Raw genomic sequence first — 72,089 nt, 5'->3', positions numbered from 1 at the left:
TCAGCGGAGAGCCTGCTTCCTCCTCTCTCTCTTTGTCTGCCTCTCCATCTACTTGTGATCTCTGTCAAATAAATAAAATTTTAAAAAAAATTTAAAAAAAAAAAGTGATTTGGTGTTTTAGACATAAGATGTGGGAAAATTGGGGGACCTGGCTGGCTCAGTCTGTGGAGCATGTGACTCTTGATCTGAGGGTTGTGAATTTGAGCCCCACGTTGGGTATAGGGATTACAAAAAAAAAAAAAAATTTTTTTATAAATAAATAAATAGAAACAAAATGGATATGGGAAAACTCAACAGTTGCAATTTGCTTCTCACCATTAAATGGATGCATTATGCACATTTTTTAAAGGTTGTACTTGAAAATATCCAAAACCTAAAAATCTACTGACCAATAAATACATCCATAATAATTTGTTGAATGAAGAAATCAAAGAGCGTTGAGTTTATAAAATATGACTCCCTTTTTGTGAAACCAATAAAAAATAAACGTAAAAAAAGTCCCTATGTTTATGTATTATGGGTGAGTACATATAAGTTTATGGGAGAAAAATTATGAGAAGAAATTCTTACCTGCTGTAATGGTTAAAGCTAGGCTTCCACTGAGTAAGTTTGATAATGAGGTAAAACTATCACTATATAGTCACCAGTGCAACTCAACCCATTCATTATGTATCAGTTGTGCATATGAAAACAAATGAAATAATATTAATGACTTAGAGAAGTTAATTCCAATAATTTGGCTATTTACTTACTTTTAAAAATATACATTATTTCCAAATACCTGAGTTATTTTTAAAAGTTATGTGAAACACTAATTACCCACATCACATGTAATACCTTTTAAATATTTCTATTTAAAAAAGCTGTTAGCAACCAAGTTAATTGTTCATTGGTTTCCTTTTTTAAGATTTTATTTGTTTATTTGACAGAGAGAGAGAGGGAACACAAGCAGAGGGAGTGGCAGGTAGAGGGAGAGGGAAAAGCAAGCTCTCTGCCAAGCAGAGAGCCTATCCTGGGCCTTGATCCCAGGATCCCGGGGTTGTGACCTGAGCCGAAGGCAGAGGCTTAACCCAATGAGCCACCCAGGTGCCCCTGTTAATTGGTTTCTTGATCCATTAAGTGGGACATTGAAATAGAACAATTACGAGTACTAAGATTAAAAAAAAATAATAGTGGAAATGGGTAAGAGTAATCCTGCACATTTTAAAAGTTTTTATTTATTGGACAGAGAGAGAGACAGAGCACGAGCATGGGGAGGGGGAGAGGGAGAAGCAGACTCCCCACTGAACAGGGATCCAGACCCTGAGCTCCATCCCAGGACCCTGGGATCATGACCTGAACCAAAGTCAGACACTTAACTGACCAAGCCACCCAGGTGCCCCAGTAATCCTGTAACTTTAACATCAAAACAGCAATAACAAAGTAGCAATACAACTGAACATTTGTTTTGTTGCTAAAATGCAGTTAAAACTATAAAATGGATTTCTGGAAAGAGATTATTAGAGTTTTTTATTATATAAATTTTCCCTACTGAGACCATCACTTTACTCAAAATAAACAGAGATAATACATTTGAAACGAAGGATAAATGTAAACCACCTAATCTGTAGCAACCCCATGTCTTTCTAGTGTTAAAAGAATATGCCACCACCTCATATTATTAATAACTTTATATACATTTTTCATTAAATGTTACTTAATGTTTACTTACCTATTAGAGGTCTTGGTGCTTTCAAATAAATAATTAACCCCTCACAAGCAATTGGAGATGTGGACACTATAATTTTATGCTACAGGTTTGTTATGAGCATGAGTAAGAAAACCTGTAAAGATAGTTTTGTGAGCTTTGAAACAACATATGCACATAAGCAACTGTATCATCTTATCATTCAATTCATCAACACAATACATTTAAGAAATGCAGAGTTTGTACCTAAAACTTACTACTAAGTAAGTAACTGGAATAAGTCTATTCACTAGTTAACATTTTTTAAAAGATTTTATTTATTCATTTTAGAGAGAGAGAGGGAGACAGATGAGGAGCATGCACAGATGAGAAAGAGAGAGAGAGAAAGAGGGAGAAGCAGATGCTCTGCTGAGCAGGAAACCTGATGTGGGGCTCGATACCAGGACTCTGGGATCATGACCTGAGCTGAAGGCAGATGCTTAACCCACTGAGCCACCCAGGTGCCCCTATTCACTAGCTAACATTAAGTTCCACTAATAAACTCATTTCTGGCAATTTTTGGCTTTCAGGTAACTGCAAAAGCAACCATGGATGAGTTGGCATCAAAGTCACTACAAACTTGTTTTGTGAGGCCCCGGATGCCAAAATACAGAAGAGTATCAACGGTCTAAGTGGCATATATCAAGCATAATCCCCAAATAAATACCACCTGAATTGCTTGAAAGAACAGAAGGCACATACTTTTTTTGTGATGATAGGTATAAAGAATTTTGTAAAATTGTGATTCATGAAAGAGAGCAATTCATGGTGAAAAAACTGAGAACTTAGAGCTTGTTCAGGAAGGAAACAGGCAGACAGAAATTGTATAATAACCAATAGCTTTTCTTTTTTTTTTAAAATTTTATTTATTTATTTGACAGACAGAGATCACAAGTAGGCAGAGAGGCAGGCAGTGAGAGGAGGAAGCAGGCTCCCTGCTGAGCAGAGAGCCTGATGCGGGGCTTGATCCCAGGACCCTGGGACCATGACCCGAGCCGAAGGCGGAGGCTTTAACCCACTGAGCCACCCAGGCGCCCCACCAATAGCTTTTCTAATTACCAAAATTAATGTCAATAAGGAAAATGGAAAAACAGGAAAAAAAACCCACAAAAAACAAAAGTGGAGAGATACAATCTAAAATTGTAAGAGATGGGACGCCTGGGTGGCTCAGTTGGTTGGGCGGCTGCCTTCGGCTCAGGTCATGATCCCAGCGTCCTGGGATCGAGTCCCACATCGGGCTCCTTGCTCCACAGGGAGCCTGCTTCTCCCTCTGCCACTCTGTCTGCCTGTGCTCACTCTCTCTCTCTCTCTCTGACAAATAAATAAATAAAATATTTAAAATTGTAAGAGATGAACTTATGAGGTATTTTTCAAGGGTATTTAAGATGAAACCAAAAAACTTTCACAGAAAGATGAAAAAAAGAAGTTTGGAAAATAGTAATAAACACATACGGAGAGAAAAGGCTTACTATTGTAAAGTTGGTAATATTTCATGAATTAACTTATAGTCGTTTTAGAATTAAAAGTTCTACTATAAGCTAATGTGATTTTGGTGAATTTAATAAAGTGAGATAATGGTAATGTCCAAAAATAAATTGGTGACATACTTTCTTTTCCTTTATAGATTTGTCATTTCTGGACATTTTATGTGAATGTCATCAAATGTATCAATCCTATTCCATTGATCTATATACATCAATCCTTTCGCCAGTACCACTCTGTCTTGATGACTGTAACTTTGTAGGAAGTTTTAAAATTGGTCAGTATCGGGGCACCTGGGTGGCTCAGTGGGTTAAAGCCTCTGCCTTCAGCTCAGGTCATGGTCCCAGGGTCCTGGGATCAAGCCCCCCATCGGGCTCTCTGCTCAGCGGGGAGCCTGCTTCCTCTCTTCTCTCTCTGCCTGCCTCTCTGCCTACTTGTGATCTCTCTGTCAATAAATAAATAAAATCTTTTTAAAAAATTGGTCAATGTCTTTGGATATTGTTCGTTCTTTTATTTTTCATGTATTTATTTTTAAGTATTAATTAATTTATTTATTTGAGAGGGAGGGAGAGAGGGGGAGCATGTACCAGGGGGAGGGAGAGAGGGAGAGGGAGAGAGAGTCTCAAGCAGACTCCATGCTAAGTGCAGAGCCTTATGTGGGCCTCGATCTCATCACCCTGAGATCATGACCTGAGCTGAAACAAAGAGTAGGACCCTTAACAAACTGAACCACTCACACACCCCTTGTTCTTCTTGTTCTTCTTTTTAAATATTGTTTTGGGTATTATAGGTCTTTAACTTTGCCATATGAATTTTATTTTATTTTTAATGTTTATTTTTTTAAGTAATCTGTACATCCAGCGTGGGGTTCCCACTCACGACCCTGAGATAAAGAGTCACATGCCCTTCTGACTGAGCCAACCAGGTGCCCCAATGCCATATGAATTTTAGAATGATCTTGTCAATATCTGTGAAGAAAGACAGCTGGGACTTTGATAGGGATTGTGTTGCATTTTCAGGTCAATTAAAGAGTATCATCATCTTAACATTATTGATTCTTCTGATTCACGAGATGTTCCCCCACTTAATCTCCATCAATGTCAGCAGTTTTAGTTTTCAGTGTACAAGACATGGACGTTTTTGTTAAACATATTTCTCAGTATTTTATTCTTTTTAATGATACTTTTAAAAATGATATTCTTTTTAAGTGAATGGAATTGATTTCTCCATTTCCTTCCTGGATTGTTCATTGCTAGTATTTATACATACTATTAATATTTTTATGTTGGTCTTGGTGCTGAGACCTTGCTAAGTTTACTTATTAGTTGTAGTATTTCTGTGTGCGTGGATTCTTCAGGATTTTCTACATGCAGGATCATGTTTTCTGCAAATAAAAATAGTTTCAATTCTTTCTTTCCAATCTGGGTGTCTCTGATTTCCTTTAACTACCTAACTGCACTGGTTAGAACCACTAATACAATGTTGAATAAAAGTAGTAAGAGTAGTGTTGGTTTCTTCCCAGTCTTAGGTGGAAGGCATTTAGTCTTTCACCATTATCTATACAATGTTGTTGCTGGGTTTTTTTGTGAATGCTAATCCTTATCATACATGATCTTGCCCATCCTCTATTAGTAGACTTCTGTAGTTTGTTACCACGTTCTAGCCTGATGATGGGGGTTTTCTCTGTTTTCCTGGTAGAACCTATCTTAAATCAGCCCAGTATTGGGTTCTCATGGGTGAGCCTTTCTCAATAATGTTGCCTTTCCTACAGTCATAGGAAACCCCGAATGATCTGAGCCCAGATCATTGTTCACTCCTTTGCCCAGAAGTAGAGAATATTTTACTTTTTCTTTCACCCAGCTTTGACGGGTCTTATTCTGTATCCTAGGTAAAATAAGATTTCCTGCCCTTCCTCCAGAAGCTTAAGGCATTTGTTCCATAGTGGAGAAGATTTGGGGCAGAGCTTCATGACTTTCACTCAGCAATGGCTGCTCACCTCCTTCAACCCTTACCCCACTCTTTTTCATGTCTTTCATGGAGATCACCTTGCACATGTTTAAGAGCTGTCTCCCAGGGTTTCTTACTCTCAAGTACTCTCAATGTCAATTCTTGACATTCCATTAAAAAAACTTGTTAGGGGCGCCTGGGTGGCTCAGTGGGTTAAGCCTCTGCCTTCGGCTCAGGTCATGATCTCAGGGTCCTGGGATCAAGCCCCACATCAGGCTCTCTGCTCAGCAGGGAGCCTGCTTTCCCCTCTCTCTCTCCCTGCCTCTCTGCCTACTTGTGATCTCTCTCTGTCAAATAAATAAATAAAATCTTTAAAAAAAAACTTGTTAAAAATATCTAGCTGAATATTTCTCATCTGCTTATCAATATAGTACAGGAAATTCTAACCAGCACAATAAAATAAGAAAAAACAAATGTCATACAAATCAGAAAAGAAGCAATAAAATTGCTTTTATTTGCAGAAAGCATGGTTTTCAACATAGAATATCTGAAGAGAAGATCTTAAAATAATCTGAAAGTAATACATGAATTTAATTAAGCCACAGGATACAATGTCAACATACAAAAATCAATTTTATTTTGATTTTCTAGCAGTGAACACTCAGGAATTAGCATTTTAAATACAATACCATTATAATCACTTAATATGAAATACTTAGGTGTAAATCTAACAAAACATGTATAGGACTTGTATGCAGGAAACTACAAAATGCTGATAAAAAAGATCAAAGAAGATCTAAGTAAATGAGAAACATATCATATACATGAATTGGAAGTCACCATGACAAAAGTGTTTATCCCCCCAAACTTGCTCTATGGGTTTTAGGTAATTCTGCTATACAAGTTTTAGATACATACTTTTTTAAAAACTAGTTTCCACACGCAGCATGAAGCTTAATGCAGGGCTTGAACTCACAACCCTGAGATCAAGACCTAGGCCCAGATCAAGAGCTGGGCACTTAACTCACTGAGCCTATCTGTTTTAGGCAATTCTTATTAAAATACCGGCAGGATTGTTTTTGTAGATACAGACAAGATTATTCTAAAATCTTCATGAAAAGACAAAGAATCTAGAATAGCTAAAAAACATTCTGGAAAAGAATAAAATAGGAAGAAACATTCTACCTAAATTCAAGGTATATTGTATAGTTATACTAAACAAGAGTATGTGGTGTTGGTGGAGGAATAGACACAATAATAAATAGCAAACAAAGGGGAACCTAGAAACGACCCCCAGACAAGTATGGACAACTGATTTTTGATATAGGTTAAAAACCAGTTCAGTAGAAGAAGTATAGTCTTTCAGTGAATGGTGCTAGACAAATTGATTATACATTGGCAAAAAAAAAAAAGAAAGAAAGAAAGAAAAAGGACCTCGACTTAAACTTCACAGTTTATACCAAAATTAACTCATTTCAACCAAAATAACATAATTCATAACTCACATAGGTTTTAACTAGCTTACTTAATTGTTTGTGGTCATTAAGTGTACAAAATAAATATGAACAATAAAATTTTATTAAATCAATCTATTGAGGAGGAAATTCTTATTAAGAATTTTTAAGAGTTTCCATTAGAGTTACAGTCACAATAATATGAAGTAATTTATGAGAATAATGAATTTAAGGAAACATGTAAGTTCAAAATTACTGGAGTCAGTTTTGTTTAGAAAAGGGAAATTATCAATAACATTCTCCAAGGAAATTTATATATTTATAAAGGATTTCATAGACACTAATAGTCTCAAATGTTTTTGAGTTTACAGATTATCATTCACTGACATAACAGTACTGAATAGAATATTAAATGTTGATAGGTTTTCTCCAATATTCTTATAGATCTTCCCCATATTACCAAAAAGAATATATTATATCTATTAATGGGATTATTGGGAATTATGTCCATGTGAACATAATCATGTAAGAATTGGGCAATGTTCAATCCTCTTGAATTCTTTCAGCATCTGGTTTCACTGGTATAAAATTAGGAGAAAAATAAGGGTGCCATTGTATATAAGAGTTTAGATAACATGTTAAAGGCAGGTATTGGTGTTTAAAATTATATATGCCTACAAATATGTTTATTTACTTAATTTGGGGTCATTTTAAAGCTGTAAAATATAACAAAATACTTCAATCACTATATAAATTAATCATTATTACCACAAACAGGGTTTCAATTGGATTAGTAAAGTTGGAATTAAGCTCCAAATTCCTAATGTTTTCATTTATACTGAAAGCCTGTACTGAGACTGATGAATCACAGACCTGTACCCCTGAAGCAAATAATACATTATATGTTAATAAAACAAGTAAAAAGAAATAAAAGCCTGCACTGAATTAGTAAAGACACCACACTTATTTAGTCAGGCAAAGTATGCCTACTTTTGAAAAAAAATGTATGTGGAGGGGCGCCTGGGTGGCTCAGTGGGTTAAAGCCTCTGCCTTCAGCTCGGGTCATGATCCCAGGGTCCTGGGATCGAGCCCCGCATGGGGCTCTCTGCTCAGCAGGGAGCCTGCTTCCCTTCCTCTCTCTCTGCCTGCCTCTCTGCCTACCTGTGATCCCTGTCTGTCAAGTTAAATAAAACCTTAAAAAAAAAAAAGAAAAAAAGAAAAAAATGTATGTGGAAATGGTGAGAAAAATTACCATTAAATAACACAGTTACATATTTCATAAGATAGTTATACCAAAATAGTATCTGTTGTTTATCTAAAGTTCCAATATAACTAGGTATCTTATTTTTTGCTAATTGTGGGAAAACTACCATTGAATAATACAGATTTAGGAAAACATACATTTTTTTTTTTTGTGAGCCATCAGCTACACAAATGTTATAATGAACCTAATATTCCTAAAACTCCCTTGCACTTAGATAAAGAAACTGTTTTCTACTTTTGTCTCTTTGCCCACAACATACTGGCTAACATTTAGAGCTATTAACTACCAGGTATTGGGAATGGAGAAAATAGAAATATCATAAATATCTAGTCAACTTAGGTAGAAGGTAGATAAGCACAAGTTTTGGGGGGATTGTATGAAGCAGAAAAATACAATTTGATTCCTCAGGAAATAATATTTTAAAATTAGTCAGATGTCTCAAGAACTATGTGGAGATAAAAGAACAAATAAAAGACCATAACTAGTGCAAATAGAAAGACTCATTTCTCATAGGGACTTATGTGCAGAAAAACAATTTGTCTTAGGGAATTAGAGAAGTAGGCAATCCGTACTTTCCCCTTGTGTCTTGTTCAGAGTTAAGAGGATTATAAATTTGCTTTCATCATTTTGGGACTTGAAATGAAATACTGTAATAGAGGATTTCTAGTATGAGCACATTAGTTTAAAGTCACTTATCTTCCTTCTCCTCTCGGAATTCACGAGGGGAATAAAACAGTGGAAATGCACACTTCTTATATAAAGCCAGGAGCAGCTGAAACCCCAAATAATGAGAAGATGTTAGGGCTGCCAAATGCAGTGGAGACAGGACGGTAGTATAACCTGTACTAAGTAGAGAGGATACACCATGCAGGCAGATTCCAGAGGTATATGACAATGAACAATTCTTGAATTTGAAGACAGGAGCCTGAGTTAGGAAACAAGTAAATCCCTGTGTGCAATAAGGGGAATTGTATGCAGATGCTGGAGATGTTGTTTTGTCCTGAGAAGCATAAAGCAATCACATAGATAAGAAATTTTAGCTTGAGGAAATCTTTTAGAAGAAGCAAGAAACAGTGGAGAAAGAAAAAAGAAGCAAAGATAGATGCATTGATATGTTGCTACCTGGACATAAGAGTCCCAGAAAGATAGAGAAACAAAAACAGAGAGAGAGAAAAAAAAAAGAAAACACAGAAAAAGTAGTAGTTGTAAAGTCAATAAAGATAAATTTCTCAGATTTAATGAAACATAAATGTAAGCAAAATAGAAGAGATTCAGAGTATACTGAAAAAGGAGGGATAAATTAGCACACATACCACACATACACACCAATGCACATTTCTTTAAATGTCAAAGAAAAGGAGGAAATTCTAGAAGCTTACAGAGATATAAAGCAAAACCAAGTCATACTGGGACGCCTGGGTGGCTCAGTTGGTTAAGCGGCTGCCTTCGGCTCAGGTCATGATCCCAGCGTCCTGGGATCAAGTCCCGCATCGGGCTCCTTGCTCCGCGGGGAGCCTGCTTCTCTCTCTGCCACTGTGTCTGCCTGTGCGCGCTCTCTCTCTCTCTCTCTCTTTGACAAATAAATAAATAAAATCTTTAAAAAAAAAAAAAAAACCAAGTCATACTAATAACATTTTTGAATAGTGTCACGTGATGCAAGGAATTGAAGAAAAAGAGTATAAAATTAAGCATATATTTATCCAAACTGTCATTGAAATAGAAGTGCAAAATGAAATTCTCAGGCAAGCCCTAGAAGTTTTGTTATAACACATTTATAGTCAAAACAGTTATAGATGAAGTACTTAAATAAAAGAAGAAAAAATTCCAGGGGCTTCTAGGCTGGCTCAGTGGGTTAAGTGTCTCACTCTTGATTTTGGCTCAGGTCATGATGTCAGGATTATGAAACTGAGCCTTGTGTCAGGTCTGCGCTGGGCATGGAGCCTGCTTAAGATTCTCTCTCCCCCTCCCCTGCTTGTTCTCCCTCTACCCTATGACCCTGCAATTGCGCTACTGGATATTTACCCCAAAGATACAGATGTAGTGAAAAGAAGGGCCACCTGTACCCCAATGTTCATAGCAACAATGGCCACAGTCACCAAACTGTGGAAAGAACCAAGATGCCCTTCAACAGACAAATCGATAAAGAAGATGTGGTCCATATACACTAGGGAGTATTATGCCTCCATCAGAAAGGAGAAATACCCAACTTTTGTAGCAACATGGACGGGACTGGAAGAAATTATGCTGAGTGAAATAAGTCAAGCAGAGAGAGTCAAGTTTCATATGGTTTCACTTACTTGTGGAGCATAAGGAATAACACGGAGGACACTGGGAGATGGAGAGGAGAAGTGACTTGGGGGAAATCGGAGGGGGAGACAAAGCATGAGAGACTGTAAGACTGTGGACTCTGAGAGACAAACTGAGGGTTTTGAAGGGGGTGTGGAGGATGGGGTGAGCCTGGTGGTGGGTATTATGGAGGACACGTATTGCATGGAGCATTGGGTGTGGTGCAAAAACAATGAATTTTGGAACACTGAAAAAAAAGAAAATTAAATAAAATTAAGAAAAATAAATCAGTAAACTGAGAGAAAAAAAATTCCAGCAGTGTTTAAGGACATATAGAAGAAAACTGATAAATTCTCAGGGTAAAGTTTGTTGTGGCAAAATGGATGAGAGAGAGCAAGGAGAGAATGAGAGAGTAAAAATGACCATAATTACACTAAAATAAAAGTCTATTAAACATCAACATGATTGGGGCACCTGGGTGGCTCAGTGGGTTAAAGCTTCTGCCTTCAGCTCAGGTCATGATCTCAGGGTCCTGGGATCAAGCCCTGCATCGGGCTCTCTGCTCAGCGGGAGCCTGCTTCCCACCCCCAACCCTGCCTGCCTCTCTGCCTACTTGTGATCTTTCTCTCTGTCAAAAAAATCTTTAAACATCAACATGATGGAATGGGGTAAAGGGGGAATATGAATGATATTATAGTGCAACAGGTTGAAATACAGTATATCCCAGAATTGAGATATATGCGGTTTACACAAAACATACCTTAAAACACAAGAACACATAATAGTTGAAAGTAAAAACATGGAAAAAGACATATTAGGCAAAAACCAGCTAAAAGAAAACTGTGTAGCTATATTAACAAGGGATCAATAGTTAATTCAATAAGAGGACAGGGATGGCCTGAATCTTGGAAAATTAAAAAAAATGTGGAAGAAATGCTGAAATCCAAATAAAACTGGAGTTTTGGTCATAGTAATGCACTCATGTTAATTTCTTAGTTTTGAACTATGTATCACAGCAATGTAAGATATTCACATTAGTAGAAACGGTGAAAACATACTGTATTTGTAACTTTTCAGTAAATCTAAAATCATTACCAAATAAAAACTGTGTTAAACATACAAAAATATTCAATATGGATCAAAGATTTAGAAACAAAATGTATGGGTATAATACAAACATAACATAGGCAGGGTGCCTGGCTGGCTTGGTAGAGCTTGCATCTCTTGATCTCAGGTCTTGAGTCAAGCCCCAGGTTGGGTGTGGAGTATGCTTAAAAAAAAAAAAAAAAAACGCAGGAGAAAAACTTCAGGACCTAGGTCTTGGTGATGAGTTCTTAAGTATGCCGCCAAAAATATAATCCATAAAAGAAAAAAATGAAAAATCAGACTTTGTCAAAATTAACAACTTTTGTTGTGTGTATGACCTTTTTAAGAGGATAACATAGCAAGCTACAGACTTAGAGAAGGGACTTGAAAGCCGTGTATGTGACAAAAGACTCATCTCAAGAATATATAAAGAACTCTGAGAACTCCACAGAAAAAGAAAATCCATTGAGAAAACGGGAAAAGACACGAGACATTTCAGTGAAGAGAAGATACAGGTGTAAAGCAAGCCAACATCAATAGACATTAGGGAAACAGAAATTAAGGCCACAATTAGATATCATCGTACACCTATTAAAAAAGGTAAAATATGAAATAGTGACAACACTGAATGCTGACAAGGATACAGAGAAATGATCTTTTATACATTCTTGGTGAAAACATAAATTGGTACAGCTGCTCTGGACAAGTTTGATGATTTCTTAAAAATTAAACCTACCTCACTTTGCACTTGCACTCCTGGGTACTTATTCCAGAAAAATGGAAACATATGTTTACACAAAATTTTGTACATGATTTCCTGTAGCAGTTCTCATGGTAACAGTCCAAACTGGGAAACAAAAAATACATCCCTCAATAGGTAAAAAGCTAGATAAGCTGTGGCGTTATACTTAGCAGTTACACACCAACTTGGATGGCTCTCAAGAGCATTATGTGGAGTGAAACAAAGCCAATCTCAAAAGGTCACATATTGCATGATTCTACTTATATACCATTTTAAAAAATTGAAGTATAATTGACATACAATATCCTATTTGTTTCAGGTAAACATCCCAGTGATTCAATATTATTTTAAGATTTATTTGCTTATTTGAGAGAAAGAGAGAGAGAGTGTGCAGGGGGAGAGGCAGAGATAAAAGGAGAGAGAGAATCCTAGGCAGGCTCCCCACTGAGCATAGGGCTCCATCCCAGGACCCTGACATCATGACCTGAGCCGAATTCAAGAGTTGGCTGCTCAACCCACTGAGCCACCCAGGTGCTCCTCAATATTATACACATTACAAAACAATCCCCACAATAAGTTAACTTACTATCTGTCACCATACAAAGTTATTATAATATTATTCGCTATATTCCCTAGGCTGCACATTATTATTTACTGTTCTTGAAAGGATAAAACTATAGAGATAGAAAACACATTAGTGGTTTCCATGATGTAACTACTGAGGGAAACTGGGTGATGGGTACATGACACCATTCTGCACTATATTTGTTACTTCCTGTGAATTGATAATTATTTCAAATAAAATGTTAAAAATTGCTAGGAAAATACTTATCATACATAAGGTCAAAATTATTGAACTTCTTTTATTAGTCACAATATAAATTTGTTTGTCTAACCAAAAAATTTTTTTAAAGGTTTATTTATTTATTTGGCAGATAGAGATGACAAGTAGGCAGAGAGGCAGGCAGAGAGAGAGAGGAGGAAGCAGGCTCCCCATGGAGCAGAGAGCCCAACGCGGGGCTCGATCTCAGGACCCTGGGATCATGACCCGAGCTGAAGGCAGAGGCTTTAACTCACTGAGCCACCCAGGCGCCCCTTGTCTAACCAAAATTTTAACTGCAAGTTAAAAGTGATTGATAAAGAGGTATAGAACAAATGACATTTTCATCTATTTGTCCAGGCTTCCTAATTATGTTGAGATAACAGCACATTTATTGTTAAAAATGGGACTACCATATGATTCAGACATTCCACTTCTGGGTATTTACCTGAAGAAAACAAAACCACTAATTCAAAAAGATATATGCACCCCCATGTTTATTGTAGCATAATTTATAGTAGCCAAGATGTGGAAACAACCTAGTGTCCATCAATGAATGAATGGATAAAGAAAATGTGGTAAATATATAACGGAATATTAAGCCATAAAGAAGAATACAATCTTGCCCATTTGCAACAATATGGATGGACCTTGAGGGCATTATGGAAAGTGAAATAAGGCAGGCAGAGAAAAACAAATACTTAAGATCTTACTTACATAAGGAATCTGACTATAGTTACTATATTGTGTATTTTATACTGTATTGTACTGTATTATACTGCACGTGTACTGTATATTGTATACTATAGTCATACTGTATTATATATGTGAAAGTTGCTAAGAGAGTAAATCTTTTAAAATTATTAATTTTAAATGTAACTTATCAATAAATAAAATTTAAAATAATTTTTAAATTGAGGTATAATTGACATATAACATATTAGTTTCAGATATACAACATAATTTGATATTTATATACATCACAACCTGATCACCACAATAAGTCTACTTATAAGTCACCATTCATAGTTACAGAACTTTTTTCTTTTTTTCCTTGTGATGAGAATTTTTTATTTATTTTTTAAAAAATATTTTATTTGTTCATTTGACAGACGGAGATCACAAGTAGGCAGAGAGGCAGGCAGAGAGAGGAGAGGAAGCAGGCTCCCTGTTGAGCAGAGATCCCAATGCGGGGCTCGATCCCAGGACTCTGGGATCATGACCTGAGCCGAAGGCAGAGGCTTTAACCCACTGAGCCACCCAGGCGCCCCTTATTTGTTTTTTTTTTTAAGTAAGCTCCATGCCCAGTGTGGAGCCCAATGCAGGGCTTGAACTTACAACCCCGAGATCAAGACCTGAGCTGAGATTAAGTGTTGGATGCTTAACCCACTGAGCCACCCTGAGAACTTTTTTAAAAATTATATTAACATAAAGTGTTATATTAATTTCAGGTGTACAATATAATGATTCAACAATTTTTTAAAAAGATTTATTTATTTATTTGACAGAAAGAGAGAGCAAGCTGGCCAGGACAGGGGCAGAGGGAGAGAGAATCCCAAAGTAAACTCCCTGCTGAGTGTGGAGCCCAGCACAGCCAGATCCCAGGATGCTGAGATCATGACCGGAGCTGAAAACTGAATGAGCCACCCAGGCACACCGGATTCAGCAATTCTGTACATTACTGAGTGCTCACCACGATAAAAGTATTCTTCATCCTCTTCACCTATTTCAACCATTCTTCCACCCACCCTCTACCTCCCCTCTGGTAACCATCACTTTGTTCTCTGTACTTAAGAATATATTTTTTTGTTTAACAATGAAATTTGGAACACTGCATCAAAAACTAATGATGTATTTTATGGTGACTAACAAAACACACACACACACATACACACACACACACGAATCTATTTTTTTAAGGGTATTCTTTGCTTTGTCTCTTTTTCTTGTTCTTTTTTTTAAAAAACTTTTTATTTATTTATTTGACAGACAGAAATCACAAGTAGGCAGAGAGGCGGGGGTGGGGGGGAGCAGGCTCCCCGCTGTAGAGTGAGCCCGATGTGGGGCTCGATTCCAGGACCCCGGGACCATGACCCGAGATGAAAGCAGAGGCTTTAACCCATTGAGCCACCCAGGTGTTTGTTTTGTTTCTTAAATTCAATGTATGAATGAAATCATAAGGCATTTGTCTTTCTCTGACTGATTTATTTCACATAGCATTATACTCTAGCTCCAGCCATGTTATTGCAAATGGCAAGATTTCATTTTTTTTAATGGCTGAGTAATATTCTATTGTGTATACATATACATATGTATCATATATATTGTATCTTTTTTATCCACTTATCTATGGATAGACACTTGGGCTGTTTCTATATCTTGGCTACTGTAAATAACGTTTCAATAAACATAGGGTTGCATCTATCTTTTTGAATTAATGTTTTCATTTTGGGGGGACCCATCAGCCTCATAAAAAGGTGCTCAACATCACTAATCATCAGTGATGAGGACTTTTAAGATCTGCTGAGGGAATATATCTTAAAAGTCCTCATCACGGGGCGCATGGGTGGCTCAGTGGGTTAAGCCTCTGCCTTCGGCTCAGGTCATGATCTCAGATTCCTGGGATCAAGTCTCGCATTGGGCTCTCTGCTCAGCAGGGAGACTGCTTCTCCCCCTCTCTCTCTGCCTGCCTCTCTGCCTACCTGTGATCTCTGTCTGTCAAATAAATAAATAAAATCTTTAAAAAAAAAAGTCCTCATCACAAGAAAAAATATTTTTTATAACTATATGGTGATGGATGTTAACTAGGCTTTTTGTGGTGATCATTTTGCAAACCCAAAGGTTTGTTTTAATGGAAATTGATGACTGACTCTAGTATTTATATGGAAATGCAAAGGGCTTGGAATAGCCAAAAGAACTTTTAAAAAGAACAAAGTTAGAGGGGTTATACTACTTGATTGCAAGACGTTTTATAAAATAACAATGACCAAGACAGTGTGGTATTGGTATAGTGATTTTTTAAAAAGATTTTTTTAATTTATTATTTATTTGGCAGACAGAAATCAGAAGCAGGCAGAGAGGCAGGCAGAGAGAGAGAAAGGGAAGCAGGCTCGCCACTGAGCAGAGAGCCCGACTCGGGGCTCTATCCCAGGACCCCAGGATCATGACCTGAGCCGAAGGCAGAGGCTTTAACCCACTGAGCCACCCAGGTGCCCCGGTATTGGTATAATGATAAAAAGATATAAATGAAATGTGACTGAAAGTCCAGAAATGAAACCACACATATATGCATATATAGAAAATTGATTATTAACAAAGATTCAAAAGATGATTAGAAGAGAAAGCATAGGGACACCTGGGTGGCTCAGTTGGTTAAGCTGCTGCCTTCGGCTCAGGTCATGGTCCCAGGGTCCTGGGATCGAGTCCCACATCGGGTTCCTTGCTCAGCGGGGAGCCTGCTTCTCTCGCTGCCTCTGCCTGCCTCTCTGCCTGCTTGTGTATACTCTCTCTCTCTCTCTCTCTGGCAAATAAATAAAATCTTAAAAAAAAAAAAAAAAAAATTTAAAAAAAAAAAAAAAGAAGAGAAAGCATAGTCTTTTCAAAATTTGAGTCTGGAGCAACTGCATATTCACATGCAAAAAAACCTATTGATCTATGCATCTCACCATATAAAAACTAATTGAAAATGGATCATAGACCTAAACAAAAAATCCAAAACAATAATCCTTCAATAAGAAAACATAGGAGGAAATATTTGTTACTTTGAAACCATTTCTAAGATTTAAAAAAAAAAACACTCTATTGATGAGAAAAAGAGATAAACTGACCTCTTTCAAATTCTGATCATTGAAAGACACTGTAAAGAGAATGAAAACCTTAGATTGTAAGAAAATATTTGTTAACCACATATGTGATAAAGAACTTGTGTAGAGAATACACAAAGAATCCTCAAAACTCAATAATAAGAAATTAAACGACCCAATAAAAACAGGCAAAATATTTGAACAGACGCAATTAAAGAAGATATAGGGATGGCAAATAAGCATATGGAAACATGGTTTTCATTAGTCACTAGGGAAATGCAATATCACAATAAGACACTACTGTGTACCTATTATAAGGTACTCTGAAATTGGAAATACTGACGATACCAAGTGTTTGCGAGGCTGTGGAACACTGCAAGTCTACTATACTGATGGTCAGAATGTAAATAGCAAAATCCCTTTGAAAAAAATTTCGGCAGATTCTTAAAAAGTTAAACACACACCTACCATATGATCTATGATCGATCCGGTCTAATCCTAGGTGTTTATTCAAGAAATATGAAAACATGATGTAAAGAATTATACATACATGTTCACAATAGTTTTATTCATAATAGCAAAAAACTATAAACAACCCAAATGTATACCAACAAGTGTGTGGAAGTCAAATTTTGGTATATTCATAAAATGGAACACTATTTCAGCCACAGAGATGAATAAACTATGGATGCATGCAATTGCAGAGATTAATCACAAAATAATGATGCGGAGTGAAAGTACGAACACAATACAGAGTATATATTCTGTGATTTTGTATATGTAGATTTCCAGAAAATTCAAACTGATCTGTTGCCACAGAAAGCATATTGGTATTTGTTTTGGTTTGAGGTTGGAGAAAGGCAGCAGGGATTAACAGGAGAGAGATGTTACAAAGCTGCTTGAAGAAATTTGGGGGGATGATGTACATGTTTCATGTGTGTCTATATATCAGAAATTATCATAGAGCACTTTTAATATGTGCAGTTGTAGGTCCACTATGCTTCCAAAAATCTGTAAATATTTTAAAAAGCTACTTAGCAAAAGCAAAATGAAAAGGCAAAAGTTAAAAATTCTGCCTTGTTTCATATATAAACAGATGATAGGAAATATGATTTCTGACAAAATTAAAAATATATACTACAGGGTCAGATTTTCCTATTCTGCGTTTTCCTATTATTCTCTATGGTCATAGTGATTACTATTATATTAAAAGTGCATATTGGCTACTGTTTAATTTACATATCATTATATTTCTATCAAGATGATGAAAGGATTTCTGCCTACTAATTCCTCCTTATTTCAAATTTTTAGTAGTTTCAAATGTGCACAATGGTATTTGCCATATACACACAATGCTACAAAAGGAAACTCAAAAGCTCTTATGATTCGTTTCTCTACATCAACCAAGGAAAATTCGCTTAAAAATATGACCAAACTCTAGAAATTCAACAAACCTGTGAAAATCACTGCATTTTAAAGTAATAAGATGTCCCAGAACAAAGTGAACATCCTTATGTTTTTCCCTGGAGTTTATCTTCTTGCTCTAATTAAAACCTGACTCTCCTCTGAGGATACTATTTCCCTTGAATCCCTCTCAAGGGGAGATTGTTTGCTTTTCCTCACTCCTGGATTTCATGATACTCACGCTCCGCATTGCTGCTTCCATACCATTCTTTCTCATGCCTTGTAACTCTAGTTATAAATCCATTCCTTTGAGACCATACCAACTATGCCGCCCAATTCCAATCTTTGTTGCAGCTGTTTAGAGACTCTACACATACTGCTAATCCTATTTGTAAAACTAACAAACATAGTTCTCCTTGCACTCCCTCTCCTTTTTTTTTTAAGACTTTGTTTATTTATTTGACAGATAGAAAGAGATCACAAGTAGGCAGAGAGGCAGGCGGGGGTGGGGGGGGGCCAGCTCCCTGCTGAGCAGAGAGCCTGATGCAGGGCTTGATCCCAGGACCCTGGTATCATGACCTGAGCTGAAGGTAGAGGCTTAACCCACTGAGCCACCCAGCCTCCCTGCACTCCCTCTTCTTACCTGTTGTATTTTTTCACCGTAGCATATATCACCACCTGATATACATATGATGTATTTTACTTCTTTAATCATTAATTTTCTAGTGTGTTTCTCTACAATGTAGGCTCTAAAAGGACAGGAATTTGGTCCGTCTTCAAGCATTGTTGTAATCCAAGCAACCAAAATAGTGCCTGGTACATAGAAATAAATAATTAATTTGTTTTTTAGAGGACGGGAGGGACAGAGAAAGAATCTTAGGCAGGCTCGATGCCCAGCACGGAGCCCAATGCGGGCTCCATCTAATAACCCTGAAATCATGACCTGAGCCGAAATCATGACCTAAGCCACCCTTAACCGACTGAGCCACCGAGATACACTGTTCATTAAAATTTTCTAAAATAACTGTCACAGAAATAGATTTTATCTAGGAAATAAAAATATTTACTTATCCTCAATACATTTTAGTTGATTTGAAATATTAAAAAATGATCATATTAATGACATTTCCAGAAATAATTCTTAGATTATGTAATTCTAGCAAACACCCTTTAAATGATCGCCAACATCCATTAAGGGATGGATTGGTAAAATATTTAAAGAGGGAAAAACCAAAGGGGAAAAGAAAATTCTAAGTTAATAAAAGTAAAATTGACTAAATAAAATTAATTTAATTAATTAATAATTGATAAAAGTATAAAATGACTTCAAAGGAAACAGATATTTTACATTTTTCAATTTTTTAAAAAAGATTTTATTTATTTGTCAGAGAGGAGAGCACAAGCAGAGGGAACAGCAGGCAGAGGGAGAAGCAGGCTCCCCGCTGAGCAAAGAGCCCGATGTGGCACTTAATCCCAGAATCCTGGGATCATGACCTGAGCTGAAGGCAGATGCTTAACCGACTGAGCCACCAAGATGTCCCCATTTTTCAACTCTTTATTCTGTGCTCAGCTGTTCCATATCCCTACCTTTTTTTCCTTTACTACTCTTAAGACAGTTTCCCCTATTTTATACGTCTACATTAGTTTATGAACTTATGTGGAGATCTTCACACTTACTTGTATTAAGTTTCATGTAATTAATTTTGGTCTGCCATTAATAAAGAAAAGATCTTTTATTTATTTATTTTTTGAGAGCATGAGAGATATGATCTGATTACCTCCCCAAGGCACCAACTTCAAATACCATCACACTGGGGATTAGGTTTCAATGTATGAATTTGGGGAAGACACAAACATTCAGACTACAACACATATATTTCACACACACACACACACACACACACACACGCAAAAGCCTGGGTGGGGGAGGGGCAAAGGGAGAGGGAGAGACTGGGGCTCCATGGTAAGCATGGAGCCCCACTTGGACTTGATCTCATGACCCTGCGATCATGATGTGGACTGAAATCAAGAGTCGGAAGCTTATGCAACTGAGTTTTTTAAAGTATCTGGCTGTAGTTAAAAATAAGATGAAGATATTATTTTTTTAAATTGAGATACAACTGACATACAGCATTGTATTAGTTTTAGCTGTACCACATAATGATTTTATATATGTATATATTGCAAAATGATTGTCAAAACAAGTTTAGTTAACATCCATCAGCATATTTACAGTTTTTTTCTTGTGATAAGAACTTTTGGGAAGGTATCAGGGGCAGGAGGGTGGAGGAAATTGAGAAAGGTTGGTAAAAGGGTATACATTTCCAGCTATTAGATAAGTAAGGTCTGAAGATCTAATATAGAACATAGTACTATAGTTGATAACACTGTATTGTATAATGGGAATTTGCTAAGAACTTAAATGTTCTCACCAGAGAAAAAAAAATCATGAACAAGGACTATATCCCAACAGATTCATTTTTCTTTCATTTGATATCAAAAGTGTTTCATATTTTTTCCATAAATGTCTGTAAGTATTTTGTTGGAGTTATACTTGAGGATTTCTTTTTCTGTTTTTTTTTTTTTTAGATTTTTTTTTTTAATTTATTCGACAGAGAGAAATCAGAGCTAGGCAGAGAGGCAGACAGAGAGAGGGGGAAGCAGGCTCCTGCTGAGCAGAGAGCCCGATGCAGGGCTCGATCCCAGGACCCTGAGATCATGACCTGAGCTGAAGGCAGAGGCTTAAACCACTGAGCCACCCAGGCGCCCCTTTTTCTGTTGTTTTTTGGTGTACTGTAAATGTATTGTGCCTCTTATAGTCCAATTATTTATTACTGGGATATAGAAAATCAACTGAATTTTGTATATTGACTTTGAACTTAGCTTCATGTTACCACTATAAATTCCCATCTGGGCACAGAAGAAAGAGCTCCACTTCCGTTTCGACTTCCCATGGCAGCGATTGATCCCAATACTGAATTTCAGCAATCCAGCAGGACCACCACCAAAGGGCACAACCACTCTTTAACAACCTGACTTGAGTTTCGTGCATTGTGCTCTTAGGGCCAGCAGGGGGCGCGCGAACCAACCATTTCTGGCTCCTGTGACGCGCATGCGTAGTTTGCCCGTTGATGTCGGCGCCCTTTTTCAGTGACAGAACTTTCCTCAGGACGAACGAGGTGGCTCCAGCAGCTTCGCGAAACTTGGACCACGACCTCAGGGAAGAAGTTCCCTGCCCACGGCCCTGACGGGCTGAGGACGGGTCTTTGCTGCAGTTTTCCCGGACATTTTTCTAAATAGTGAGTATAGAACCTTTCCTTTTCTAGAATGTTCCCGCATGTTTATTCTTTACTTTCTCACATAAAATGTTAATACGAATTAACTAGCAAAATGATCCACTCACTGAGGGTTTTTAAGGGTCGAATTCTTAACATTCTGTATCATTTTTACGGATTCAAGATTGCTTCTGGGGAGAAATTGTGATACAGTTTCAGACAGAGGGAAGCACATATATAGTAGTGAAATTTAAAAAAAAAAATTGGGACTAGCCTGTCTTTCATGGAGTTGTATCATAGCTTGAGGGAAAGAAAAAAAAAGTTGCACCCCGCTTTGTATTGCTAATTTTTAAAAATCAGGTCCTCAAAAGAGGGCACCTCTGTGCCTTATCCTTACCCTGTTCCCAAGCCCACCACAAGCCTTACCTTGTTAAGCATTATCTACTCAGAAAGGTGCAGTTCATTTTATAGTCTATGCAAGGCCACCTTCCCAAGCAGAACGCTGAATATGGCAGCGCTGTTTTCTCTTCTTAAAAAAGGAAAAAATTAGAGGTGTCATTTACATACCATAAAATATATTGGTTTCATGTTATACATACAATTCAATGAGTTTTAGTAAATCTAGATGCGTGCACCCATTACTGTAACTAAATGTGCAGCATTGCCTTCAACTCTAAAAGAAATTTATTGCTCATTTGTATTTGGCTTCCTGTTCTAGCCCCAGGCAATCTATGTCCTTTGCTTTAGATTTGAATTTCTGGGTATTTCATGTAAATGGAGTCATTTAATATGAGGTATTTTATGGCTGTTTCTTTTTTCCGATTACCATATTGTTTTCAAGGCACATAGATGTTGTAGCATGTACCAGTACTTCATTCCTTTTTATGACTGAATACTATTCTGTTGTATAGCTAGACCACATTTTGCATATCTGTTCATCAGTTGATAGACATTTGGGTTGTTTTCAATTTTTAGCTATTATGAATAATGCTACTATGAGCATTCATGTGGAAGTTCTTGCTTGTCTGGACCTATTTTTATTTACCTTGAGTATGTAACTAGGTGTGGAATTGCTGGATCATAAGTAAACTCTACGTTTTATGTTTTGAGGAATAGCTATGGTGTTTTCCAAAACGGCTGAATTATTTTATAATCTTAACAGCAATGTCTGATTTTTCTAGTTTCTCCCCATCCTCACCAATACTTGTTACAGTCTTCTATACCATACCTAGTGACTATAAAGTGGTATCTCATTGTATTTTTAATTTATATTTCCCTGATGACTAATCATACTGATCATTTTATGTGCTTATTGACCATTAGCATATATTCTTTGATGAAATATCTATTTTAACCCATTTCCTCTACTTTTCTAAAAGATCTTTTTTGGGGGCACCTGGGTGGGCTCAATTGGTTGAGCATCTGAGTCTTGATCTCAGGGTCGTGAATTTAAGCCCCACATTGGGTGTGGAGCCTACTTTAAAAAAAATATTTTTAAGTATTCTCTACACCCAAAGTGGGGCTTGAACCTACAACCCCTAGGTCAGGAGTGTCATGCTCTACTGACTGAGCCAGCCAGGCAACACTCCCCTACTTTTTAAGTAGCTTAAATTACATTTTTCCAAAGAAGACATACAGATGGCAACAGACACATGAAAAGTACTCAACATCCCTTGGCATCAGGGAAATACAAATCAAAACCACAGTGAGATACCACCTCACACCTGTCAGAATGGCTAAAATTAACAACACAGGAAACAACAGGTGTTGGCGAGGATGCGGAGAAAGGGGAACCCTCTTACACTGTTGCTGGGAATGCAAACTGGTGTAGCCACTCTGGAAAATAGCATGAACGTTCCTCAAAAAGTTAAAAATCAACTACCCTCTGACCCAGCAATTGCACTGCCTGATATTTACCCAAAGGATACAAAAATACTGATTGAAAGGATACATGCACCCCAATGTTTATAGCAGCATTATCAACAGTAGTCAAATTATGGGAAGAGCTTAAATGTCCACTGGCTAATGAATGGATAAAGAAGATATGGTCTATATCTGTATCTCTCTCTCTCTCTCTCTCATTCTCTCTCTCTCTATATATACACACACACACAATTGATTATTATTCATAAAAAGAATGAAATCTTCCGATTTGTAACTACATGGATGAATCTAGAGGCTATAATGCTAGCAAAATAAGTCAGTCAGAGAAAGACAAATACCATATGATTTGACTCATATGTGGAATTTAGGAAACAAAACAGATGAACATAGGGGGAGAAAAAAAGAGAAGCAAACCAGAAAAGGGACTCTTAACTATTGAGAACAAACTGAAGGTTACTAGAGGGGTGTTGGGCAGAAGGATGGGTTAAATGGGTGATGGGGATTAAGGAAGGCACTTGTGATGAGCACTGGGTGTTGTATGTAAGTAATGAATCACTAAATTCTACACTAATATTAATTATACTGTGTGTTAACTAATTATGATTTAAATAAAAACTTGAGAAAAAGAAAAAATAAGAAGAAAAAAACAAAAATCATTAGCTTGCCTTCTTATTATTGGGTTGTAGGAATTGTTTATATAATATGTGTAAGACTTTTTTTTTAAGATTTTATTTATTTATTTGACAGTGATCACAAGCAGGCAGAGAGGCAGGCAGAGAGAGAGGAAGGGAAGCAGGCTCCCTGCCGAGCAGAGAGCCCGACGTGGGGCTCGATCTCAGGACCCTGGGATCATGACCTGAGCTGAAGGCAGAGGCTTTAATCCACTGAGCCACCCAGGCGCCCCCGTGTAAGACTTTCTTATCAGATATAAGAACTACAAATATTTTCTGCCATAATAAGTTATTTCAGGAATTCTTGATGCAAGCTGAAATTTCCCTTTTCTCCATTCCAAATTCCTGTAAAGATTAGTACTTCAAGAAAGCCAGATGGCTAGATTGTACGAGAGATAAGGTGGTGGGGCAAAAAAATGAAATATATAAAAATTAGAAGATTTCTTTTCACAATTAATAATCAACATAGAGAATGAATGTAAAAAAATGAGAAGGCATTCGTATCAAAACTCCAAATATAAAAAATTTTTAGACATGTTTATCTTACTCTTTCTAGACGTATATAAAGAAGGCTGGATATCTTTCCAGGACAAGCAAAGCTGGATTTCTTGCCTTATTTTGTACTTACAGCAGGGGCTAAGCTCCATTTCTCCTGAGAACCCCATCCTATAAATTGTGATTAACTTCCATTGGTATGTTGACATACATAAATGAATGTATATATTCCTAAAAAACAAACTTCCATTGGCCTTCTGGTTTTAGAGTCTTAAACATCTTGAGAATGCCTGAGATCCAGGTGGCTGCCGTGGCACTCCTGAGTTCAGGGAAAGCAGCTGAAGGGCACTTACAGCTCCACCCCCATTACTGGTCTAAAAGCCACCACAAACTTCATTCTAGTTGAGCATCGCTCTACCCAGACAAGCTCTCTGGTTAGTGTACCGCACACATCAGGGCTGTAGATGGAGGAATGCCCACTCCCTCGCACTCTCAATATAGCTTTCATTTATCTCTCCACCACATCATCATGAATGTACCCAGCATTTTCCCACAACCCTAGAAAATGCTGACCCACTGCCCTCCAACTTACAAACTTCCCTCATTGGGGATCTTAATCACCTGCTCTCCATTTACCTGGATGATTATGAGGACCCAGAGAGAACAGTCTTATTCCTGTGTTTTCTTAATTACGAAGTATCTTCACCTTCTCTAACCTCTGCTGTTCACATTGTTAAGAATGGAACTTTGAAAATGGTTTACTTCTCCAAAAAGACAAAAGCAGTCCCCCACCACACTTCTCTGTGTCCCACAAATCCCTATAGTTCACATGACAGAAAACCAGTGACCATAGCCCTGGAACCCTGGTAATGAAAGTGGAGATGGGTCAAGGGTGTGAGTACAGAAAACACAGAAATCTCATTTCCTTCCCCCATCCATCCCTTAACCCAGGCCAACCTAAACCAGTCTAGCAGCCAAGGATGGACGGACAGTGCTCATGCTTTGCCACCCTTCAGGGACACTTCCGTTAGGTATCTGGGGTTGGCCAAACTCCACAAGAGAAACTGAACATTTTCAGTGATTTGCTCAAATATTTTGTATGTGCTAGTGCAGGATTAATCATGAGAGGACTCGAGGTGCTTCAGTGAGGCAATCAGACACAGACACTGGTCAGGGATGAGCTTGCTGGCTGTGAGATGTAGACAGTTATTAAACATCTTTTCCTTATTTTTTTGTCATCCGTAAAAAAAGATATATATCCCAGCTTCTACCTCATAGGTTCTTGTAAGAACTCAAGATATGCAGGTATGTGAACAACTTTGAATAATCCTTGGCACATTGTAAGCATTCTGTGTTGACTTTTGTTTCCACCATTTATGTTGTTAGTATTAATCTATCCTAGATCATCCTATTTCTTTGTGCAAGTCCCTTGTCTATTTGTGAAATGAAGATTGTGATGCACTGAATACATATGGCCTCTTCCAGCACTGACTTTTAAAAAATTAAGATATAACTACCATAAAATCTACCCCTTAAAGTTTTTAAAGATTTTAGTTTATTGACAGAGTTGGGCAGTCATCACCACTGCTTTATTCTAGGATGTTTTCATCACCCCCAAAAGAACTCTATATACATTAGCAGTCACTGGGTATCTCCCTCCTCCAGCACCTGGCAACCACTATTCTACTTTGTATCTCTATGAATTTGCTCATAATGGACATTTCATGTAAATGAAATAACACAACATATGGCCTTTTTAAAAGATTGTATTTATTTATTTGATAGACCAAGAGAGAGCGAGCACAAGCAGGGGGAGATGCAGGCAGAGGGAGAGGGAGAGGGAGAAGCAGGCTCACCACTGAGCAGGGAGCCCCACATGGGGCTCAATCCCAGGACCCTGGGATCCTGATCCTAGTCAAAGGTAGACGCTTAATCAACTGAGCCACCCAGGTGCCCCAGAATATGGCCTTTTGTATCCGTTTCCTTCACCTGGCATATTTTCAAGGCTTATTGATACATCGTTACTGCATTCTTTTTTTTTTAATCACTAGAAACTATGAATCATTGTATGGATATGCCACATTGAATTTATCCATTCATCTGTTCATGGTTATGTGCTTTATTTACATTTTTTGGCTCTTATGAATAACAGTTCTATGAATATTTGTGTGCAAGATTTTGTGTGGACATATGTGGAATTGACCTAGGTAGAATTTCTGGGTCATATAGTAGCTATATTTGAACATTTTGAGGAAATGCCAGACTTTGTTTCAAGGCAGCTGCCATATTTACATTCTCACCAGCAATGTTTTCTCAACAACCTTGCAAAGAATTGCTATCGTCTGGGCACCTGGGTGGCTCGGTGGGTTGAGCATCCAGCTCTTGGTTTTGGCTCAGGTCATGATCTCCCAGTTGTGAGATCAAGCCCTGAGTTGGGGTCTGCACTCAGTGTGGAGTCTGCTTCAGATTCTTTCTCCCTCTGGCTTAGTCTCTCTCAAATAAATAAATAAATACAATCTTAAAAAAAAAAAAAAAGAATTGCTATTGTCTTTTTTTAATTAATTTTCATCAAATTATGGTATCTCATTTTGGTTTTGATTTGCATCCCCCTAATGACTAATGACATTGAGCATCTTTTTATGTACTTATTGGCCTTTTGCTTATCTTTTTTGGATAAATATCTAGATCCTTTCTCATTTTTTTAAAAGATTTATTTATTTCATGGGGCGCCTGGGTGGCTCAGTGGTTAAAGCCTCTGCCTTCGGCTCAGGTCATGATCCCAGGGTGCTGGGATCGAGCCCCGCGTCGGGCTCTTGGCTCCGTGGAGAGCCTGCTTTCTCCTCTCTCTCTGCCTGCCTCTCTGCCTACTTGTGATCTCTGTCTGTCAAATAAATAAATAAAATCTTTAAAAAAAATAAAAGATTTATTTATTTCAGAGAGAGTGTGTGCAAGCAGGGTTGCGGGGCAGGGGGGAAGGGCAGAGGAAGAAAGGAGGCAGACTCCCCACTGAGTTGGGAGCTCAAGTTGGGCTTGATCCCATTACCCCAAGATCATGACCTGAGCCAAATCCAAGAGTCAGCTGCTTAAGTGATAGAGCCACCCAGGCTCCTCGATCATTTTCTCATTTTAAAAAATTGGACTATCTTCTTATTGTTAAGTTGCAAAAGTTAGTGATATATCATGGATAATAAGTTCTTATCAAATATAATTTGTGAGTATTTTCTCCCATTCTGTGGGTTGCCTTTTCATTTTTTAATAGTGTCTTTGAAGCACAATTTTATTTTTATCTTTTTAATTGAAGTATAATTGACACACATTATATTAGTTTCATGTGTACAACATAGCAATTTGACATTTGCATACATTGCAAACTGATCATAGTAAGCTTAATTACCTACTGTCTGTTATCATACAAAGTTAATAGAATATTATTAACTGTGTTCACCATGCTATACATATATTCCCAAGACTTATTTATTTTATAGCTGGAAGTTTGTATCTCTTGATCCTCCCAAATATTTATTTTATTTTGTTTATTTTATTTAAAGATTTTTATTTATTAGAGAGAGAGAGCACTAGCAGAAGGGGTAGAGGGAGAGGGAGAAAGAACCTCAAGCAGATTCCACACTGAGCACAGTACGTGGTGCAGGGCTCGATCCCATGACCATGAGATCATGACCTCAGCAGAAACCAGGAGTCAGATGCTTAACTGACTGCACCATCCAGGTGCCCCCACATATTTTATTTTTGATGAAGTCTGTAAGTGGGCTGATTACTACCATGTTAAACCACATGGTGATATTGGAGTGGTGATTAAGCTCAGCTAATGGGTTGTATTGTTCAGAGCGCTCACAAGCTGAAAGCCAAGGATGTAAATCCTCAAGGACTAAGCAAACTAAATTATCAATAAATTTGTTTCAGTAGATGTGTGACTGCATATAAAAATGATGTAATTACTTCCATTTCTCAATTGTGTTCAGTTTATAGCAGTATTTTCATGTGTGTTAGCTTATTTAATCCTCTTGACAGACCATTGAGGTAGAAGTAGTAATATTTTCTGTCATGAGTTTTATTATGCAGATTAAATGAGTAGAACCACATAATAGCTCTTAGCACAGTGCCTGAAATGTCAGTGAGAACTCGGTGAATGTTAATAATTGTCATTATCATAATTGTTCCTAGTTGTAAGGCCAGGAATATCCCTTTTTACGGATTGGGAAGATTGAGACTTGAAGACTTTGTTTCATGTGGTAGGAGCTAAATTTACTTTAATAAAAAAAAATCTGTGTGTGATTTTAATTAAAAACACTACTTGCTTATTTTAATATTTGAGACAATGCACGACTATATAAAGAAAAAAAATTAGTATTCAATCCATATATCCAGCCTCAATCATTACCAAATACCTTGTATTTATCTGTCCACATTCTTTTCTTTGCTGACACAACCATCTACTAACTCATATATGTACACACATAACACTTTTTTTCCACCTCGTTTTTGTTTGTGCAAGTACGAGCTCATTCTATTTTTCTGCAACTTCTTTCCTTTTCAGCTTTCTTTCCTTAACAATAGATAGTGTATGTCCCTCTCTGGATTGTGATTTTATGGTTCACATTTTATACTCTACCCCTTAACCCATGTGGAATTTATTTGGGTAAATACTGGGAAGGTGAGGTTTTTCAGTTACTTTTTTTTTTTTTTTCTGCCTGGGTGAAATTGGGTCTCATTTGAGCTTCTAATTTGTTACACTGATTCTTCAGTCATTTCTCGAACCAGATATTCCGTTGTTTTAATTATAATAGTTACACACTGCCATTTGGTATTTGTTCAACAAATTATCAGTCACAATTACATGCCGTTATTAAACAAAAGAATCGAGAATATTTGTCCTCAGGGAACTTGCATTCTAGGTGGGAGGAAGGGGCGCAGACACAAGTTATATACCATTAGAGGGTGGTAAAAATAAAGGTCAAGGCACCGTAGTGCACTGTTGGTGGGAATGCAAACTGGTACAGCCACTGTGGAAAACAGTATAGAGGTTCCTCAAAAAATTTAAAAATAGAACTACCATATGGTCCAATAATTCCACTACTGGGTATTTACCCAAAGAATAAGAAAACACTAATTTGAAAAGATAAATGCACCCCCATGTTTATTGCAGCATTATTTACAATAGCCAAGATATGGAAGCACCTTGAGTGCACATTGACGGATAAATGGATAAAGAAGATGTGGCATATATGTACAATGGAATGTTACTCAGCCATAAAAAAAAATAATGAAATCTTGCCATTTGCAACAACATGGATGGATCTAGAGACTGTAATGCTAAGCAAAATAAATCAGAGAAAGACAAATACCACATGATTTCACTCATACGTGGAATTTAAGAAACAAAGCAAATGAACAAAGACAAAAAAAGACCAAAAAACCCTGTAGACTCTTAAACGTAGAGAACAAACTGGTGGTATGAGGGTGGGGGAAATGGGTGAGATAGATGGAGGGGATTCAGAGTACACTTATCTTGATGAGCACTGAGTAATATACAGAATTCTTGAATCACTATATTGTACACCTGAAACTAGCATAGCTTTTTATGTTGTTTAGTGGATTTAAATAAAAATAAAATAAAGGTCAAGGGAAAAATATACATCCAGGTTAAAAGAGATCTAGAGTTTTGGTATGGGCCCAGGTTGTAAAATTAAAGTGATCAAGGAAAACTTTGAAGGGTAGCAGAATATACCAGTATAAAATATGCCATTTTGGTATTTTGATTACTTTGAGGTTTAGGCTTTTGAAAAATAAAAAACTTGGGGTGGCTTTCTCTGAACTCACCTTATCTACCTAAAGGCAGATCCTTCAAAAAGAACTCAGTTATCCTAAATCCCTTCCCAGAGAGTTTCATCATCATGGGAAGATTGACTTTTGTCACAGAAGAGGAGACTATAGGTCAACAGTACACTCAGACAAATGTCACAAACCATCATACCTCCCATCTATTCTTCTAAGAACCCATTTGTCTTTCCTAAAAATCTGATGTAATCATTATACCACCTTCAGGTCAAGAATGAAGCTACCTGAAAATACTTTGCTAAACCGCACATCAGCCAACACACTAAGGGGTTGCATTACCAACATATGATTAATTCTATAGCCCATATTTATGAATAACATGTTTCTTTGCTATCCAAAATCCACTTACCTTCTGGTATGTGAGTACAGAGAACAACCTATCCCTAATAGACGTGATTTAAGGCCTGCTGAGGATGTCTTCCAGAGTATTTGGGGTTTCATTTGGGGAGGGAGCACCATGAGAATGTGATGGCTGTTTTTAAAACATCTTTTCTATTAAATGGATAAAAATCACTTGATTTTAACGATGCAATGCAAACTCAGAGTGTATTTTATAGTTAGAAATCCCGAGATAATAAAGTAAAAACTATGAAAACTATTAAGAGAGTCAAATCAGGTAAGTTGAAACCAATTATATATGTAATACATATTAATATAACTATAATGTAACATTATTATAATTATTGCAGGGGAGGAAAATTTTTTTCTCCCCTTCTAGATTCTTTTCCCTGGTCTATTAATTAAATTGACATAGACAGATTAACAGGAGAAAAAAAATTGTATGTTTTGGAGCCCTATACAGACTTGAGGGGCTCAGAGGCAGTTGAGGTTTATATGCTATCCTGAGCTAAGCAGACAGACGTATGGGGTCTGGGACTTCAAAGGGAAGGAAGACAGTTCACAGGAAGAGCAAATGTTTGGTAAACAAATGTCTGTCATGCCATGCAGGTGGGGGGACACAGGCCCTGTGGAGCTCCCTCCAGTTTACCACACCTAGACCGGACTCTCTCGACTTACCTCTGGTGATAGCTGTCTTCCTGGACCAGGCCCTCTATCTAAATTGTTAGAGGCAATTAAAGGGGAGGTAAAAGCTTCTCCTGAATCTTCTGGGCCTTGATTGCCTTCAGCTGAAATGATTCATGTGCCAAAGTGGCACATTTTGGGGAAGCTCATTCTGAATCTTTATTATGTATATACATACATACATGCATGTATGTGTGTATATATATGTGTATGTATATGTATGAGGTCACACATGAAAGAAAAAATATCTAATGCATTTATAGGAATAAATCTATCTAGAATTGTTCTAAACCCATAAAGAGAAACCACAGTATCTCCCAAGTCATATGAAAGGAGACTGGAATGAACAGATGTTCATTTTACTGTAAGGGAACATTTGATATTTGTAAAGAAGTCCCCCCCCAAATTCAATGTATGTTTTATGGTAATTGCACTAAAAAAATCACACAGTCTTCCCTGAATTTGACAAAGTGGTGTTAAAGTCATCCAGAAATACACTTGGGTACATATACATTCTGATAAAATCTGAAACGGCAAGCCTAATGAAAGATATTTACCACACCAGGCACTCACTTCATTTTAAAGTTGGAATAATTGGCCCAGTGTGGTGTGGGCTCACACATTGACTGTCAGGTCAGCTGAACCATATTAATGAAAGAAAGACCGGGAAAACAGAAGGACATGGTGATAAAGTGTGCAGAGTGTCAGTCTGCACCTCATGGAACCGAATGATTCAGTTTGATTTTTTTTAAAGATTTTTTTACTTTTCAGTTATCTCTGTACCCAACATGTGGCTTGAACTCACAAGCCTGTTATGAAGAGTCATATGCTCTACTGACCGAGCCAGCCAGGCGCCCCTCATTCTGACTTTAAAAGTTTTTATTTTAATAACCTGGTGCTCATCAGGACAAGTGCGCTCCTTAATCCCCATCACCTGTTTCACCCATCCCACCACCCACCTCCCCTCTGGCAACCAGCAGTTTGTGCTCTATAGTTAAGAGTCTGTCCCGGTTTCTCTCTCTCTCCCTTCACCTTGCTTGTTTTGATTCTTAAATTCCACACATGAGTGAAATCACGGTGTTTGTCTTTCTCTGACTTATTTCACTTAGCATTATACTATCTAGCTCCACACCTGTTGTTGCAAATAGCAAGATCTCACTCTTTTTTTATGGCTCAATAATTCTCTCTCTCTCTCTCTCTCTCTCTGTCTCTCTGTCTGTCTCTCTCTCTCTATATATATATGTCTTCTTTATCCATTCAGCTATCAGTGGACATTTGTGCTCCTTCCATATCTTGACTATTGTAAATAATGTTACAGTAAACACAGGGGCGCATGTATCCCTTTGAATTAGTGTGTTTGTATTCTTTGGGTAAATACTCAGTAGTGTGATTGCTGGATCGTATGGTAGTTCTATTTTCAACTTTTTGAGGAAACTCCATACTAGTTTGCAGAGTGGCTGCATTCCCACCAACAGTGGGAGGTTCCTGTTTCTCCACATCCTCACCAACACCTGTTGTTTCTTGTGTTGTTGATTTTAGCCATTCTGACAGGTGTGAGGTGACATCTCATTGTAGTTTTGATCTGTATTTCCCTCATGATAAGTGATGATGAGAATCTTTTCATGAGTCTGTTAGCCACCTGTATGTCTTCCTTAAAAGAGGTTCCTGTCTTCTGCCCATTTTTTAATAGGATTATTTGTTTTTCGAGTGTTGAGTTTTGTTAACTTCTTTATATATTTTGAATACTAACCCTTTTTTGGATATGTCATTTGCAAATATCTTTCTTCTCCCATTCGATAGGTTGCCTTTTAGTTTTGTTGATAGTTTCCTTTGCTGTACAGAAGCTTTTTATTTTGATGTAGTCCCAATAGTTTATTTTTGCTTTTGTTTCCCTTGCCTCAGGAGACAGATCTAGAAGGAAGTTGCTGTAGCTGATGTGAAAGAAGTTACTTTGTCTTCTCTTCTAGGATTATTATGGTTTCAGGTCTCACATTCAGGCCTTTGATCCACTTTGAATTTATTTTTGTGTATGGCATAAGAAAGTGGTCTAGTTTCATTCTTTTGCATGTTGCTGTCTAGTTTTTCCAACACCATTTGTGGAAGAGACTGTCTTTTTTCCACTGGATATTCTTTCCTGCTTTGTTGGAGATTAATTGACCATAGAATTGTAGAATTGTAGTCTGGTTCTAACACTTACTAGCACCATGAACTTGGTGAATTCGCTTAATATTTCTGGGTTTCTGTTGCCTTATTTTTTAGAATGGTTATTGTGATAATAACACACAAATATAAGAACTGAAGTCTATAACGTATTTGCAAGCGTGTGGAAAGAAAGTATAATTATGTGTACTTGGTATTCCTCAAACTTGGCTTTTCCTTTTTTAGCATGTTTAAATGATTTTCGTATTATCCATATTCCATTATCTTTTCATCATTCTTTTTAGTTCAAGTGGCTAAGTTTTGCCAGTTGATTATTCTTTCATGTTATATAGAGTATCAGGTCTGTCTTAGTCCATTTGGGCTCCTATAACAAAATACCACAGACTGTGTGGCTTGTAAACAAGAGAGATATTTTTCATAGTTCTGGAAGCTGGAAGTCAGAGATCAGAGTGCCAGCATGGTCAGGTGAGGTCTCTCTTCTGGGCTGCAGACTTCCTGCTATGTCCTCACATGGCAGAAGGGGCTAGAGATCTTTCGGGGGCCTCCTTTATAAGGCACTAATTCCATTCATGAGGGCTCTACTCTCATGACCTTGTAGGGGAAGAAAAATGATTTTCCTTCTGCTATTCTAAGTTCTTGGCTGAGACTGCCCGCCCCCTGTAATAAAAGATAGATTAACAGGAGAGAAATAGAAATTTAATAACATGTACCTCCTCCTGTATCCATAGGAGAGACCCAGGAAAATTGAGTAACTCTGCAAAATGGCCTAAGTCACCGCTTTAAATACTATCTCCAGCAAAAGGCATAAGAAAGATCTGGGGGTGGAGGGAGCCAGTTATGTGAGGTAAGCAGAAAAAGCACAGTAAACAAGGGTAAGTTTGTTATGCAGATCTAAGTCTTTGCCTTTTCCATTAATAAGAGTTTCTAGAGATTAAAGTCATCCTTCTCTTTCTGGTACAGAAAGGGAGATACCTTTACAAATGGAGATTTCCTTTATAAATGTAAATGTTCCTTACAATAAGATACTTCTACTTGGTTTTCAGTTCCCCTTTGTCTGCTTTTTCTTAAAAATAACTAGCTCAAGATAATCCATATGCCAAAGAGGCATATTTTTAAGTGACATATTCTCCCCCTTCAAGCTAATCACTTCCCAAAGTCCCCACCTTCTAATATAAACACCTCTAGGGGGTTAGGATTCCACCATTTGAATTTTGGGAATACACAAACATCCAGACTATAGCAAGGTCTCAGTGTAAAATTATGACTTTTGTCGCTGCAACTGTGTAAAGACCCATTAAAAAATAGGACTTTATAAAATAAAATAAAGATTGTTATGCCCGAGTTTTTGTGTCTGAGAGACCACCAAGGAGCCAGCAGGGATGCAATCACACGAGGGTGTATTCGACAAGCTTAAGCTTGGGCCCAAGTATACCCGACACAGTGGAGTAGGGACTTGGACCCCGAACCAGATTACAGCCAGAGTTTTTAAAGACAGAGTAGGGGTGGATTTGGCAGTAGTTGATTGGGCTATGATCGCATCCCTATGTTCTTTTTTTTTTTTTTAAAGATTTTATTTATTTATTTGACAGAGATCACAAGTAGGCAGACAGGCAGGCAGAGAGAGAGAGAGGAGGTAGCAGGCTCCCTGCAGAGCAGAGAGGCCCATGCGGGGCTTGATCCCAGGACCCTGGGACCATGACCTGAGCTGAAGGCAGAGGCTTTAACCCACTGAGCCACCCAGGCGCCCCCCCCATGTTCTTGTGATCTATTACAGTGTTAAGCTATCCCATTTCTGACATGATTTATTACAACGTCAAGCTATCCTACTCCTGACATGACATATTACCTCTTTAAGTTATCCTATTCCTAATTGGTTTTTGGTATGGTGTTTTGTTTTCAAAACCTCTGGTCAGTCTTCCTGGAGCCAGGGGTCATTTACCGGTCACGGAGGCCTAAGATGGCTGCCGGGGCCAAGATGGCTGTACTTATGTCAAGGCTAGACTTGAGGTGGGTACAGCCTTGTTTTTCCTGGTCTCCATGAGATCAATTTCAAATCAATATCGGGATAGTATAGTGGCAGTGTGTGTCTGGCAGGCCACTCAGTCCCAAATGTGCAAAACCGTAGAAAAATAACGCAGGATATTAAGGTCCATTAGTCATTACCATAAGTATTATAGTTCCTGCTTAATTAACCCTGACTGGAAATTTTCCATATCACATGAGATTAAAGCCCTTTGAGTTCAGAAGCATTGTACATTTTAATAGAGACCAAAGAGAAGAAAAGATGTCATTACCTCACACATACAAAGCTTTATGAGTAAAGAGAACTATAATAACGTAGCTTTATCACTAAATACATAAACCAAGGCAACTTAAGTGATTATTTACAATGTATTATTCTCAGGTTCTATTTTTAATATTCTGACTATAAAGGTTCTTGCTCATTAAAAACCATTTATTATGTGAGTTACTGAAAGCTGGTAATGGTAGAGGAATGGATTCTAGATGATTGCTTTCTTAGTTTCATTATCTGCAGGGATAATCTGATATGATTCTCAACTTTTATAGTGGACTTTATAAGGAGCCTTAAAGAGTTTTGGTGAACACGCACCTTAGTTTGTGTTCTTGTGCAACCATTACTAGCCTTGTCGCTTTTTTTATTTGAATGTAGTTGACACACAGTATTACAATAGTAGCCATATCACTTTGGTTAAATTAATTTTTCCATGTCTCACTTCTCACATCTATAAATTGAGAATACTGATACCTTTCTTGCATGGTCTTTAGTAAGATGATATGCATGTAAGTGGCTTAACATTGTACCTGCTAATAGAAAACACCCAGAATACCAGCTGTTAATATTATTAGGTCACCTAGCAAACAAAATGGATTAGAATATTTTTCCAATATGCTTAATTAATAAAGGAGTTATAGATGATTTAAAATATTCACTAGGATAATTCCTTTTTTTATTTGAGTATAATTGACACACAAAGTTACATTATTTTCTGGTATACAGCATAGTGACTCCCCAAGTCTGTACGTTATGCTATGCTCACCACAAATGTAGTTACCATCTGTCATGATGTGACACTGTTACAACATTGACTTTATTCCCTGTGCTATATAGGAAAGTTCCTTTTATTTTTATTGATTTATTTTTATTTTTTTAAAGATTTTATTTACTTATTTTAGAGAGAGGAAGAGAACACTAGCAGGGGCAGAGGGAGAAGGGCAAGCAGACTCCCGTCTGAGTGCAGAGCCCGATGTTGGCTTGATATAGACTCTGTCCCAGGACCCTGAGATCATGACCTGAGCTGAAGTCAGATATTTAACCCACTGAACCACCCAGGCACCCCAGAAAATTTCCTTTTAAAAGTGAGTTTTGAAATGAGGATGATGCCAAAAAGTGCTTATTCATTTATTTTTTTATCCATTCAACAGATATTTGTTGAATATCTGTCTGACATCATCCTGAATATCAGAGATTTGAGTATGAATAAAATAGATACAATTCTCTGCTCTCATAGATATTACTTTCTAATGGGATTGAGACAGACAATGAAAAAACAGAGTATGTATGTGTATCTAGGTAGATATCCTATGTAGATCTGTGTGGATGTGTGTATCTTATATCTCAGATGGTGATCATAAGCACTATGGAGAAAAAATAAATGAAGGAAAGGGGTTAAGGAGTGCTGGGGAATGTGATTTTGTTAATTTATTAGTGTGATCCCTAGTCCAGCTTTATTGATAAGGTGGTTTTTCAATGAAGATCTGCAGGAAATGAGCAGTAGAGCCCGGAACATATGAGAAAGAACACTCTAGGAAAAGAAAAGTGATTATAAAGACTCTGAGGTGGAAGCTTTTGTGGCATTAAGTATAGCAACGTAGCTGGAGCCAAGTGAGCAAATTGGAAAATCAAAGGGGATGAAGTCAGGTAATGCAGAGCCATATCACATGAGAGGGGTGTTAGGAGACTGTAAAGACTTTGGCTTTATCTCTGAGTGAAATGAGAAAAATTTGCAACGTTTTTAGTGAAGAAGTGACAGTATAATTTAAGCTGCGAAAGTACTCCATCACCTCAGCTAGAAAATTTGAATCTGAAGGTAGTTTTGACTTAGCACATGGGTACAATATTCCACAATGCCAGAACCACTGCCTGGTGGAAAGTGCTTTGAAAGTCATCTTGACTCTAGAAAACCCCTATGGAGCCTGTCGATAATAAAGCAACTTCTTTTTTCAGGTATGCTAGTTTCATACTTTGGTTAGATAGAACATGGGCCTAAAATTTTCATTCATCTTAAAAAATCAGTAACTATTAATGGTATCCCTACCATAGCCAACAGTCCCATGTTCTTGATCATAAATTGATCCTGGTAAGACATGCATGACATGTTAGGGTTAGGTTAGGATTGGGGATATCCACCAGGAAGCCCTTTGATCAAGAGGGCAATCAGTACAGGGATGAGTGTTAGACGATTAGTTCAGAAAAGTAGCCAGAAGGTTGAATGTGGAGGGGCTTGTGTGGTAGAGTATGGATTTTGAATTTTATTCAGAAAAAAATAAGAAGCCATCTCAGTTTTGGACAGAGATTTGGTATAGTCTGACTTATGTTTTAATCACATATCTCTGGCTGATGTTTTATGATCAGATTGTCCTAGATCAAAAGAACAAAAGTAGGGAGACCGGATTGAAGGCTAGTGCAATAATCCGGTCAAGAGATAATATTTAGACTAAGTGTTGTTTTGGGGATGTGATGAGAATGAACTTGTTTCTAGAAATCTTTTGAAGTGCTAATGGATTAGATTGGTTGTGTGAATGACACTGAGTCAAAGGTAACTCCAAAGTTTTTGCCTGAGCAGTTGGTAGAATGGAAATACCATTAAGGGTGATGGTGATGGTGAGTATTGAAGGACGTTATGGACATGGCAATTTAAGATGCCTATTAGATATCCAAGTGGATGTGGTAAGTATGTAGTTGGATATTTCCTTCTGGAACTCTGGGAGATGTTGGGTCTGGCCTGGAACCATGTAGTTGGGATTCATGAGACTATAGATGGATTTAATATCATGAGAAAAGATGAAATCACTTAGAAAGTAAATGTACCAAGAGTTCATAGATGGATGCAAAGTTGGGAAAGAGCTTCTTAACTTGGTGCTTTACTCCATACCCCATTCCCACACTTATTTTGGAATTATTATGGAAATATTACCATCCAGGCCCCATTGCTCCTGTAAGAAGAGAAACCTGCACCTAGCTTAACACCAGGGCAGTGCCAGCTAGAGGCAGAGGGGTACCACCCGAGCGCTGCTGCAACCTGACTGAGATGGGAACCAATAATATGCGCAGGCAAGCTGGTCCTCTCCTGAACTTTCTCTCCTCATCCTGCCTCCACCCTATTCCACAGGTTAGGCATTTGCAACAGTAAATTATATGGTTACCCCATATATGAAACACATAAAACAGAAGTGTACATACAATGAAAATAAAGGGATGGCGAATTATATATGAGACACGTATAAGCTAAAGGAAAGATATAGCAACTTTATGTCAGATAAAATAGAATTTGAAGTGAAAACATCATAAAAGACAAATGGGTTATTATCTAATGCTAACAGGAAAAATGGATCAAGAAGATGTAAAGATCATGACAACAGAACTATAAAGCTGTAAATGATAGAACCACAGAGAATAGACATTTCAAACATTTAACACACTTCTATTGTGAATTGATGGACAAGGATACAAAAAACCCCTAATGGACTGGAATATTAAAATAACACTAGTAAGAGGTGATATAAAGTAGTAGCTAAAAGCATGGATTCTGAAGACAGAAAGCCTGGGTTCAAGTACCATCTCTACTGTCTGCTAGCTATGTGACTTTTGGAAAATTGTTTAACATGTCTTTGTCTCGGGTTTTTTTTTTCTTTTTAAAATGGAAATGATAATATAGTCCCCACAGGGTTTTAGTGAGGAATGAATGAGTTATATGTAAAGTGTTTAGACAGTATCAGATATACATTAGTGGTCATCAATAATGTGTATTGATTTATACCCAAAGGAGATTAAACATTTTTATATTGAAATAAAATTATCATATAATATTGTATTAATTTTAGGTGTACAAGAATATATGCTATTTTTAATACAAACGGAATGTTCATAAAATTTGAGCATGACACAAAAGAAAAGTAAATTTTAAGGATTTGGCCTTATACAGGATATGATCTTAAATGGGACTGATAGTAAATACACTACGTGTCAAAATGTGTGGATGACAGCAAAAGTAGAACTTGAGGAGTTATATACGTGTGTGTGTATGTGTGTGTGTGTGTGTGTGTGTGTATAATGAACTTCCATTGATAGAAACTGGAATCTTACTTCAAGGGCTGGGCTTGATGTTACTATATAGCACATTGCCACAGTGGTACAGTTACTGAGCGATAGGGGTTATCTTCCCCTTGCCGGAATTCTCAAATCTGCTTTCCTAGACACAAGTTGTGTAGTTTGTCTTTGTGGTGTGTTCTAATTGTGTACGAGGAGGTCTGTTGCCAGCAATCCAGACGTGAATTGGCAAAGTAGGACTTTAGTTATGTATTATGTCTCTTTTATTATAAGATTAAGGAATAATATAAATTGAAATTTTACATTGTAAAGATGAACTTTCCTGATATTGTGATCACACTCATGCTTGGCACCATCTTTTACAAAATCTTCAACCACTGGCCCTTGTCTCATTTTTCTGTTGGTGTATTAAGGGTTTTTTTTGTGTGTGTATTAAGTTTTAAATTTTATGGAATCTGTATAAAGGTAGCTGAGAGAAGATAAATAAATAATGTATGTGCCAGTAATGTTGACTTTACTGGAAATGTTTTTCAAACTAGTTCAAAGATAAAACAAAACTAGACACTAAAGTTAATGACAGATTTCAACCAGAAATATAATTTTGCAGTAGTTTAGAAAGTTCAGCATGAACAGACCTCAACTTCACTTTTTTACAGAGATGATAGGGTTCTTAAGGGGAGAAGGAGAGTAGATGGTTGAGGCTTGAGCTAAGGAAGTGGGAAATAACAGAAAGCAGGAAAGTAGGGTTGGTCTTTGTGAAATGTATCTGGATTTGTTAACTGGTGCTTATCAAAGTTCGGCTCCTCCCCTCCCACTGAGGCTAGGAAACAGGCTCTATCTTCAGGTGTTGGCTGGCACAAACAGTACATTCTTTTGTCAACTTTGACTTTTCTCAAGGAGGCAATTTTAGGAGGGCTTGTATCATCCTAGGATGTGGCCTTAGGCTGTTAGATCCTGCGTTAGTATTTGTTCAAGTCTTTTACTCTGTGTGTGGGAGATGAACAAAATAATTTGTGTTGAGAGTCTGTAAATTATTATCAGTGATCCTAAGACAAAAATAGATCAAGAAATGCTGTTCTAAGGGAAAAAACACAGAGGCCTAATAGATAACCTACCTCCATTATTTCACCCTCAAATCCTTTCTCCATACTATTATTTTAGTAATCTTTTTAAACCTATGACCATGTCACCCCTTTTCTTAAAACATGTTAATCTGTGCACTTAGACCATGAGAATGAGAAATGGCATTTTTTCACCTTCAATTTTCTAATACTTAACACAGTAGGTGTTTGCTACATGTTTATTGCATAGAATTGATCTGTGATAAAAGTTTACCATTTTTGTGCAAAAAGATTGCCACCCAAAACATAATGGCCATGGAGAAAGGAGGAGATGCATGGGGTCATAAATCCATAGAGGCCACATTTACTTGGGGAGGGTTTCCTGTCTCTGAATTTATTTCCTTATAAGCATTTTACTAAGTTTTCCTTCTTATTCTGGAATCTTCACAAAGTCTTGAACTCTTCTCTGCCTATGTCTTGTTTAGACCACTTAAGTGAAAATGAATAGACAGGTAGTTGATGATGATTGATTGATAGATAGGTAGATAGATAGGCCAACCAACAGGCACACAGGCATATTGTCCTGAAATTTGTGCTATGAATAACCCTAAAGAACAGTTCATCCAGAAATTACTTATTTATGAATCATAGAATGATTTTTCTGGTTAAAAGATTTCCTTTATCTAATTTTCTTTTTCTTCAGCTCACCTTTACATTTGTTTGCATTCTCTAGGACAAGAGGCAAGCAGCATAGGTGGCCAATCAGTAGCAGAGGGAACTAGTTGACTCTCCAATCCACAAACTTCATTCAATGAAAGCAAATACTCATAGACCCTGATGAATAGCAGTGGGAATTGCATTGCTAGAATTCTAAAAATAAAAGTAGCACAGTGCTTCTTTAAAATGGGAGTAATGGCAAAAGAGCACACCTAAGACACCAAACCCAGAGCAGAGCAGTATTTCCATGGTGTGTGACAAAATGCATTATTCTGATAGCCATGGCTTGAGGAAAGGTCCAACTCTTTTATTCAGTTTGGTGTTTTTTTTTTTTTTAAAGATTTTATTTGTTTATTTGACAGACAAAGATCACAAGCAGGCAGAGAGGCAGGCAGAGAGAGAGGAGGAAGCAGGCTCCCCACGGAGCAGAGAGCCTGATGTGGGGCTCGATCCCAGGACCCTGGGACCACGACCCGAGCCGAAGGCAGAGGCTTTAACCCACTGAGCCACCCAGGCGCCCCTCAGTTTGGTGTTTTAAACATATATTTAAAAAGAGCATTCCATCTCCTTTCTCTCTAAATTTCTTTGTAGTTTAAAGGAAGGTGACCATATGAAGAAGGTTTATTTATTTATTTATTTACTGAGAGTGACTGAGTGAGCATGAACGGGGGAAAGGGGCAGAGGGAGAGGGAGAGAGAGAATCTTAAGCACTGAGCCTTTCATAGGCCTAGATCTCGTCACCCTGAGATCATGACCTGAGCTGAAATCAAGAGTCGGATGCTTAACTGACTAAGCTACTCAGGTACCTCAGAGGCTTAGCTTAAGAGCTGCTGTCTTTTAATCTAAGGGTTTATTAAAGATAGGAACCAATGTTGGAAAGGTAAGAGATGCTGGTGCTATACATGTATATTAATGTTCAAGTCACTAGGAAAGTATCAACTTCTCTCTGGCACAGATTTGGTGCAAACAACACATTTCTGGACACTCAACAACTTGTATAAATCCATAATAGATTAAAGAAAGGGAAAATAACATTTCCTCAATGTTCTATTAGCTGCTTACCAGGAAATAGCTCCTAAAAATAAGTCCTTTCCTTTTGTAAACAACTTCCCAGAAGCATAATAAACCCCAAAGTGTGTTGTTAAAATAGGTGAGCTCCAGGATGCCTGCTAGTAAAAGGGGACTCTCTGGCATTTTAACCATATGCCAATGTGGAAGGGAGCAGAGCTGCAGTGCATCCCAGGAATAATCAAGATCACATAGCTAACATTTACTGAGCATTGACCATGGGCGAGAAGTCCTTTGTAAATGCTTTATGTGAACCAATGGTGAAGTTCAGGAAATATTTGTTGAATTGTATAAGTATCATATTTAAGCATTTTTACCACCTGAAGGAACATAGATATGATCATTATAACAATATATTAATACAAATACTGCTGTCAACATTCTCTAGATCAGCCCACTAATCTTCAGAGAGATGAAGGCACTTGCTCAAGGTCAAGTAGCTTATAAATGAATGATCTGTTTTAAATTTTACAACTCCGTTAGGTTGGGATTATTATCTCAATTTTATATATGAAGAAGCCAGGCTCAGAGAGATTAAGAAACTTGACTAGTCACTCAGATAACAAGTAGGAGAGCTGAGATATAAACCAGATGTGTCTGAGGATAAAGATTTATTTAGGGTGCCTGGGTGGCTCAGTCGTTAAGCGGCTCAGGTCATGATCTCAGCGTCCTGGGATTGAGCCATGCATTGGGCTCCCTGCTCCATGGGAAGCCTGTTTCTTCCTCTCTCACTCTCCCTGCTTGTTTTCCCTCTCTTGCCGTATCTCTCTCTGTCAAATAAATAAATAAAATCTTAAAAAAAAAAAAGATTATGCTTAAACCCTAGACTAAGGGCTCCTGGGTGGCTCAGTCGGTGAAGCGTCTGCCTTCACTCAGGTCATGATCCCAGGGTCCTAGCTTCCAGCCCCACATTGGGCACCCTGCTGGAGCCTGCTTCTCCTCTCTCTGCCTGCTGCTCTGCCTACTTGTGTTCTCTATCTCTCTTTCAAATAAATAATAAAATCTTTAAAAAAAATAAAAAATAAACCCTAGACTACAGAATGATTTAGTAAACTAAGCTGTTGCCTACATGCCCACAATCTTTCCCCAAATTCTCTTTCAGTAGTCTCCATTGCAGTGAGCATCTCTTTTACCTTTACTGAAATTCCCATAATTTCTAGCTGATTATGGAATGAATGAAGGTGCATTATCTATAGAATGCCCCAGTTTAAATGCTTGAGTATTGTAATGGTTAATTTTATGTGTCGACTTGACTGGGCTACAGTATGCCCAGATAGGTGGTAAATGTTATTTCTGGGTATGTCCAAAAATGTGTTTCCAGAAGGGACTGGCATTTGAATCAGTAGACTAAGTGAAGTTCATCACCCTCAGCAATGCAGGCGGTCATCATCCCATCCATCCAGGGCCCAAGCAGAGCAAAAAGGCAGAGGAAGGATGCATTTGCTCTTTCTTCTAGACCTGGGATGTCCATCTTCTCCTGCCATTAGACATCAGAATTCCTGGTTGTCAGGCCTTTGGAATTATACAGTTCTGAATTATACAACTGGCTTCCGGTTTCCTCAGTTTGCAGGGGGCAGATTGTGGCACCTCTTGGCCTTCATAACTGCAGGAGCCAATTCATATAAAAACTTAAACTGTAAGATATATAATTATATCTATATTTATATATGTATATAAATATTTAGGTTGGATATATATGTGTGTATGTATACATGTACATATGTATATGTGTATATATATATATATATGCGTGTGTCTGTATACATATATATACGCACACACATACACATATATCTCCAATCTGTTGGTTCTGTTTCTCTGGAGAATCCTGACTAATGTATTACCTGGGAAAACACATCAGCCAAGCTATACCATCAGACTGGCTAGTTTTCACATTTGACCTGAAGGGATGATGCATACAATGTTTGCATTTGTGGGTACAACATGGATCCAAAGGGATTAAGTGTAGAGAAGACAAGTTAGAATGCTACCATAAAAAGAACTGATGGCAATCTGAATTGGTGCAGTTTAGAAGGGAAAGAATTCATAGGAGAAACATGACAAAAATCTATGTGAAAAGCATTTCAATGTAAGTATGTATAATTCTGAGTTATCAGACTTCTCCATATGCTAAATTGAAGTATGCATAATGACTGAAACAAAAAAATGAAAGGTTTTCCTTTTTTAAAAAAGTAATTTCCTTGTGCTACCCAAAGGTACTCAAAAGGCTAAATAAATAAAATCAAGTGTGACCTTATCGTAAAGTTGTTTACATCATTTATCTTAAAGATGGTCTCCATTGGGAGGAAAAAAAGATTGAATCCATAATATTTTAATCTATTGCTGTTGGTGTGCATAAGTCACACATTTCTTTATCTAGTGTTTGCATATTGATTGTAGCTTGACCTTAACAATTTATCATTTAGTTTTGTACCATCACCCTCCATGATAGATGTTACAGCTGAGGGTCTAGCAGCAATTTCATTATAGACCCCACATTTCAGGGTTTCATAAATAAGCAGTCAAAATCTATTGCAGGCTATGAGATGTTTTAGTTTGCATATCCATATTATCATTTTAGTTCCATATTGTGGCTTCCATCCATCATTTGTAGGATCATTTTTCATTTTCAGAGGCATTTCCTATAGGAATCCATTTTAATGACCATCAAGTGTGGAGGAAACTTACAACAAGAAGGGAAAGCTATTAAATACCATTCCTTTTCACCAATATAAATAAACAAATGAATTAATGAATAATACAAATTCTACTCTGATATACCTAAAGTTTACATGTGCTTATAGAATTAATAAGTATATAAGCTGACTTTTTAAAATAGTCACACTGTAAATGTATGCTTAGTGAATAAATGACAAGTAGGTTAAATATCGTGGAAGGTATAAATTTTAAGAATATGCCCATGTCCTCAACCAGCTTATCATCTGAGAGTGGAGATAAAGATAGAAAAAATAAATCTGGAATGGGATTTAATACTTTTCCCTTTTCTTTGTATATTAAATGTCAAATGAGTAGTACTGCAAGAGTTTTGAGAAAGAGAATATATTTGTTAGTGCCTATACAAATGTTTAGCTATGCAAATGGTTAGTCCAGAGAGGGGTAGGTTGGTCTCAGGCAATCTTTAAGTGTTTATTTGTTTCCTTTGTTTAAGTAGTCTCCATGCCCAACACGGCACTCGAACTCATGACCCCGAGATCAAGAGTCACATGCTCTACCAACTGAGCTAGCCAGGTGCCTTGGTCTTAGGCAATCTTTAGTCTTCAGAGAAAGCATGGCCTTGCCTGCATCTTAATTTTGCACTTCTAGCCTCCAGAATTGTGAGACAATAAATTTCTGTTGTTGTAAGCCAGCCAGTTGGATAATTTGATAGTAAAACCCTAGATAACTCGTACCATAGGTTTACTTATTTTTGACAAATATACATTGTTCAGTGGGTAAAGAATTTCTTAGAATATATAGCTTTTTGGAGCTTGTTAAATTATCTGAGGACTGGGACTGGGTTCTGGCTTCAATTAGGCAGATTGTGCTATTAATATTACCAATCATCCCCAATCCCTTCCCACTTAATATAGTTGGTTGCTGAACCATGTGTACTTGGTAAAAAGTTCTGTATGCCTGCACTGGGTCCAGTGTTAGGTAGTGTTGGGGAGGAAAGCTTTCCTCTACCCTTTAAGATTCTTCTAGCTAGTCTAAGAATTAATTTGATGTGAGAGATTAAGGGCGGGGCAAAGTTTAATTATGTATGCATGAAGGCCCAATAATAAACTTGAGACCCAAAGAAATGACCAAGGCAGGCAGCTTTTATTCATTTTAGACAAAGAAACATTAATCTGTGAGGAATTGACGCAACAGAGAAAACTTCTTTGGAAGCTTCATTTAGTGAGGAATTCTTAATAGAATTTAGTCTGGTGTAGTAAATCAGTAAAAGTAACAAAGGTTGGTTGACACAGCCTCCTTGGCCCTGAATTCCCTATCTCTGGTGATAAGGATGTCTCTTTACCTCCTGGTACAGGGATGTTACTTTTCACATGGGAGATTTATTTTCTGTTTTCAGTGGGACAAAAGAGTGTCCTTTTTGCACCAGCTGTTTCTTAAGTAACTTTAATTCAAAATAATCAATATGCTATTGTGACATATTTTGGGGTGGCCTGCCCTAGGCCGCCACAGTAGAACAGGGGACAGCTATGATGTCATAAAAAAAAAAAAACACTATATTCTGAGTCAGAGACTAAACATGCTGCCTGTTAAAAATGTGAACTGAGGTATGTCATGTATTATTTTGGCCATGTTCTCATCATTTGTAAAACAAGATTAATTAAAAAAAATTTTTTATTAACATACAATGTATTATTAGCCCCAGGGTTACAAGTCTGTGAATTGCGAGGTTTACACACTTCATAGTACATATGTTCCCCAATGTCCATAATCCCATCACCCTCTCCCTAAGCCCCTCCCCCTGGCAAGCCTCAGTGTGTTTTGTGAGAATAAGAGTCTCTTATGGTTTGTCTCCCTCCCAATCCCATCTTGTTTCATTTATTTTTTTCCTACATGCCAAACCCCCCACATTGCCTCTCAACTTTCTCATATCAGGGAGATCATATGATAATTGTCTTTCTTTGATTGACTTATTTCGCTCAGCATAATAACCTCTAGTTTCATCCATGTCGTTGCAAATGGCAAGATTTCATTTCTTTTGATGGCTGCATAGTATTCCATTGTATGTATGTGTATATGTATGTGTGTGTATATATATATATATATATACACACCACATCTTCTTTATCCATTCATCTGTTGATGGACATCTAGGTTCTTTCCATAGTTTGGCTATTGTGGACATTGCTGCTATAAACTTTCGGGTGCACATGCCCCTTCGGATCACTACATTTGTATCTTTAGGGTAAATACCCAGTAGTGCGATTGCTGGGTTGCAGGGTAGCTCTATTTTCAACTTTTTGAGGAACCTCCATGCTGTTTTCCAGAGTGGTTGCACCAGCTTGCATTCCCACCAACAGTGGAGGAGGGTTCCCCTTTCTCCATATCCTTGCCAGCATCTGTCATTTCCTGACTTGTTAATTTTAGCCATTCTGACTGGTGTGTGGTAATATCTCATTGTGGTTTTTATTTGTATTTCCTTGATGCCGAGTGATGTGGAGCACTTTTTCATGTGTCTGTTGGCCATCTGGATGTCTTTTTAAAAATAATTTTTAAAATTTTTTTAATGAACATATAACGTATTATTAGCCCCAGGGGTACAGGTCTGTGAATCACCACATTTACACACTTCACAGCAAGAGTAATTTTTGATTCACAAGATTGCTATGGATAAAACGTGAAGGCACACAACACAATTTCTGGCCTTGTGCACAGCTGGTAAATCTTCCCCTTACTCCCAGTAGACCTCTCATTTCCTCCTCTTCTGGCTTCCTTTCACATACCCACTCTTTCTTAGTGGGAATACTGCACAGATTTTTTTTTTTAAAGAAAGCTGTATGCCCAATGTGGGGCTTGAACTCACAATCTTGAGATCAAGAGTTGTATGCTCTACTAACTGAGCCAGCCAGGTGCCCCCTAAACACAGAATTTTTAAAAGATGTAGTATTAATTCACTCAGTGACAATTATGGAGACTAAGTTTTGTCAAAAAGCAGTATAATAAGTACAACATTCAAAGGGCCATCATTTGTGAGATATCATTTTAAATTTCAAGTATATGCTAGTGAGATATAATAAAACACAGCTGCCCCCCCAACCCCAACTACCATATTTTAGGAAATGTCCTCCCAAAATGGATTCTAATATTAATTTGCAGTACCTAACATGTTTACTAGGCATCTGAAAAATACTATGTATGGCTTGAGGCAAAAATGAATTGCTTTCAAAATCAGAAAATGAGCCATGAATCTCTACTGAGTAGATAACTAGAAGTAATTAACATTATAAGGCAGCATAAGTACTTTGGTCCACTGATCTTTTAAATATAATGCAGAAGATTTGTTAGAAATATTTGGTGTACTTTTCGTTACAGAAGTTTAAATCCCATTTTTAGAAATGTGACTACCTTAGATTATTCTCTTCTCTGTCTCATTGTGATTTCCTACAAACATTCCCCACTTGGCATATATAAAACATAAATGATTGAAACAGTGGACTTTGAGGAAGGTATGAACTTATCCCAACAAGAGTAAAAATAAAGTAGACTCACTCTGCTTTCTTTACTTCTGTATCTATATCTGTAAGTCACAATTAACTTCTGGGAACTGTAGACATTGGGCAGACTCACTTTCTTGAATTCTTAGTGATGATACAGACCCAAATCATTTTGGGGGGAAGGAGAATAAAAGGTAAAAAGCCGTTTGGAGTGCGCATTTTTCTTTTTTTTTTTTTTTAAGATTTTATTTATTTATTTGATAGAGATCACAAGTAAGCAGAGAGGCAGACAGAGGAGAGGAGTAAGCAAGCTCCCTGCTGAGCAGAGAGCCAGATGCGGGGCTCGATCCCAGGACCCTGAGATCATGACCTGAGCCGAAGGCAGAGGCTTAACCCACTGAGCTACCCAGGTGCCCCATGCCTTTTTCTTTTTCATGTTTGTTTTGCCTGATGTATAACACAAACTGATCTTACTGAAGTTGTCATTTCTGAAGAATAAATTTGAGGAAGGTCTTACTCATTGTCTCCTAAAGATGTGCATTAGGGAATCTGATAACTTTTATGCTGAAAAACACACAGAAACAGATAACATCCTTTTAAAGGTACAGTGAGCTTGGAGAAAAATAAGGGACAATCCTAGAGGCCGAAGGCAAGAAGGGATGATGGCTAGTATCCTTAAACAAGAAGCTCGGGTTTTAGTGGTCTCACATGGGCCCACATGAGTTTTTGACCTGGAATTTTAGCCTCTGTGTAAGTAAAATAGAGGAACAGCAAAAATCCACTGGTAAAGACACAGGGAGATGACAGAAGTTTGTTGGTCTCCTGAGCTTTGTGGGAGGAGGGAGCTTCCTTGAATATGTGTAACCAGGGGCTTACCCTCAGTGGCTTTTCAGGTTAAACTGACACTATATGCAAAGCATAGAAACTCTCAGGATGGGATATCCATATAAAAACTGTTACCAGCTAGTATGTGCAGAAGCAAACACACGATCTCTTTGGAGGGACATGCTATGAACTCCTGAACATCACAACTGTCAAGCATAAAGCTGAAGATGAATTTGCAATCCAGATTTCCAAAACCATAGAAAAACAATCCAGCATGAGAATCAAATGACATGAAAAACAGCAGGATTATATTTCCAAGAATTTCAGACAATACTTCACATAAAAGTCCATAAACTGAGAATGTTTTAAAAAATAAAGATATCAACCTGAAATATGATAGAAGAATGAGATATTATTGGGGTGCCTGGCTGGCTCAGTCAATGCAACTCTTGATCTTGGGGTTGTGAGTTTGAGCCCTACATTGAGTACAGAGATTACTTAAATAAATAGAAACTTTAAAAAAAGGGCGAAATACAAAAGACGGGTCAACAGAACTTCTGGAAATGAAAAAAACAATTGTTGCAACTAAATCTCAATGACTGTCCTAGGAAAATATCAAAGAGAAACTTTTCACATGTGTGTCAACCTTTGTTTTATCAACATTTCTCTAAAGACACGAGGGATAAATTCCAATCTCATACAGATTCCTCTGTTGTGGGAAAAAAAAAAAAAACCTCATTTAATGAAACTAGCAAAACTTTAAAACCGAAAGTGAGTAAGGAGAGTATAATAAGGAAAATGATAGGGCAACATTCTCATGAACATAGATGTAATCATCATTAATAAAATGATAGTGAAACAAATCCAGCAGTATTTTAAAATGACAAAGTTAGGTTTATCTCAGGAATGTAAAGATGCCCTTACACTTGAAAATCAATTAATCTATCATGTTTATCTATTAAAGGGGAAACTAATAAGACTATCTTCATATATGCAGAAAGAAATGTTTGATAGAATTCAACATCCATCCTTCATTATAAAAGAAAAAAGAAAATTTAGCAAAGTAAGAATAGAAGAAATGTTTATTAGTCTGATATAGGGTACCTATGAAAAATTCACAGAGAACATCATACTTAATGGTGAAGTGATGAAAACTTTCTATTTAAAATCTGGAATGAGAAAACTACTTTTCCCAACTCTACTACTTCTATTCAACATTGTACTTAATACCTGAGTCAGTGCAAAAATTCAAGAAAAGAGAAGATGTAAGCATTAGAAAAATGTTACTCATTATTTGCATATGATAATCATTTATGTAAAGAATCCAAAATAGATACAGATAAATTATTTGAATTAATAATTTATTGTTAATGTTGGGATGCATGATAAATGCACATAAAAGGTGTTTCTATCCTCCAACTATGTGAGGTTACAAAATATAATAAAAATGTTACCAGTCGTAGAAGCATCAACAACTATAAATTATCCAGGAATAAATCTCACCCAAAAATATGCAAGACCTTTGAGAAGAAAACTGTATAATTTCAGTGAAAAGGTATTAAAGAAATCTAAGCAAATAGAGAGAAACACCACATTTATGGATTAGAAGACTTTATGTTATAAAGATAGACGTTATCCCTAAGTTGATTTATAAAGACAATAAAATTCCAGTCAAAATCCACACATTTTGTTGTGGAACTTGAGAAGCTAATTCTTAAAAATTTACTTGGGAAATCAGTAGTCCTAGAATACTCCTGAAGTTGCCACCAAGGTGTAGGAAGGTGTTACCTTACCAGGTTTCAGGAATTTTTATGAAGCTGTAGCAATTAAAACATTATGGGATATTGGCCGAGAAAGAGACAAACAGATGAACAGTACAGAAAAGAACGACTAGAGGTGGAATCCACATATTCGGAAACTTGAATTATGACAGAGATGGTGTTGCAAATCGCTTGGGAAAGGAAGATTCTTCAATAAATGCTGATGGGGCAAATGCTGATTCATATAAACAAAAATCAGTTCCAGATGAATTAAAGTTTTAAATGAAACTAAAAAAACAGGTTATTAGAATGGGGTCGAAAACTCCCTTAATACATAGAAAGCACAAACCACAAAGAAAATATTTTAGATTCAGTCATATTAAGATGTTCTTAGAAAGGGGGCGCCTGGGTGGCTCAGTTTTTAAGTGTCTGTCTTCAGCTCGGGTCATGATCCCAGGGCCCTGGGATAGAGCCCCGCGTTGTCGGGCTCCCTGCTCAGCGGGAAGCCTACTTCTCCCTCTCCCACTCCCTCTGCTTGCATTCCCTCTCTTGCTCTCTCTCTGTGTCAAATAAATAAATAAATAAAATTAAAAAAAAAAAAAAAGATGTTCTTAGAAAGACCTGTAAATACAACTAAAAGACAAGACATAAAGCTAGGAGAAAAGCACTGCAACACACATACCTGGCAACAAATCAGTAGCCACAATATGTGAAGAACACATTTTAAAAATGCACCCGGGGCGCCTGGGTGGCTCAGTGGGTTAAAGCCTCTGCCTTCGGCTCGGGTCATGATCCCAGGGTCCTGGGATCGAGCCCCACATCGGGTTCTCTGCTCGGCGGATAGCCTGCTTCCCTCTCTCTCTCTGCCTGCCTCTCTGCCTACTTGTGATCTCTGTCTGTCAAATAAATAAATAAAATCTTTAAAAAAAAAAATGCACCCAAAAATACACAAGCAATCCAATAGAAAAACATGCCAAATAATTCATAGGTGCTTTACCCAAGAGGCACAAATGGCAAATAAGTATTTGAAAAGATGTGTAGCCTCATTAGTAATTAAGAAAATGCTCATTATAATAATTGAACATCATTTTGTACCCCTAAGCTTATCAACAGTATAAAAATCTAATAATATCAAATGTTAGGATATGGAGTAACCCAAATTAGTCATTACTGCACACGGGAGAGTAATTTTGTTCAAGAAGTTTGAGATAACTTGGCATTATCTCAAAAAATTGAAGGTACTTATCCCCCATGACCAAGAAAGTTCTCCTTCAAATTCTTATCCCAATCTATTATGCCCAGTGACCAAGGAGATATAAGAATTTTCATAATTTCATTGCTTATGATTACAGAAACCTAGGACAACCCAAGTATCTGTCAGTAGTAGAATAAATATATTTATAGTCGTGGAAGACATTGGGAGATGGAGAGGAGAAGTGAGTTGGGGGAAATCAGAGGGAGAGACAAACCATGAGATACTGTGGACTCTGAGAAACAAACTGAGGGTTTTGGAGGGGGGGTTGGGGGATGGGGTGAGCCTGGTGGTGGGTATTATGGAGGGCACGTATTGCATGGAGCACTGGGTATGGTGCATAAACAATGAATTTTGGAAAACTGAAAAAAATAAAATAAAATTAAAAAATAATAAATATAGTCACAAAATTAAATGTTAAATGGTAATGAAAATTAATAAATTACAGTCATGAAACTATATGGTTTCTACTACAAGAAACTGTAAGAAAATAACCCTGAGTTAAGGGGAAAAAAAGAACACATTCAGTGTGTTTCCATTCATTAAACATTCAAAAACAGACAAAAGCAATATAATGTTTAAAGATACAAATATATATAATAAAACTATATGAAGAAAAGTAAGGGACTGATAAATACAAAATTCCCATTATTTGGATGGCTGAAGAGGTGGGAGGAGGATGAGCTAGGAAATCACAAGAAGCATACATTAATATTTATTACATTATTGTGTCTCATATTCCACACGTTTTATAAATACCCCTTTGTATCTACTCCTTAGTTAGGAAAAATAAGCAACAAACAAAATCCAACTGAACAAACCCAAAACTAAAAAACAAACAAACAAACAAACAAACAAACCATGCCGAACCAGAACATAACAGCATTCAAAGGTGTGCATCAGTATCAGCCAGAATGGGATGAGTTTTCTCTTAGACTCTTCAGAGAGTAAGGGGAATTGGTGGCCTGCACATCAGAGATAATCCAGGATTCTTGTGCAGACAGGGGCTGGCAAGAGGAAGGGGAATATAAGGAGGGAGCTCTGCAAGCTAATGCTAATAGAGCCTAAGACCAGACAAACCATAAGAGACTCTTAATCTCACAAAACAAACTGAGGTTTGCCGGTGGGGTGGGGGGGCGGGTTATGGACATTGGGGAGGGTATGTGCTATGGTGAGTGTTGTGAAGTGTGTAAACCTGGCGATACACAGACCTGTACCCCTGGGGCTAATAATGCATTATATGTTTATAAAAAAATGTATACATAAAAAAAAGAGAGTCTAAGACCTTCAAAAGCAGTATTTTAATAATGAGCTCACTATTCAGCATGAAATCTGTCCCTCAAACAAAAGTTAATGGAGTGTATTTCTATGTTAGCAAAGGGCGTGTTGGGGTGGGTTTGGGGAACCAGGACAAAGGTGGAATATTAAATGATTATTTCATTGTTATATTTCAGAATGCTTTTTATTTTACTTATTTTATTTACTTTTATTTTTTTTAATTTCTTTTCAGTATTCTGGAATTTATTGTTTATGCACCACACCCAGTGCTCCATGCAATACGTGCCCTCCATAATACCCACCACCAGTCTCACCCAACCCCCAATTTCCTCCCCTCCAAAACCTCAGTTTGTTTCTCAGAGTACATAGTCTCTCGTGGTTCATCTCCCCCTCCATTTTCCCCCAACTCACTTCTCTTCTCCATCTCCCCATGTCCTCCGTGATATTCCTTATGCTCCACAAATAAGTGAAACCATATGATAATTGCCTCTCTCTGCTTGACTTATTTCACTCAGCATAATCTCTTCCAGTCCCGTCCATGTTGATACAAAAGTTGGGTATTCATCCTTTCTGATGGAGGCACAATACTCCATAGTGTATATGGACTATATCTTCTTGATCTTGATGAAGTCCCAAAAGTTCATTTTTGCTTTTGTTTCCTTTGCCTTTGGAGACATATCTTGAAAGAAGTTGCTGTGGCCAATGTTGAAAAGGTTACTGCCTATGTTCTCCTCTAGGATTCTGATGGATTCCTGCCTCATATTGAGGTCTTTTATCTATTTCGAGTTTATCTTTGTGTAGGGTATAAGAATGGTCGAGTTTCATTATTCTACACATAGCTGTCCAATTTTCCCAGCACCATTTATTGAAGAGACTGTCTTTTCCACTGGGTATTTTTTCCTGCTTTGTCGAAGATTATTTGACCATAGAGTTGAGGGTCCATATCTGGGCTCTCTACTCTGTTCCACTGGTCTATGTGTCTGTTTTTATGCCAGTACCATGCTGTCTTGGTGATCACAGCTTTGTAGTAAAGCCTGAAATCAGGCAATGTGATGCCCCCAGTTTTGTTTTTCTTTTTCAACATTTCCTTAAAATTTGGGGTCTCTTCTGGTTCCATACAAATTTTAGGATTGTTTGCTCCAGCTCTTTGAAAAATGCTGGTGGAATTTTGATCAGAATGGCATTGAAAGTATAGATTGCTCTGGGCAGTATAGACATTTTAACAATGTTTATTTTTCCGATCCTTGAGCATGGAATGCCCTTCCATCTCTTTGTGTCTTCTTCAATTTCTTTCATGAGTGTTCTGTAGTTCCTCTAGTACAGATCCTTTACCTCTTTGGTTAGGTTTATTCCCAAGTATCTTATGGTTCTTGGTGCTATGGTAAATGGAATCGATTCTCTAATTTCCCTTTCTGTATTTTCATTGTTAATGTATAAGAAAGCAACTGATTTCTGGACATTGATTTTGTATCCTGCCACATTACTGAATTGCTGTATGAGTTTTAGTAGTTTGGGGTGGAGTCTTTTGGGTTTTCCATATAAAGTATCATGTCATCTTCAAAGAGAGAGAGTTTGACTTCTTCATTGCCAATTTTAACACCTTTTATTTCTCTTTGTTGTCTGATTGCTATTGCTAGGACTTACGATACTATGTTGAACAAAAGTGGTGAGAGTGGGCATCCTTGTTGTGTTCCTGATCTCAAAGGGAAGGCTGTCAGCTTTTCCCCATTGAGAATGATATTCACTGTGGGTTTTTCATAGATAGATTTTATGAAGTTGAGGAATGTTCCCTCTGTCCCTATACTTTTCAGTGTTTTAATTAGGAACAGATGCTGTATCTTGTCAAATGTTTTTTCTGCATCAATTGAGAGGACCATGTGGTTCTTCTCTCTTCTGCTATTGATTTGTTCTATCACATTGATTGATTTGCAAATGTCGAACCACCCTTGCATCCCATGGATAAATCCCACCTGGTCATGGTGGATAATCTTTTTTTTTTTTTTAAGATTTTATTTATCTATTTGACAGAGAGAGATCACAAGTAGGCAGAGAGGCAGGCAGAGAGAGAGAGAGAGGAGGAAGCAGGCTCTCCACTGAGCAGAGAGCCCGATGCGGGACTCGATCCCAGGACCCTGAGATCATGACCTGAGCTGAAGGCAGAGGCTTAACCCACTGAGCCACCCAGGTGCCCCATGGTGGATAATCTTTTTAATGTACTGTTGGATCTTATCCGGTAGGGTCTTGTTGAGAATCTTAGCATTCATATTCATCAGGGATATTGGTCTGATATTTCCTTTTTGGTGAGGTCTTTGCTTGGTTTGGGGATCAAGGTAATGCTGGCTTCATAAAAAGAGTCTGGAAGTTTTCCTTGTGCTTCAAGTTTTTGAAACAGCTTCAGGAGAATAGGTATTATTTCTTCTTTGAAAGTTTGGTAGAATTCCCCTGGGAATCCTTCAGGTTCTGGGCTCTTGTTTTTTGGGAGGTTTTTGATCACCGCTTCAATCTCGTTACTAGATATTGGTCTATTCAGGTTGTCAGTTTCTTCCTGATTCAGTTTTAGAAGTTTATAGGTTTCCAGGAATGCATCCATTTCATCTAGGTTGCTTAACTTATTGGCATATAACTGTTGATAATAATTTCTGATGATTGTTTCTATTTCTTTGGTGTTAGTTGTGATCTCTCCCTTTTCATTCATAATTTTATTAATTTGGGTCCTCTCTCTTTTGTTTTGGATTAGTTTGGCCAATGGTTTTTATTTTTATTTCAATTTGATTAACAGATAGTGTATTATTAGTTTCAAAGGTAGAGTTCAGTGATTTATCCGTTTTATATAATACCCAGTGTTCATTACATGGCATGCCTTCCTTAATGTTCATCACCCAGTTATCCCATTCCCCCAACTCCCTCCTCTCCAGCAACCCTCCATTTGTTTCCTATGATTAAGAGTCTCTTGGGGAGCCTAGGTGGCTCAGTCAGTTAAGTGTCTGCCTTCAGCTCAGGTCATCATCTCAGGATCCTGGGATCGAGCCCCACATCTAGCTCCATGCTCAGTGGGGAGTCTGCTTCTCCCTCTCCCTCTGCCTGCTACTCCCTCTCCTTATGCTCTCCCCTCCATCAAATAAATAAATAAAAATTTTAAAAGAGTATCTTATCCTTTATCTCCCTCTCTGATTTCATCTTGTTTTATTTTTTTTGTCTCTTCCCCATGATGCTCAGTTTTGTTTCTTAAATTGCACATATGAGGGGCGCCTGGGTGGCTCAGTGGGTTAAAGCCTCTGCCTTTGGCTCAGGTCATGATCTCAGGGTCCTGGGATCGAGCCCCGCATCAGGCTCTCTGCTCAGCAGGGAGCCTGCTTCCTTCTCTCTCTCTGCCTGCCTCTCTGCCTACTTGTGATCTGTGTGGCAAATCAATAAAAATAAAATCTTTAAAAAAAATTCCACATATAAGTGAGATTATATAATAATTATTTTTCTGATTGACTTATTTTGCTTAGCATAGTGCCCTCTAGTTCCATCCATGTCATTGTTGAAATGGGAAGATTTCATTTTTTTGATGGCTGAGTAGTATTCCAGCCCTCCACATCTTCTTTATCCATTCATCTTTTGATGGACATCTCAGCTCTTTCCATAGTTTGGCTATTGTGGACATTGCTGCTACAAACACTGGGGCATAGATGCCCCTTCGGATCACTACATTTGTAGCTTTGGGGTAAAAACCCAGTAGTGCCATTGCTGGGTCGTAGGGTAGCTCTATTTTCAACTTTTTGAGGAAACTCCGTACTGTTCTCCACAGTGACTCTACCAGCTTGCATACCCACCAACAGTGTTAAGAGGGTTCCCCTTTCTCCACATCCTCACCAAGATCTGACTTGTTAATTTTAGCCATTCTAACTGTTATGAAGTGGTATCTTATTGTGGTTTCGATTTGTATTTCCCTGATGCTGAGTGATGTTGAGCACTTTTTCATGTGTCTATTGGCCATTTGGATGTCTTCTTCACAGAGATGTCTGTTCATGTCTTCTTCCCATTTCTTGATTGGATTATTAGTTCTTTGGGTGTTGAGTTTGATAAGTTCTTTATAGATTTTGGATACTAGCCCTTTATCTGATATGGCATTTGCAAATATCTCCTCCTATTCTGTTGGTTGTCTTTTGGTTTTGTTGACTGTTTCCTTGCTGTGCAGAGCTTTTTATCTTGATGAAGTCCCAATAGTTCATTTTTGCCTTTGTTTCCTTTGCCTTTGGAGTCATGTCTAGCAAGAAGTTGCTGTGGCCAAAATCAAAGAGGTTGCTGCTTATGTTCTCCTCTAGGATTTTGATGGATTCCTGTCTCACACTGAGGTCTTTCATCCATTTTGAGTTTATCTTTGTGTATGGTGTAAGGGTATGGTCCATTTTCATTCTTCTGCATGTGGCTGTCCAATTTTGCTAACAGCATTTGTTGAAGAGACTGTCTTTTTTCCATTGGGTATTCTTTCCTGCTTTTTTGAGGATTAGTTGACCATAGAGTTGAGGCAGAATGCTTTTATGATGGTTTAAATTGCATTATGTGTTCATGACCAACTGTCTCAGCACATATTTATTTTTAGCTGAAGAGGAAAACAACTTTGACTAAATGGATATTGTTACTGACTGCTAGCATTCACGCTAAGCTTGCTGCCCCAAATCCAATAAGAAGAGACTCTTTAACAGCCTCTTCCCCATTTTGTAGCTGGATTAATGGAATCTTGATCCTGAATATTCCTAATGTCCTTTATCATTCTGAGCCTCCATAACTCTGTGTTTAACAGTACTTAGGAGGAAATGGTCACATTTTCCTCAGTCCTTGCTCGGGAGAAGTGTTGCTTCTGAGATTGGTTCAGGAAGGATACGCTTGATTTCTGTAGGCCATCTGGAGAATCTGGCATGACAAAAAGACTTGTATGTCATCCTAGACCATGCCTGAAGCAACACTGACACTGCCACCAGAGTTGGGCCTCTGAGATCTGGCCGGGAGAGCAGTCAGAATGTTACTCCTTCTAGAAGACATCTTCAAACCATCAAACCTTAAGAGTTTTCCCATTGTCACAGCACTTATCTGGTTGTCGGGAGACAGGCTTTCTTGACTTATCTCTGACTTTAACACAACATGTGACTTTGGGCACGCTATTTTCAGGACCTCAGTTTCTCCATCAGTAGCACAGAAGATTTGGATCAGGTGATCTCTGAAGGCTCCTTGGAGGTCAGACATGCTAGGTTTGTGTGATTCTAGCTAATTTCATCTACTCTTATGGCACCTTTCTGAGGTACGTTTGTGAAGGGCCCATCACCACGTCTATTAAATGAATGGATAAAGCAAGCAAACAAAAAATCCCCACAGGCGTATCGAGGCTGAGGCTTTCAAAAGTCTAAGAAAAAGCATGTACTCTAGATGTATAGCTGATCCTAACACTCTCCTCTGTCATTTATTGTTTTTCATTTTTACCAGTAGTATAGGGTAAACATTTTAGACTAGAATATTAAAGAGTTGGATAAACACATTGAACTTAAGTTGCAGTGACACTGCAGCTTAAGAGTACTGATATTGATATTTCTGTAATTGTTAAGATCAGGCAATATTTAAGATCAGGCAATATTTAAGATCAGAACAATATTAAGATCAGAACAATATTTCTAGGATGACGGCATTTGGGTGGCTTAGTAGGTTAAAGGTCTGCCTTCAGTTCAGATCATGATCCCAAGGTCCCTGCATAAATTGGGCTCCCTGCTCAGTGAGGAGTCGTCTTCTCCCTCTCCCTCTGTCTGCTGCTCTGCCTACTTTAAAAAAATTTTTTTATTAACATATAATGTATTATTAGCTCCAGGGGTTACAGGTCTGTGAATCATCAGGTTTACACACTTCACAGCGCTCACCATAGCACATACCTTCCCCAATGTCCATAACCCAACCACCCTCTCCCTACCCTCCCCAACCCTCAGTTTGTTTTGTGAGATTAAGAGTCTCTTATGGTTTGTCTCCCTCTTGATCCCATCTTGTTTCATTTATTCCTTTCCTACCCCCCAAATCCCCCATGTTGCCTCTCAACTTCCTCATATCAGGGAGATCATATGATAACCATCTTTCTCTGATTAACTTATTTCGCTAAGCATAATACCTTCTGGTTCCATCCACGTCCTCGCAAATGGCAAGATTTCATTTCTTTTGATGTGCTCTGCCTACTTTTGTGCGCTGTCTCTCTCTGTCTCTGTCTCTCTCTCTCTGTCACATAAATAAAATCTTTAAAAAAAATTTTCTAGGATGAGGTTAAAAAAAAAACCCCAAAACTATTGTTATTCTGCCCCCTTGTGGAATTTTTTGTGTACTACAGGAATCCCTCTTAAAACAGATTCACTCGGTCCTGAAGAGGTTAAAAGGTTTTCTCTGAAAAATAATCTGAGGGTTTTGAAGGGGCGGGGGTTGGGGGGTGGGAGGTTGGGGGAACCAGGTGGTGGGTATTAGGGAGGGCACAGATTGCATGGAGCACTGGGTGTGGTGAAAAAACAATGAATACTGTTACGCTGAAAATAAATTTAAAAAAAAAAAAAAAAAAAAGGTTTTCTCTGTAAGACCCCAAAGCTCATTCTTCCTTCTCCCCTGCACCAGGCCCCCAAAGTCCATTCTGTATATTTGCAGAATATTTTCTTATAATTTTCAATTTTGTTACTCTGTTTAAGACAAATATTTTTCTGCACAACTTTGAGAATTCTTTAGAGATTTCTAAAATTTTTTTCTAAGAGAGATCGAGTCTGAAAGATTGGCTGCTATATATCCAAAATGTTTATACTCCCCCACTTTACATAGGCTTATTTAGACTATATAATTTAAGAATCACTAGTCAAAAAACTGTTGACTATCATGTTTTTGAGGAAGTCTGTACATTTTGATTCTAAAATACATGTTCATTAGAGAAAATTTTAAAAATGTAGAAAAGTACAAAGAAGAAAAAACACTAATATTTTCAGTAATGACTATTGACTCTTTCAATTATTTTATTCCAGGTTATTCTCCTAAATACATTTATCATTGTTGTACATTGTAGGCAGTTAGTAAACAATTGCTGAATATACCTTTTAAAAAATATTTTATTTATTTATTTGACAGACAGAGATCACAAGTAGGCAGGGAGGCAGGCAGAGAGAGAAGGGGAAGCAGGCTCCCTGCTGAGCACAGAGCCCAATGCAGGGCTCCATCCCAGGACCCTGATATCATGACCTGAGCTGAAGGCAGAGGCTTTAACCCACTGAGCCACCCAGGTGCCCCTGAATATACATTTTTAAATAAAATATCCTTTGTAAACACTTTAACTTCTTAAAATATTTATTGAAGTTAATGCGTAGTTAACCACATCTCATTATATTTTTATGACACATGCTACACCTTCAGGAGATAATTTCCAGAAGGTTTGTACTATTTTATATTCCTACCAGTAGGGTATAAAGTTGTGCATCTCACTGAACCCTCACCAAAACTGAATATTATTGTTTATGTTTTTATTAAATTAAAGGATGAAAATGTTTCTCACCAAATTTCCATACTTGCATTCATCTGTATGTGTTTATATATACATATAAACATATGCATGTGACCTATATATACATAATATATAGAGAGAGAAATGTGATGTCATTGGAATTTTTTTCATTTCTTTTGTTTTTAATTGAAGTATAGTTGACATACAATATTAGTTTTAGGCATACAACATAGTAATCCTATGTTTGTATATAATGCAAAATGCTCACCGTGGTAAGTGTACTTACCATCTGTCACTATAGAAAGTTATTACAGTATTATTGAATATATTCCTCATGTTGTAGTTTTTGTCCCCATGACTTATTTTATAACTGGAAGCTTGTACTTCTTAATCCCCTCTACCTACTGTATATATCCCCCCAGACCTTCCCCTCAGGCAACCACCAGTTTGCTCCTTGTGAGTCTATTTATTTATTTTGTTTTTTAGATTCCACATATAAATGAAAAAATGATATTTGTCTTTTTCTAGCTGACTTATTTCACTTAGCATGATACCCTCTAGATCCATCCATGTTGTTGCGAATGACCAGATTTCATTTTTTATGGCTACTTTTCCAGTGTGTGTGTGTGTGTGTGTGTGTGTATGCATATATATATGTGTGTGTGTGTGTGTGTGTGTTTGTATATATATACACATATAAATATGTACATATATATATCTCTCACATCTTTTTTTAATCCATTTATCTATCAGTGGACACTTGGTTGCTTCCATATGTTGACTATTTTAAATAATGCTGCAGTAAACATAAGAGTGCATATATTTCTTTGAATTGGTGATTCACTTTCTTTAGGATAACGAAATTGGTTTGTTTTCATTATTCCTTACATTATTAACAAGTGTTTAGTTACTCATCATGGATTTTTCCTTTTTATCATCATAACAAGCCCCTGAAAGACTCTGAAAGATTCACTGGAAGTATTTTCTTTTGCTGACGGTATTGCATCTAGTGTTACTTTGTCTGTTCTCTCATTTGTAAAACTTTAGTGTTGTTTTGGGGGGTAGGTTTTTTTTTTTGTTACCTTACTATATTGTTATTTTTCTTTTAATAGATAGGTTTCATCCATTTGCACTATTGTCTTGCTTCAGTTTTCTTGTTTTAAGCTTGCTAATTTTAATGTTTCTTACTATTTTCTATTCCGAGTCCTTTTGTTTTCCTAATTGTTTTCTCTTCCTCACCCTCTTATTCTGCAGATTCTTCTTTCACTACTAAATAACCAGTAATCTAGTAGAGATCATCATAAAATTAAACAATAAAAATTTGTTTTAGGGAGATTGAAGTTTATTGATTATAGTGCAAGGGAGTGGTGGACAGTATAGCAAAGGAGAGGCTGTCTGCCAAGAGGAAGTGGTAGGGGCTGTAGTTAAGGGGAGGAGTGAGAAGATATGGGAACATGTGGAATTTTCCTTTTTCTGGTACCAGTGCCCGATTGTAAGTAGCCCTTGGTCAGCAATGGCCTATGGCTATTTTGAAGTGGATTGCATAATGAGCCTGTTTGCATTCAGCCCATTGGTCACTGGGGGCCCTTTTACCTTACTCAGGTTTCCATTGCTCAAGCCTGTTGCCTAAAAGCAGCCTCTGCATTCTCCCATGACAGATGGACAATGACAAGTTTTTGGCATTTGGGTGGAAATCTCATTTTCAGTAACTGCTTCATGCTAGACAGGGGCGGGGGTGGTGGAGTGGGGGGGTGGGGGGCTCTGTCCCTACCTAAACTTGTCTGTCAGGGGTTCTGTGCTGTTATAGACCAGAGCATGGTATTAGATTAATGTGCTGATAGGTGATTTGAGTGAAATTCTTTGGTGGCCTGGTCCATGAGATTTAGAGAGAAGGGATCCTCTGATGGTATGGGCTGGAATCTTTGTTGAGTCATCATTTGTATATAGAATTGTTGCATTCTAGAAGAGACAAATTTAATAAACAGATTAAAAGAAGGGGACCAGTAATTAGGAGTATGGTATTAAGGGCAGGGGTCCTTAGAAAGGAATAAGCCAGGATAACCACGACCAGGTTTGTTTCCAAAAAAATCATCCTTGTGTTGCTCTGTCCTAGGAGGAGGAAGTCACTCAGATGTGTAGGAATGTATTTTGCCTATAGATCAACATGGCTGGATCCACAGGAACAAAGGAAAAAGAGGGAGAGGTGAAAGAAGTAAGGCTGTAGAGAATCAGGGAAGGGTCCCAACTTAGTCTCTAACGTGTGCAGATTCACCCTGGCCTAGCTTCCACTGCCAGTTGCCCCACACACTGGGAACGGAGACCTCATGGGGGAGGGAGTGGGACAGAAGGGGCGCTCCAACCTGTTTGCCCTTAGACCACATCAGGGAGTGACCCTGGCCTGTGATCTTCAGTTGTCTGAGGAGTACTAGGGTTAGACTGCCTAAGGGCCTGAAAGTGAAAGGAGAGGGAGGAAAGGAGCAAGATGAGAAATCCTTCACCCTTTTAGGGGAGGGCAGTCTGGCTGGTTACCCCTGGGACTTTGGATCCTCACTGAGGAGTGAGCTCTGTCAGTTCTCCAAGGAGTACTAGAGTTGGCCTACTGAGGGAACATCCCAAGAAATTTCCAAAGAATCTGGGTAAGGTCCTGGTCTGGCAGAGGTTGCTCATAAAGGCCACCAAATGTGGGACAACTCAACTGGGTGGAGGCCCATGGCGTGGGCGGTGAAAGAATTCACCCGAGACACAACAAAGGAGATAGAAGTTTATTTATTTTTATTTATTTTAAAGATTATTTATTTATTTATTTGACAGGCAGAGATCACAAGTAGGCAGAGAGGCAGGCAGGGGAGTGGGGAGTAGGCTCCCCACTGAGGAGAAAGCCGGACGTGGGATGTGGGGCTCGATCCCAGGACCATGAGATCATGACCTGAGCCAAAGGCAGAGGCTTAACCCACTGAGCCACCCAGGTGCCCCAGAAGTGTATTTTTTTTTTAAAGATTTTATTTATTTATTTGACAGAGAAAGATCACAAGTAGGAAGAGAGGCAGGCAGAGAGAGAGGGGGACGCAGGCTCCCCGCTGAGCAGAGAGACCAATGCGGGGCTCGATCCCAGGACCCTGGGACCATGACCTGAGCTGAAGGCAGCAGCTTAACCCACTGAGCCACCCAGGCGCCCCCCAGAAGTGTATTTTTAAGATAAACTTAGAACAACAAAACTTAGAGGATTTAAGTCAGTAGAAATCCAAAGCAATAGATCTTTGTCAGAAATTGCCTTCACTTTCAAAAGTCTAAATCAACGCAATGTTTGTTAAATCAGTTTAATTGGAGGGAATAGTTTCCAAATATGTGAAAAATTATTTTACATATATAAACAGGCAAAAATTATCACCTTGAATATTTTTCAAATGTAAAAACCAAACAATTGGCAAGTTCTAAGGAGTTCATAAGTATGAAAATTTTAAGCAAATTTTTATTTTATTTTTTCAGTGTGAAAATTAATTTTTTAAAAATTTGTAAGAATCTACGCCCCATTGGTAAATTGGGGATGGGGTAGGAGTCAAGAAATATGTTATCTCTTTTGTATGACACTTTTATATCATAACATACTATGAAATTTAAAAATTGTGAAATAAGAATACACAGGTGAAAGAAAAAAGAATATACAGGTTATACGAACCTATTTGAAAGAAGCTTTATCATTTTCAGTGACTAGGTTATGGAAAAAAAATTTTTTAAAGATTTTATTTTTATTTATTTGACACACAGAGAGAGATCACAAGTAGGCGGAGAGGCAGGCAGAGAGAGAAGGGGAAGCAGGCTCCCTGCTGAGCAGAGAGCCCAATGCAGGGCTCGATCCCACTGAACCACCCAGGTGCCCCGGTTATGGAAAAATTTAACAATAATTTTTCATGAGAAAAACAAAGGTCTCAAAGCATTTTGCAGTAGACATTACTCAGGCTTGGTTCTAATCCTCTGATTTTTTCTAGGAAACAGCATGATGAAATTTGCTATGCATTTAACCATTATGTGCCCAGAGAAAAGTACAAGCAAAGCAAGATTAACACTTTCAAGTTTTTAGGGTAGAAGAAGTGAGGAATTGGGGCACCTGAGTGGCTCAGTTGGTTGAACATCCAACTCTCGGTTTTGGCAAAGGTCATGATCTCAGGATTGTGAGATCATGCCGTGCGTGGGGCTCTGTGCTCAGTGGGGACTCTGCTTGGGATTCTCTCCCTCTTCCTCTGCCCCTTTCCCCACTGGTGTGCCCATTCTCTCTCTCTCAAGTAAAAGAATAAATAAATCTTTGGGAAAAAAGGAATGAGGAATGTTAAAAACAACTTGCTTAGAACCATCATAGTAATAATAAGTAATTATGTAACTGAATCTTAGGATGGGTGATGCCTTAACCCTTAAGCATACAGAATTTACCAGTTTAGCAAAGGCAAATGTGTCAGTTCTCTTCTCATAACATTTAGGTATTATTTTTTTATTTAATTTTGTTTTTAAGATTTTATTTATTTATTTGATAGAGAGGGAGAGAGAGATCACAAATAGGCAGAGAGGCAGGCAGAGGGGGAGGGGAAGCAGGCTCCCTGCTGAGCAGAGAGCCCGATGCGGGGCTCGATCCCAGGACCCTGAGATCATGACCTGAGCCGAAGGCAGAGGCTTTAACCCACTGAGCCACCCAGGTGCCCCTGAGGTATTATTTTTTATTGCTTAGATGTTAAAGCCACAAACATTTGAATGTAATTTTTTGAGTGAAGTTTAAAAAAACGTCTTTATATATATTGAGTTTCCCTAGGCCTGTGGAGAAAATGCATTTTTTTTTGAAAATACAATATTTTAAGTAGTCCAGTTAAATATTTTTTATTCAAAATAGAAAGGATTTAATTACAAAGAAAGGAGAAAGTTTTCCAAAGCTATGACAGCTTTAGGTAGTTACGGCATCATAATACAAATCCTCTGAAGGATGTGTTTAAGAATGCAACCTGACAAGTCCCTTGACTGCTTTTTTTTTTTTTTTAACTGTTCTATTTTCCCAAAAGGAATAGAACTAAGAAGCAATACAGTGGACTCTCCACGAAGCATTTCAAATACTATCTTTTGTGTCTGACATCATTAGACACAATACACTTACACAAACTAAGTGAATACCAATGTAAACCACAGACTTCTGTGAGTTGTCACTTAAACTTTAGGGTTTGATATCCTAAAGCGTATACTTTCTTTTTTTTTTCAAAAAGTTTTTTTAATTAACATATAGTATTATTTGTTTCAGGGGTACAGATGTGTGAATCATCAATCTTACACAATTCACAGCACTCACCATAGCACATACCCTTCCCAATGTCCATCCCCCAGCCATCCATCCCTCCCACCTCCCTCCCTTCCAGCAACCCTCAGTTCATTTCCTGAGATTAAGAGTCTCTTATGGTTTGTTTCCCTCTCTAGTTTTGTCTTGTTTCATTTTTCCCTCCCTTCCTCTGTGATCCTCTGTTCTGTTTCTCAAATTCCTCATATCAGTGAGACTGTATGATAATTATTTTTCTCTGATTGACTTATTTTGCTTAGCATATTGCTTAGCATAGTGCCCTCTAGTTCCATCCATGTCATTGTTGAAATGGGAAGATTTCATTTTTTTGATGGCTGAGTAGTATTCCAGCACTCCACATCTTCTTTATCTATTCATCTGTTGATGGACATCTCATCTCTTTCCATAGTTTGGCTATTGTGGACATTGCTGCTACAAACACTGGGGCATAGATGCCCCTTCGGATCACTACATTTGTAGCTTTGGGGTAAAAACCCAGTAGTGCCATTGCTGGGTTGTAGGGTAGCTCTATTTTCAACTTTTTGAGGAAACTCCATACTGTTTTCCACAGTGACTCTACCAGCTTGCATACCCACCAACAGTGTTAAGAGGGTTCCCCTTTCTCCACATCCTCACCAAGATCTGACTTGTTAATTTTAGCCATTCTAACTGTTATGAAGTGGTATCTTATTGTGGTTTCGATTTGTATTTCCCTGATGCTGAGTGATGTTGAGCACTTTCTCATGTGTCTGTTGGCCATTTGGATGTCTTCTTCACAGAGATGTCTGTTCATGTCTTCTGCCCATTTCTTGATTGGATTATTTGTTCTTTGGGTGTTGAGTTTATTAAGTTCTTTATAGATTTTGGATACTAGCCCTTTATCTGATAGGCATTTGCACATATCTTCTCCCATTATGTCAGTTGTCTTTTGGTTTTGTTGACTGTTTCCTTTGCTGTGCAAAAGCTTTTAATCTTGATGAATTCCCAGTAGTTCATTTTTGCCCTCGTTTCCCTTGCCTTTGGCGATGTTTCTAAGAAGTTGCCATGGCTGAGGTCAAAGAGGTTGTTGCCTGTGTTGTCCTCAAGGGTTTTGATGGATTCCTGTCTCACACTGAGGTCTTTCAACCGTTTTGAGTCTATTTTTGTGCATGGTGTAAGGAAATGGTCCAGTTTCATTCTTCTGCATGTGGCTGTCCAGTTTTCCCAACACCATTTGTTGAAGCGACTGTCCTTTTTCCACTGGACATTCTTTCCTGCTTTGTTGAAGATTAGTTGACCATAGAGATGAGGGTCCATTTCTGGGCTCTCTGTTCTGTTCCATTGATCTATGGGTCTGTTTTTGTGCCAGTACCCTACTGTCTTGATGACTACAGCTTTATAATAGAGCTTGAAGTCTGGAATTGTGATGCCGCCAGCTTTGCTTTTCTTTTTTAACATTCCTTTGGCTATTCCTCTGGCTTTTCTGGTTCCATATAAATTTTACGATTATTTGTTCCATTTCTTTGAAAGAAGTTGGTGGCATTTTGATGGGGATTGCATTAAATGTGTAGATTGCTCTGTGTAGCATACACATTTTTACAGTATTTGTTCTCCAATCCATGAGCATGGATATTTTTCCATTTCTTTGTGTCTTCCTCAATTTCTTTTGTGAGTACTCTTTAGTTTTCTTTTTTTTTTTTTGAAGATTTTATGATTTTATTTATTTGGCAGACAGAGATCACAGTAAGCTGAGAGGCAGGGCAGAGAGGGGGGAAAGCAGGCTCCCAGCCAAGCAGAGAGACCGATGCGGTGCTCGACCCCAGGACCCTGAGATCATGACCCGAGCCAAAGGCAGAGTCTTAACCCACTGAGCCACCCAGGTGCCCCGAGTACTCTTTAGTTTTCTGAGCACAGATTCTTTGTCTCTTTGGTTAGATTTATCCCTAGGTATCTTATTGTTTCGAGTACAATTATAAATGGGATTGACTCCTTAATTTCTCTTTCTTCTGTCTTGTGGTTGGTATATAGAAATGCAACTGATTTCTGTGCATTGATTTTATATCCTGACACTTTATGGAATTCCTATATGAGTTCTAGTGGTTTTGGAATGGAGTCTTTCAGGTTTTCCACATAAAGTAAGCATATACTTTCTTATTCTGGAATCCCAACCATGTATTTATGACATTTTTGTTACTGAGACTGCTGGTGATTCCTTTTTGTCATCATGTTTCCTATAAAGTACCTGGAAAAGTAGCAATCTGTGAAAAATTCCAGCCAATGGAAGGAAGTCCTTCCATTTTGGGGGAGGACTACTTTGTCTTCTGCCTTTTTAAAGGTCCTGGGAGACCCACCTGGTTCCATGTGCTCTAAGCCATCATCAGAGGAGGTAGATGCTTGGCTTGTGAGATTCCTGGCTTCTGTGTTTACTTTTGCCTGAGAATATTTTCATATTTTCCCTGGTTGCTATGTAATTATTAGAGTCATTTATTTATCTAATTAAAGGTTCTGTGTACTTTTTCTGTAAGAGGGCAGATATCAGATATTTTAGGATTTCTGAGCTCTACAGTCCATTGCAGCCATAGACAATAAGTAAATGAATAGCTATAGCTGTGTTCCAGTAAATCTTTATTTACAGAAATAGGCAGGTTAGAAAACAATGACTAAGGATGGAATTTAAAGCATCTGTGATGTCTCCTTTTCCTATTCTTAATCTTTAGTAGGTTGAGATCAAGCAAAAAAAAAAAAAGAAATAAAATAGATTTAAAAAGGAATTAGAGGTGAAGCCTGGGATTTACAAATTAGAGGCCACACTCACTGCTGTTTGCAGGACTCTGTTTACTAGTATGATGCCCAATGATCCAAATGCAGAACACCCAAGTCCTTGTCTCCAATAGCTCATCCTCATAACAATTTTATCTGCAGCTGTCACCTTTCTTCGGGTCTGTGTATTTCTCTTCCCGTTAAAGTACATGGTATACAAGGGAATCTTTCTTCACTAAGGAGTCTGTGTCATTTTTGTCTTTGCCAGATGACTTTTAACTTACTTATCTGGCTTTTGTGCCAAGTGCTAATGGAATTTGGGCACATGACCATTGCCACATTAAACTTAGAGACATAAACTAATGCTTTTTGCATGTTTATTGCTTCTCTTTGCCTACAGTTTCCTCTCCACTGCAGCCCATAAATAATAAGGCGTATTTCAGGAGGGTCCTTTCCCCACCACTTAATCCTTTCCCCTTTAATGGCCCATAAGTTTGACTACCATTTGCCTTGTTCTTTACTTTTATAAAAGAGTGTTCTCATTTTCAAAAATGTTCTGAATAATTTAAAAGTTGTTTCAAAAGTATAATACTTTCCAAGTGGCATCCGAAAAATCTGGGTTGGTTTTATAACTTTTAACTCCACTGACTCAATTAGTCTTCATTAATAGGTATATTTTGAGCATTTACTTTGGGCACAGCATTACATTAAACAGTGTAACAAACTAATATCTGTTGTCCAACTGAAACAAGTAGATAGAAATTTGAGACAAATATCAAAGGTACTTTCTCAGCTACCAAGAAAATCAATACAACATAGGATATTGTCCATGATTATCTGCTTACCACAGTCTGTTTTCTGATTTACTTTGCTAATGGAGATTTCAATTTAGTATTCTTACTACCAAATATACTGGTATATTCTGAGGAAAACATCATCCAACCTAGTTATTTGGGTAGTGAAGATAGAAATATGAACTTTTCTGGTACAGCATGACATATTCAAAGCCTAATATTTCTTTGCTGAGGATTTTTCCTATGTGAAAAATTAATTGTGTGGTTGAGATCACAGAGAATATGTAATTTTATTTATTTATTTATTTATTTATTTATTTTTTAAAAAGATTTTATTTATTTATTTGACAGACAGAGAGATCACAAGTAGGCAGAGAGGCAGGCAGAGAAAGGGGGGGGAAGCAGGCTCCCCGCTGAGCAGAGAGCCCGATGCGGGGCTCGATCCCAGGACCCTGAATTCATGACCTGAGCCGAAGGCAGAGGCTTAACCTCCTGAGCCACCCAGGTGCCCCGAGAATATGTAATTTTATACTCTTGATAGTTTTACTTTAAAAAAGATTTAATTAATTAATTAATTAGTAATTTATTTTAGAGAGAGAGGGAGAGAGAGTGTGTACACATGCGCATGGGAGCCTGCAGGAGCACAGAAGAGGGGCAGAGGGAGAGGGAGAGGGAGAGAGAATCTCAAGCAGACTTGGTGCTGAACTCTGAGCCAGAGGTGGGGCTTGATCTCACAACACTGAGATCACAACCCGAGCTGAAACTAAGAGAGGCCGCTTAACCAACTGAGCCATCCAGGCACCCCTTGATTGTTTTTACTTTAACACTATAAAATTATTTTCCCCATCTGATTATAAAATAACTTTGAATCATCTTTTTAATCATTGCCTGATATCTCAATGATAAATGAGATATCATTCCACTATTTTTTTAAAGTTTTATGTTTGTGTAATTATATTTTAAAGTTTTAATTTGTTTAGAGCAGTTTTACATTTACAGCAAAATTGATAGGAAAGGTAGAGAGTTCACTAATACCCTGCCTCTACTCATGCATAGCCTCCCCCATTATAAACATCATTCATCTGAGTGGTACATTGGTTATAGTTGATGACCCTGAATTGATAAATCATTATCACCCAAAGTCCATAATTTGCATTTGGGTTTATTTCTGATACACATTCTATGGGTTTGGACAAATGTGTAATGACATATATCCATCATTATGGTGCATTGTATTTTCACTGCCTTAAAAATCCTGTGTTCAGTCTGTTCATCCCTCCCTCCCAGCCTTGTCAATCACTGATCTTTTTATTGCCTCCATAATTTTGCCTTTTCCAGAATGTCTTATAGTTGGAATAATAAAGTATTTAATGTCTGTTTTCCACCATGTAAATGATGATATAATAAAATATCTACCTATATCAAGATTTTCCCAAACTCGTGATTATTTTCATGAGCCAGATTTATACACATGCTGGATGAAAAGTGCATTATTCAATGTTTTATTTTAAAAATTGGCTATTTTAGTAGGTATAAAGTAGAACCACATATTGTTACTTTGATGAGAAAAATGTGACTATTTTTTACATTTTTATTTCTTTGGTTTCTACTAATCTTGAACCTTTTTCCTCCAAACTTTTTAACAATTTGGTTTTCATCATTTGTGAATTCTCTGTGTTATGTCAGTTGCTCAATTGTACATAAAGGCTTTTAACATCTTTCTTAAACATTTATATTAAGTTTTTAGAATAAGTTGTCATATTTATTACATTTCTCAGTGTATTTTTGACCTTTTAGCTTTTCTAGTTATAATTTGAAATTTGGAAATTTTGAGATTTATTTCAGTCATTTATATCAACATTACTTGTGATTTCTTTCTATTAAGAAACTGAGGAAGTCCCCCT

The sequence above is a fragment of the Martes martes genome (genome assembly GCF_963455335.1).
Source record: "Martes martes genome assembly, chromosome: X".
Classification (NCBI taxonomy): domain Eukaryota; kingdom Metazoa; phylum Chordata; class Mammalia; order Carnivora; family Mustelidae; genus Martes; species Martes martes.
The sequence above is the reverse complement of the archived record's forward strand: the minus strand, read 5'-3'. Positions refer to the sequence as shown.